We start from the raw sequence: 72,089 nt of genomic DNA on the forward strand, positions 1-72,089 counted from the left end.
GATGTTCATGAAAAACATAAATTGACGAATTCGAGGCGCAACTGTGCAGTGCATAAGCACTGACCAGTGTAACTTGCAATGTTGAAAAAATGTGTTTGCTGCCCGTTGCATAGAATGAATAGCAAATCAAATAGGTTCAAAATTAATTTTTACATAATAATATAAATTCTTAAAACCGGTTTTCTTAATTTAAAAACCGGTTTTCGAATGTGAGAAATTTACTTTAAAAAAACGGTTTTTTAAAACCGGGTTTGAAAACCGTCAAACCCTAATTAATACACAAGTAGTAGAAAATCGAATATGTATTTTGGATGCTTTTTTTATACACCAACCGGAACAAAATTTGAGGCAGAATTGAAGTTTTGTTCTGAAAATCGCATGAAAAACATCTTTATCAGATTGTCCATCAATTTTGTTGTTTTTGATTAATGGCGTTTACATGCAAGAGAAAGTATGCAATAAACGATCAGTTTTTTTTTAAATAGAATTTGTACAAAATTTGATGAGAAATGAATAAATACTATGACTTTTTGCGAAATTTCATTTAATTAAATTGTTACATTTTTTAATTATCACTCTTACATCATACAAAAGTACAGATCAATATATAGTCGACCCTCTTAAAAATGTGACACAAAATTTGATCTATAATATAAATCTAGTGAGATCAAGATTAATATAAATTAGATAATATAGATCAAAATTTCATCTATATTATAAATTTAGCATCTATAATAGGGGAAATCTGTGTACCAAATTTTATTTATTTAATTCTTCGTCTTGCAACTATCGTGTCTATTTATAATCAAACTGCTAAACTGACAAGACTTCCTCTCAACGGATTTCATCTAAAATTTCCTAAATCTCTACAAATTTAACGACCACATATCATATCATATCGACCACATTTCATTTGTCTAGCTTAAAGTGTTTTTGAACTTCCGTGTTCACATACAGCCATAATTCCAAAATGTATTCATATTAGGACTCAGAGAGGTCTCAAACGTGGAGATTCGTCAAAATCTCGAGATCAAATTTTTGACATTTTTAATGCTTTTTTTTGTATATATTGTATACGAAAAAAAAGAAAAAAACAAGATATTTAAATCTTGTGTTATGTTATTGAAATCCATGACAAATTATTAACTTAGTTCTTAATACCATGATAGAGTTCCTCAGATATAATAACCCTTGTACCGATTTCGCTAATTTTTCCTATAAAAATATCATTATTCAAGTAGAGCATTTCAGATAATCTGACTAAACAATTTATTGTTTTTTTAACAATTTACTGTGTTTACAGTTCGCAAAACAATTTACTGTTTTTTTTAATTGATTAAAACAATAGTCAATTCTCCAACTCCAACTACTATTAGGATTTCGCAAATTTTCAGTTTAAATGAACGTTCAGTATCCTTTGATACGTCACTAATGATCACCTTCCCCCCCCCGCCCCCGAATATTATCTCCATATTGGAGAGAAAGCTCAAAACTCTTTCTTTAGTATACATTCTCTCTGAGGAAATACAATAACAGAGACCCTCAAATATAACCAATGTATTGATTTCACCAATGTTTCCTATAAAATGCCCTTATCAAGAATTGAAAGCGATGAAGATCAGACGAGCATTGATGACGTATTTAGGGTTAATTAATCAACATCAATCGAGAGAAAGCTCAAAACTCTTTCTTTAGTATACATTCTCTCTGAGGAAATACAATAACAGAGTCCCTCAAATATAACCCTTGTATTGATTTCACCAATGTTTCCTATAAAATGCCCTTATCAAGAATTGAAAGCGATGAAGAGCAGGCAAGCATTGATGACGTATTTAGGGTTAATCAATCAACGTAAATCAATTGATTTGATACCTACCTACCTATCTGATCTAACCTAAGAAATATGAGATACGCGTCAGTCCTAAGTTTAGAATGATGCAATTAAATAATAACTTTTCTTATCATAAAAAGCTCAAAGTGACAAGGATATAAAAGGAATAATGCTTGAATCACAACTTTGTAAAGGTCAGTAAACAAAGTTCAATCAAAGTCAGTAATCAAATAACTTTGAAACGATACTTTGAAAGAGCAGCTTTTAAAAAATGTTTGTTCTCATATCATTAAAAAAAAAGGAAGAGTTGTATCCCCAAAACTTTCTTACATATTTTCTGAAAGTCTTATCGGGCCAATAAACGCCTTATATGGCATTGGCACGCAATACTTACAAATTATTAATATTTTAGCATTTGTACTGAATCTATCGTGTCATCCTTGGCGAGTTGTTTGGCGATTAATCCTTGGCATATGTAAATAGTATCCAAAAATCGAATATGAGTTTTAGAAACGTTTTTCTCAACCGATTGGAACAAAAATTTGACACAGAAATACACTTGCAGTCTCAAAATTCCGTACAAAATTTGATATATTTAAGTCATAGCATTTTTGAGTTATCACGTTTACAGGTTTCCGAAAGTACAAACCGACAGACGGTCAACCCGATTTTTCCGTAGTCTTAAATACTGATAAGTGTCTACAATATGATGTGAAATCTGTGTACAGAATTTTATCTATCTAGCTCGCTGTCTTTTGTAATTATCATGTTAATTTATATTCGGACAGCCGGACAGGCGAACTTTCTGTGAACAGGTTTTACTCAAAATTTGATAGAAATCCCCAAATTTGGTGTAAAGACCATATACCAAATTTCACCTGTTTAGCTGAAAGTGTTTTTGAGTTATCTTTGTCACAAACAAACAGATATTTTCCAAAAATGTGTTTTTCGAACTCAGGTAGGTCTAAAACGTGGAGATTCGTCAAAATCTCGAATCCGAATTTTTTTTGACGATTATTTTACTTTCTCTATATTAAATGCACGAAAAAGTAATTAGTTACCCTAAGATATATAAGATATTTGCCAATCCAATAAGTTTGGAATGATGCTGTCAAAGGCAGTTTCTTCATACCCTAAAATCTCAAAGTGATTTATTTGTCTTAAGAATCTATAAAGACTAATGTTTCTAAATATAAACATTAGCCTTTGTATTTTATGCTCATATTTGTAAAGACTATAACTCTTTAAATGCCAGAAAATTTAACATTAACTCGCATCAATCAAATGAGTTAGAAGTATTGACATCAAAAAATAACTTCCTAACTTATTAAATTTAAAAATTATAAAGACAGTTTCTTCATATTCTGAAATCTCAAAGTGATTTATTTACCTTCGGAATCTATAAAGACTAATGTTTTTAAATATAAACATTCGCCTTTGTATTTAATATTCATATTTGTAAAGACTATAAATCGTTAAATTCCAAAAAAATTCATATTAACTCACATTAATCAAATGAGTTAGAAATATTGACATAAAAAAATAACGTCCCAACTTATTAAATTAAAAAATTATAAAGACAGTTTCTTCATATTCTAAAATCTCAAAGTGATTTATTTACCTTAGGAATTTATAAAGACTAATGTTTTTAAATATAAATATTCGCCTTTGTATTTAATGTTCATATTTGTAAAGACTATAACTCTTTTAATGCCAAAAAATTTAATATTAACTCGCATTAATCAAATGAGTTAGAAATATTGACATCAAAAAATAACTTCCCAACTTCTTAAATTTAAAAATTATAAAGACAGTTTCTTCATATTCTAAAATCTCAAAGTGATTTATTTACCTTCGGAATCTATAAAGACAAAAGTTTTTAAATATAAACATTCGCCTTTGTATTTAATATTCATATTTGTAAAGACTATAACTCTTTAAATGAAAAAATTTTAATACAAACATGCATCAATTAAATAAGTTAGGAATATTGACATCAAAAAATAATTTCCCATCTTATCAAATTAAAAAAAAATCATTTTAAGAAATTCCAGAGACTAATGTATGATAATGACTTGGGGCACGGTAATATTCAAGAAAAAATGTGTGACATGAGTGAATCACACACGTTTGGAGATATACCATTAAAGAATAAAACTTTCCATGTTGTAATGTTTCAAAGATGTCTGACCCTACACTGTGAAGATGTGAAGATCAAAGATGTCAGTCACTACACTGTGAAGTGCTACCTCTCAAAGAGCAAATATTAGGCACGCGCCAATCGCGTAATTTTAATGTGATGTTGTCAAAGAAACAACTGATAATCGAATCCATTTGCTTTACTGCGTTCACGTTGCTGGACGAAACGAAACGAAAAGGAACCTTCGCTTGGCAACAACAACCTTCACGCGTGGCAGTTTTTTTTTATCATTATCGATTGCATTATCACTTTCTGGCTGACGTATCGTTCTAACAATGGAATTGAACAATAGAATTGGACTTTGAGAATGTGTGGAGCTCCACATAAATCAAACTGCTTCAGCGTGTCCATATATATAAAGCAGTCAGATGGAGATATCAGATAATGCTCCATACAATGTGAAAGAATTAAGTTAATTAAGCACGTTTCTTAGCTAGTCAGAAAACAGCTTGTACGCTTATGTGCACAACGCACAACTACTACATGGTCAGCGCGATCCCGATGACCCAGGACCATGAGGTCAGCATTCCATGAACACAGGGTGGACAGGAGGGGTGTTCGGGGTAGGAGATTATTCTTCTGCAAGCCGAAAGGTAAGATAAGTAGTGAAAAGTTTAGAAAGATGCAGAATTAATTATCATAATTATTATTGCTCATTATTTTACTGTCGCTATTCATTAGTGGGGAGCATTTTTTATTGACTTGACTCCTTTAGGAAAGTCCATAAACACAGTGAACAGAACAGGTGTAAGGCTAATAAAATAACATCATTTTAATGCCTGTACAGCTCTGATATTGTTAAAGAATCATGAACACGAAGCTATGCATCAGAAATTTAACAAATCTCAGTTCTAAAAAAAATGTCATTTTTTTTTTCAAAAACAGTGCAGAAAGAAATTATTAAAAATTACAAACATGAAATGTTACTGTTAAATTGTAATACATTTCATTTTATTTCATCTTAATTATCATAATTATTACTGCTCATTATTTTACTATTAAGTCATCGATAGAGAGTATTCTTCATTGACTTGGCTCTTTTAGGAAAGTCCATGAACACAATGATCAGAACATGTGTAAGGCTAATAAAATAATATTATTTTAATGTCTGTCAGAATTCTGATGCTTAAAAATACTTTATTGGAGCAATCATGAACACGAAGTTATGCATCAGAAATTTAATAGAAAATTTACTTTAACCTTAACCGGCTACTCCGACCTGCTAAAAGGCACACGGATAAATCCAATTGATCGGACTGCGCCTCAACAACAAAACTGGCGGGAACTATGGTTAAGTCCAAAGAACCATCATCGGCCACGATACAATTCTTCACGTCCCGTCATCGATAGGAAGTAGGTGACCCCCATCATTTCTGTACCCATCAGGATGGTGAGAACCAACCACCATACCGGAATTTTCTCATTCTCATTTCCGAGATACCCTCTGGTGGGAATTAATAGAAAATTAAATACTACTAATATTTTTAGCTAACTAGCTGGTCTCCAAAGCAGCTTGCCCTATATAAAGATATTATTATAAATGATGAAAATTTGCAAAGAATTTTACAAATGGGTAGCACTTTCAGTACTTTTTTACAAATCGTTCCGTTCGAAAGATGACAGAATATTCCATTTTGGAGGCAAATTTAATATAAACTTACTCTGGAGAATAAAAAAATATGAGTTTAGCAAAGATTTTTTAAAAAAACATTTAAATTAATTTAGAACTAAGCTACATTATGGCGATAGTATAAATAAATTTGATTTCGGCACGATCCTAAAGTTCAAAATATTATCTTTTCAGCAATTTTGATTCAGTTTGTTTTCAATATTTCTCTTAACACTGCAACATAAAAAAAAAAAAAAAATTAAAAAAAACAAACACTTTATGCATAATTTGACCCAATATTTTACATTGCTTAAATGAAACTCAAATTGTTTTCATTCTCTTTATAAATAGTAAAATCACATATTTTTCTTTCATTAATGAAGGGTGAAGGAATGATTTTGTTTGTTTTCCACATCCATCATAATGAATTTTATTTTCTTATTTCATTTCATCAAATTTTTTGGGTGGAATTTATAAGGAATGCGTATTAAAATATTAAATATATTAGAACATATATACGAAAAGTTAAATGCTTATATATTCTATTCTTTGATTATTTTTTTTTTACTTTCTCGTGTACGAAGTATAAAGAAAGGATTGTGATCGTCAAAAAATTCAAACTCGAGATTTTGACGAGTATCCAAGTTTTAGACTTCCCTGATTACAGTCTGAAAATATTTCGTTGAAAAAATCCAATCGCAAACAATGCACGAATAATCAAATTGAATGAACTGTAACTAATATTTCTAGTGAAAATCTGCTATTCAATAATAGCTAATTAGATAATATTTGAAAGAAAAAATATAACAATGATACACATCGCTACATTACTGTAACCGAAATATTAATAATATTGTTACGAAATTTTTCTACAACAAAATACCGTCAATTAATCGTAATAATGCAGCGCATTTACTCGCTAGTTCAGCAGCTTTCTTGCTGTCTAATCCTCCAGTTTCTCTACGTGTCGGCGACTCCGACTCCTCTCACACACGACTTCTGACCATACACACACTTCTTACACACGACTTCCCTGCAGCTTCAGAGTGCCTGTCTTTTATAGTTCCGGGAGGCGGGGCTAGAATCTTCAGACCAATCAGGGCGCATCTGAGTGTATCTTGGTTCCTACTGGATGGAGCGTGAAACTTCTCGAACTTTCCAGTATGATCCATTTAGTTGCCAAACTCGCCAAACTCGTCGCCAAGTCGCCAAATAGTCGCCAAACTCTCAGGTCATTGACGCGGCAGCCGCTCAGCACAGATCTTACAACGGTCTTTCTCACGATGACACTATTCGTGCCGGGTAGAAAAATTACAGATTTGTAACAATATTTTAATCGAGGTTTCTTACTTTAAATAGTACAAAAACTTTTATCTATGTATCATGACTACCTCTATGTAGACTTCATGTCTGGGGCAGTCATCATGATATATAGACTTTAATCTTTTTAAAAAAATTGACAATATCTAATAGTCTTAAAAATTGTTACGTCTTGTAAACATATCTTATCTTGACATTTTAAAGAAGTTGACTTTTTAGCAAAGTACAAAAAAAGTAATTGTATTGCATCGAAAGAAGTCATATCACTGAATCTCCGCTGCGCCCAAAGGCACACGGATAATAAATACAGAATGGCAAGACCGCCGCAGCAGTAACACTATCGGGAACTGTGGTTGAGTCCTAAGGACCATCACCGACCACGGTACAACCCTTCCATAAGAAAGTACGTCTCGTCATCGATAGAGGAGCCAAACCCCTACCTTTTTGTGCGCCCTCCAGTGTGTGCGAGATCCAACCACCATGCCAGACGTATCTCATCCTCATTTCATCCTGGGGGGGAGGACATAGAAAGAAAAATGGTCACAGATTTAAGAAGTGATAGAATACGGCAAAGATAAAGATTTTGTAATACAACCCAGTCAAGAGTAATAGTAATTCGCTCAATTCACACATAATTATAAGAAATAGCGTTTGACATTTTCCAGAATTTTTCAAATAAACTATCGTCAATTTTAAATCAACGAGAGTGGTCTTTACAAAACGTTCTCGCATACTCTCCTATAAACTTGTCGCGCCAGAGATCGCATTGCGTGGTAATGGTGTACAATAGTTACGAAATATTAACTTTTGGCATGAATTCAGCTTTTTTATTGAATCTATCGTGTGATCCTTGGCAAGGTTATTTTTTTTTGTGTGATTATTCGCTGGCAACGGTTAATCCAAAAATCGAATTTGTGTTTTAAACGCGTTTTTCTTAATCGATTGAAACAAAAATTTGCACAAAACTACATTTGTAGTCACAAAATTTCAAGTCAAATTTAATCTATTTAAATCATTGGTTTTTTTTTAATCATCAAAATCCAATCCAATGAATCCTTTGTTGGATTTGGCTCAAAATTTGACAGTTGTCTACTCCATACATGTTAATTCTGTGTATCGAATTTTATCTATCTAGATCTCTTCGTCTTTTTTAGTTATCATGGTAACTTCTATTCGAACAGCCAGATAGACGGACATCCTCTGAATGGATTTCGTTCAAAATTTAATAGAAATATGCAAGTTTATGGCAAAGTTCACATACTAAATTTCATTCATGTATCTTAAAGCGTTTTTGAATTATGTTTGTCACAGACAGACATTTTCCAAAATTGTGTTTTCCGAACTCAGGGAGATCTAAAATGTGGAGATTCGTCAAAATCTGGCGATCGAATTTTCTGACAATTACTATACTTTCTCTATACTACGCATACGAGAAAGTAACAAAGGAGAGAGATGATTGAGATACAATATAAATGATATCTGGTTTGACATAATCATTAACAACGATTATGCTAATGCTGTTAACAATGTTTTCAGGAGAATCAAAAAATATCTAGCAAAAGAGGTTTTCGAATGACTGAATAGAAAGGAATCAAAGATCATTGGGAGGGTGAAAGTATTTATGAGAAAAGATGTTTTTCAAATGTCTTAACAGAAAAAAAATTTAGAATGAATAGATAAAAAAGAGTCTAAAATCTAAGAGATAGCTTTCCTCTAATTCTGTTGGTTCGTCATTTGAGGATTCAGATTATTTGCATCGTATTATGGGCACTTCATGGCATCCGATCATTCTTTGTTTTACTCTTTTGAGGCACAGAACATAAAACTACTGACTTTCAGGTGAAAAGTGGTAAAATTAAATCAAATACACCATAAGGAAATGGAAATGACAGTTTATTAATTTTTTTGTTCATTTGCATGCAATTTAAAGGATGAATTTATATGAAGCCACTGTGGCAGATTTTTGTGGCATTCACTGCTAAGAAAAAATAAAAGGCTAGGGGGACTCAAATGAAGCCACTGTGCTTCAAAGGATTACGGAATCTGTGATTATCTTTCATTCTTTAAAATGAAGGTTATATTACATGTTGCTTAAAAAGGCTCATACATTTCATAAACTATCAGTTTAATGTAGAGGGTGTCCATTAAAAAATCATACCGAATTTAAGGTTTCAGTTAGGTCAAATCATTTAGTTTTGAAGAAATCAGTAGCTCATCAAATTTTATCCACACCATTTTCAGTTTGTTTTTTCAACACTAGGTGGAGTCACGCGTCATTGACCTTGAAATAACGTAGCAGATGCTCATTCCATAGAACAATGTGATGGCGACGCTATTACAAAAGACTCAATGGCTTATAGAAACTGGATCTTTTACCACTGTACAACAGAGCTTTCGGCGCGAATATGGTGGTAATGCCCCTACGTACAAAATCATACATTAATGGCTATGCGCCTTTAAAGAAACGGGAAGTGTCTTAAAACAAAAGTCGTCTAGTAGGCCAAGAGTGCTCCAAGAGAATGCCAATAGAATCCCCACTTAATATCAACTAACTCCTCAAAAATCGTGTGCGGGAGCATTGGATACTTGATTCGGCAACAAGTGAATGGAAGGGGCAGGACCTAGCTCATGGTCTCCAAGAAGCTCGGATCTTTCACCATTAGAATTTTTTCTTCTGGATACATGCTAAGAATCTTGTTTACACTGAAAAAATTCAGGAATCCATTCTCAGGTAAAAAATAATTACTTTTATGGCAAACATCACTCCAATATGCTGATCAGGACATGGGAAGAGGTTGAATACCGTTTAGATGTGTGCCATGCCACAAACGGGCACATATTGAAATCTACTAAATGGTAAAAATCTTGATAACTTAACTTTTAAGTACATATTTATAACATTAAACTAATTTTATGCTTAAAAAATGCATCAAAACCCTGGAGTTCTTTTATGGACATCCTGAATTTTATTCTTTCCGTTAATAACACATACGATTTTTTAGGAGATTCCAGATCTACTTCCAAAAAACTTCCAGAAGCATGTTGCGCTACCTACAGAGAAATCGACAGAAGCTTCAGGAAGTGCGCTTATCCAAGTGAGGTTGAAATTTTCAAGCTATCGGAGCAGATCAACCTACCTCCTTCTCAGATTAAAGTGAGTGACAGTTTTTACAAATTTCTGAGAGGTCAATAAGTTGTTATACAATTCATAATCAATAAATTATTAAAATGTAAACTCTTAGACCTATTTAGTCTGCGAGCAGAGAAATGAACATATAAACATATAGGAGATATTCTTTCTATAAATATTTGTTAATTACTTTCTCCTATACAAAATGTACAAAAATAAAGCATTGTGATAGATTTTTTTGTTGTTTCTTATGGCACTTGCCACGGACAAGCAGGCTGTTCAGAGACAGCCGATTTAAGCCTCATGGGGGGGGGCCTCTTGTTTTTATCGTAGAGCCAACTAGGGCCAAGAGTACGACTTGACTACTCACACATCACTCATTCGCTTGCACAACCCCTTTTTACAGGAGGGCACATTCACTCATCTCACAGATAGAACAGGAAGAACAACCATGCCCAAACTGGAACTCGAACCCGGGACGCCCAGATCACTGGAAAGACGCGCTACCCCTATGCCAGGACGCCGGCATTGTGGTAGATAATATAATCGATTATATTTTGGTAAAGCTACATGCTCTGCAGTTCTTAGAAATGGCAAGAATATCAGAATTATGCCTACCTGTAAACACAAGCACTAAAAACCTAAAAAAAACTAGACAAAGAAAATTATTTGTTTTTTCAATTTTAAAACTGTAAACGTGTAGCGAATGTTGAACAATATTAGCCCAAAGGAAACATGTCTGTCCATGCACATATGATTTTGATAATTCAAAACGCAACGAGTTATTTGGATGAAATTTGGTAATCCTCATATTTGTAAACTTGCTTAAAGTTTGGACAAATTTCACCTAGGATTTAATGTCTATCGGTCTATCCATTCATGCATGTGTGAATGCACGTGAATAGATATTCTTCAATAGCGTAATTGGATAAACAAATGAAATATGGTATGTGATCCCGGTACTAAAATTGAAGATGTATAACAAATTTTAGGTTAAAATATATTCTCGATATTTTGCCCCTTCATTTTACTATTTAACGTATCAGTAAGGCCGAGATAGCCTGGGTGGTAGGACGTTGGACTCGTATACCTTAGGTTGCGAATTCGAACCCCGCCAGCCGAAGACTCTCCATGTGTGTGGTGACTGGCACACGCATAAATCTGTCGTGGTCACAAAGCCCTCCATGTCGAGAGTAAGAACACTGGGGGTATTGGTTCAGGGATGATCGTTCTCTGATTTAGGTCTAAATTACGATCTGTGAATGAAATGCATGAATGAAGTTCGCCCCTTAAAAAGGATTGTGATGCATGAAGTAACTGAGTCGTAATCTTAGCCCTAGTTGGCGCTATTGAAAAAACAAAAGACGCTCACTCCGCTTAAATTGCTGACAGATAACTGTCGGTGGGCTTGTTAAGTGCATTAGACACAACACAACTCATTAGGAAACATGACATATTGTGTAAGCATTTACACTTATCTAAAGTTTAAGTTTTGTAGAAATTTATTTGAATAATTTATCTGTGATATGATGATTTGCAAAATCAAAGGTGTAAACTTTAGATTTTCTTATTTTTTTATAGACTATGTACATGAATAAAAATCAAATCATCATCAGGTGAATTGTCATCTCATCATGACAAAAAAAAAAAAAAGAAAGAAAGAAAGAAAACTGACACTAAATGTTTTTTCATAGCTGCAACTGTGTTAAAATTTTGGACCGAAAAGTAGTTTTCAATCTCTATTTTTGATCATCCGTTAAGATATGCGCGTCACATCTCGTTGGAAAACTCTCATCAGTTGCATTTTCTTCCAACTTCTTTCATCCTCATAGCTCCAATTTTATTGAAAATAGAGAAACAATAGAGGGGGAGGAAAAGGGTGGATTGTTTTCTTTATATATACGTTCAAAAGAATCTACCTTCCGACTCCTCGAACTGAATTTTGTTTTTCAATAATGCAGGTTCAAAGCACATACGAATTATAGAATACACAACCTTCTTCCGTCTGCTAATATCAGGCAAGTCATGAATACAATTATGACTTCCCTTACTAAGAAACTGATATAGTGGCTTAGCGATCAGGGAATAAGGAAAGTAGAGATACCTACTAAACTTGCGGAATGCATGAAGACAAAATATAAGTGCATTTATAATACTTTTAAAGGAAAATTATGGTAAAAGTTCTAATAAATAATACTGAGATTCGGGCATGTTTATATTCGCAATGCCACTGATGAATACAAAAAAAAAAAAAAAAAAAAAAAAAAAAACCGCATTATTTCTCGGTTGTTACTTTGACATGGTACGTCACTGTATTATTAATCTATAAATAGTCAGAAATAATTTGAACTTTTAGTAGTTCTTATTGTTTCTTATAACTTTCTTCTGAATATCTCTTAGAGAAATCGTTTCGTATTTGACAAATTATTGATTTAATCTTATAAATTTAAACGAGGAATTATTGTGTATATATATATATATATATAACACAATTTTACAAAAAAGAAAAAAAAAAACTTTGCCGAATGAAGTTTAGTTTTTCAGATATTTTGTATTAAATTACGGTAATATCATTGAATAACTTTCATTTTCATTTCTGTAAAATCTAATTTGTTTTTTTTTCCTATAAATTTATCATCTTGCATGTTCTTTTTTATTTCCCAACAGGCCGAATTTGCAAAGCGAAGGCTCTCTTACCGCGAACGCCACCACCTGTCTAAAGACGCCCTTGTCCACCCCTGCTCCTTGCCACTCTTCCAGGCACTCGCCACCTTTGTCCATTCCCAGCAGGCCATCCTCAAGTCGGCGGTTCTTTTTATCTCTGTCGCCACACTATGGTGGACTCATCTCATCAAAATCGGAAGGCAGACAGTCACAGAGCAGATCTATGAATGACATGGAAAAAAAAATAAAATCACATAAAACGTGTCATATTGCTTAATTTCTTAATTTTGAAAAAAATTGTGCACATTTTTAATAAATCTGTCATTTTTCACTATTGCGGCGTGGAATTTTGTAATCCGATTTTATTTATTTTCTAGATCGTTAGGATCCTCAAGTTTTGTACAGTTGTATGTTCGCTATGACAAAACAATAATGTATGGTTTTCGGTATTTAATTATCAGTTAACCAGATGATTTTTTTCAAACATTGGTTTATATGAATAACATGAAAAGAATAATTTGGTAAAGAATTAGAGAAAAAAATCCAATACAAGGATCTCTAGTGTTTATAACAATACATTATGAAATAAATTAATAATTAAAAAGTGGAAAATATTAAAATTAAAAAGTATCTATTTTATTTTTACAAAACATTCATTTATTAACTTAATAAAATTAGGTAAATAATTTGTTATCGAAATTAGAGAATTTAAAGAGAAAATTCGAGAAGCATTAAGCACTGAAAGAACTACCATAAGGAAATTAAACTTGAATGAATGCTACACAAAAGAAAGTTCCTGAAAAAATCATTAAAAATTTATTATTAAGGCTTTTAAAATTTTTAAAAATGCAACCTTTTTTCTGCGTTCTTCATTCTTTACGATTTTCTTTTAACATTCACGTTTTTCATTTAAAAAAATTATTTCCAACTTCTTAGTACACTAATTAAAATGCGTTCCAAAGTTTTCGCATTCTTAAATCTCTAGAAAATTATGATTTGAACGGAGACAATTGTTTATCAATCTCAAGAAATGTAAAACGAAAATTCTTGATTATAAGAAACGTAGTTTCATGTGCAAGTATTATTCAGTTTTTATTTTCTCGTAAATGAAATATAAAAAAAAAGCATTGTAATCATAAAAAAAATGCGAACTCGAGAATTTGACAAATTTCCACGATTTAGACTCCCTTGAGTAAGAAAAACAAAATCTGGGCATTATGTTTGGCTAATGGTCTATTGTCTGTCTGTGAACAAGATAATTCGAAAACACTTCGATCTTGATGGATGAAATTTGGTATATGGTCATTATGTGAAATTCGTAGATTTCTTCAAATTTTGAATGAAATCCATTCAGATGAAATTGGATTGTCCATCAGTCTGAATATTAGTTAACACGAAAACTATAAAATGAAGAGATATGGATAAAATCGGTCCACAGGTTAACACCTATTGCAGGGATGAAAAAACTTTTCCAGGGCATGGGCTACTTTTAATTTTTTCAAAGTGTTTTGCGGTCCACCCAGTGGCGCAGGCCTATAATATTTATTATACAGTAGACTCCCGATTATCCGCGCCTGGCGCACTCCGTTTTTTTGTTTGTTTGTTTGTTTGTTTGTTTCCAAGCAAAGAGAAAATGCTTCCAAAGCAAGAAGCAAATACAAATGACTGATTTCTTCAAAAAGGTGTAGTTTTACAGTTATGCTTTTGTAATTACATAATACATTACAGTATTAAAACAGTACATATGTATTAATTTTTCTGTGTATCCTTGACGCCTCTCGTAAGTACAAAGCACTTTTCTGTTTTCATTAACAAAATGCATTTTTATGTTAGTTTTGAGTGATATACTAAAATATTAGGCGTTAGTTAAACATTTGCTGCCTTTTATTTTACGTTTTATTGTACATAAAACGATTTTTCAAAGTTGGAATGACTGTTTTCTCTTTTGCTATACCCTTTTTTAGCTTTTTTCGGATTATCCGCGATTTTTGTTATCCGCGGCGGCCGCGCCACCGAATTCCGCGGATAATCGGGAGTGTACTGTAACTTCAAGATAAATACTGGATATGTACTTACTTACATAACTAAAAACATAACAATAATATCAAGATGCAAACATAATAATAATAGCCACAAATATAATAATATCAAATATCTAGATATGCATTTAATAACAAATATTTCAAAATACAATAAAAAATAAACCACAATAATCTAAAGTTAGTTCTCTCAGTAGCAGAAGGTAGGCTACATACTGTCCGCCAATCTTGAATATCTCGGTATAAAGTTACTAACTGCTAATCTTGCACTGGACTCTAAATGGCCGTCTATAAGATGGGAACGATGTGTTATCTTAATTATATTCATCGTTAAAAATGCAGATTCACACAGGTAAGAAGAGCCAAGGAACGATGTTAATTGGCATGACATTTTTTTTAAAGTTAGGATACTTTACTTCTTTCATTGGGTTCCAAAAGTTATTCTTAGGTTCTGAACTACGTACTTTTAAAATCATGTCAGTTCGAAGGAGAAAAACTTCGTTTTCCTCAAGAGGTAAAGAGAATATAATGTTCCATAAATATGCTTCTTTTATACGCGTCTTAGGTCTTAGTAAAGGGGGTCACCCAGAAATGTCTTGATGATCCACCGGTCTATCCCAATCGACATAATGCCCACCATGATCTATAGTATAGGCACATCTCAAATTTTGAGCCAAATCCAACCACGGGTTGACTGTCTGTCCGCCTGTACTTTCAGAAACATGTAAACGCGATAATTCAAAAATGCAATGACTTAAATATATCAATTTAAGTATTGGATTTCGTGACTACAAATGCAGTTTTGTACTAAATTTTTGTTTTAATCGGTTGAGAAAAACGTAACTAAAACACAAATTCAGTTTTTGGATACTATTAAGTGGGTAATCGTCAAAGGATGGCTCGATAGTTTCAATACAAATACCAAATTCGCGTCAAAGGTCAATATTTCGTAAAGATTGTATGCCATAGTCATGTAAATTTTTGTTTCAATCGGTTGAGAAAAACGTAACTAAAACACAAATTCAGTTTTTGGATACTATTAAGTGGGTAATCGTCAAAGGATGGCTCGATAGTTTCAATACAAATACCAAATTCGCGTCAAAGGTCAATATTTCGTAAAGATTGTACGCCATAGTCATGTAAGACGTTCTCTGGCATTACAAGTTTATTAGAGAAAGACCACTCACACTGGTTGCAGCTGTGATATCAATGTCCCGGTGGTTTAAATAATTATAGATTTCATACCATGATGTTTGCATTTTGATTGTCTTTATGCGACTAGGTTTCGTAACATTTCAAATGTAGGGAAGAGAAAGTATTCTAGTTTCGTTATTTAGGAACTATGAATCTTTTTCTTTGTTGCAGCATTTTCTGAAAACTATTGACAACACATTTATATGGAAGAAGGCATTAATATTGTTGACAATTACGTCGCCGGCGTCCTGGAATAAGGGTAGCGCGTCTTCCCCGTGATCTGAGGGTCTTGGGTTCGAGTCCCGTTCGGGCATGGTTGTTCTTCATCTGTTCTATCAGTGAGATGTGTGAATGTGTTCCCATGTGAAAAGAGATTGTGCAAGCGAATGTGATGCGTAAGTAGCTAAGACACACTCTTGGCCCTAGTCGGCGCTACTGAAAAAGCAAAGGACGCACCCTCGGCTTAGAATCTCTGGCTTCGTCAGCGAGCTTGTCCATGGCAAGTGCCATTAGAAACAATAACGTCGAGACTAGCTTTTACGTTAGATGGCATCACGTGAAATTAACACGAAATTTCTCTTCAAAACTTCCACACATACTCTCTAATAAAAGGGTAACCTCCTACCTTTTAAAAAAATTGTTAGGTCGGGAATCCCACCACAGCTCAGATTTTTATATTCAGAGTCCCATACATGAAAGTTATGTGCTTTGTAGTATAATAAATAAAACAGGAACTTGCACATTAATTTATTCAACTGCAGACAATAGTTTTGAAATACCGATTTTTGATATAAATCTAGTCAGATTTGTGTTGTCTAGATTTTGCTGAATACCACAAGTGTTTTTTGGTGATTAATCGCCAGCATGCGGTTGATACTCAGATAAAAAAATACCGAATGTTTAATTTAGATGTCATTTTTCCCAATTCATCAAAACCAAAACTTTGTATAGAATTGCAACTGCAGTCACAATATCATATATCAAATTTTATTCATTTTAGTCATTGCGTTTTGAAGTTAATACGGGGCCGCGGTGGCCTGGTGGTAAGGTCTCGGCTTCGGAACCGGAGGGTTTCAGGTTCGTGACCCGATTCCACCGAAGAACCGCCGTGTAAGGGGGTCTGTTGCACGTTAAATCTGTCCTGACCAAACGTCCTCACGCTGATGTGGTGTGGTGTGGAGAGGGGGTGTGAGCTCAGGTGTCGTCCTCGTTATCTGACCGCGGTTCAAAATAACGAGGTCCATCCCAAAATAGCCCTAGTATTGCTTCAAACGGGACGTTAATATAACTAAACTAAACTTAAAACAGGATGCTAAATATAGCTAAACTAAAATAATAGAAATAATAAATAAGGTCTCGGCTTCGGAACCGGAGGGTTTCAGGTTCGTGACCCGATTCCACTGAAGAACAGTCGTGTAAAGGGGTCTGTTGCACGTTAAATTCGTCCTGACCAAACGTCCTCCAGCTGGTGTGGTGTGGTGTGGTGTTGAGACGGGGGTGGTGCCAGCTCAGGTGTCATCTTCGAGGTCATTACCCCGAAAATTACGAGGTCCGTCTCAAAATAACCCTAGTGTTGCTTCAAACGGGACGTTAATATAACTAAACTTAAATCTAATACATTGAAGCTCCAGACTCACTGATGGTCAACTTCTCGGTAGATATAGTTCAACATATTTAAAAATTCTACACTTAAGATGCTGAAACTGTTATTACGTTATTACGTGTTATTTATTACGTATTATTACATTTTTTTAATTTTACTATTTACAAACATGCAAAAATACAGATCGACAGACTATCATCTCTTTTACGAATTAGGTCCAAATCTGATATGGATCAATATTTTAGCTTCTAAATCTATGCACCAATTTATCTAGGTCTTTACACTGTGTAGATATCATGTTCACTTCTACTCGAACAAAATAAGAATCTTTGAATGAATTTCATTCAAAATGTGATATAAATTTACAAATTTAGTGTAAAGTTCATATTCCAAATTTCATCTATCTAGCTAAATACGTTTTTGAGTTATCTTATTCACATACAGGCAGAATAAAACATTTTTTTTAGATTCAGGGGCGCCTGAAACGTGACGATTTGTCAAAATCTCGATGTCGAATTTTTCGATGATGACAGCCTTTTCTGTTTGTATACCTGGTATGCAAGAAAGAAAAAAGGAATCAATGTTATACTGATTAAAATTATTTCTTTCGCAGGTTAAACTTGTTTTAAAATTCTACTTTTTATACCGCAGAATGATCAACTCAGTTGGGAAATTTTCAAAGAAATTTAAATTGGATTCGAACTTCTAGTTCTGAAGCATAAAAGCATGGCTATAATTTAGATTTGATTAATTTGCCTTAATATTATTTTTAAAAATTTACTCACTATTATACCAATGATAATCAAAAAAATGTGTTTAAAATCATTAAAACACGTTTAAGTATAAACACAGCAACAACAACAACAATGGATTGTATTAATGTTAAAATATTTTTTAAACTGATTAAAAATGAAAGAAAAACTGTTAAGGTATAAAATTGGTATCCCTCAAAAGGTAATTTTTGAATTTTAAAGGGATTCAAAAATTATTTGTGTTCAATAATTTATCTTAAAGCTCTTAAAACCCTTAAATTTCGATTCGTACTTTATTAAAAATCTAATTAAAATTTAGAAAAACCTTATCATTTTAACGACCATCTACTTTATAAAAAAATGAAGATTTCCTTATTAAAATTGATTAATTTTTATGATACTTATTTCCATGGTAAATTATATTTTAAAAATTCTTATTTTGAGCCACAATTATTGAAATAAAAACTGTGTATTCTTGGGGGATCCTAGCACAGCCCACCTCTTGGCGTCTTTTTGAATTCCCGCGTGACGAGTGGCGATAACATCGCCAATGTGGCAACCTGGACGGTTTTTTTTAAATTTTATTTTTTATTATATTTATTTCATTTTATTTATTTATTTTATTTTTAATTTTTTTATTATTTATTTATTATTTTATATTATTATTTATTTATTATTTTATATTATTATTTATTTATTTTATTTATTATATTTGTTTTTTATTTATTTTATATTTATTTTTTATTTATTTATTATATTATTTATTATTTCTAGATTTCGAGTATCGTTTTTAATTGAAAAAATAATAATAACAAATATTCAATTAGTACTCAACTTGGCGAGATTTCAAATAAGTCGCCAAGAGGTGAGCCCATCTAGGATTTTACCGTATTCTTTATTATCTTTTATTGTCATGTTATTAAATACGCGATATAGGCTATTGCCTATGAAACTGTAAGAGGTGGCGAGACATTGAGAGATTTTTTGTGTTTTATTCTCTTTTTTTAAAACTAGTGATCAGGGTGATCCGATTTGTTTTTCAATACACTGATTCGCGAGTCAACAGCCCTGGATACCTTTTTATTTGAGTATTTAGCATGCATTAAAAAGTTTTTTTAAATTTTTTTCTCAGATTTTTCTTTAATATTACTACTAAATTATAATTAAAATGTTTTCTATACTCGAATTCTGAATCCAACTCTTTTAAAAGTGACTCATAATTAAATATTTCGTATTTAAGAATACTTACATCGATATTAAATTAAAATCAATAAAAAAATCTGATTTCTGATTGATTAGATCTGAAAATCTAATTGAAAGTTTGGAAGAGGGGAAAAAAAGCATGTAAATCCTACTGCCAAGGAGTTAATCTAATCTTGCCATTCAGAGAAAGAATTTATAAACTCGGGATCAGATTTCGCATCTTTTTCAAACGATTCTTTCGGTCCAATATTGCACTGATAATTACATGAAGATGGCAGTGAAAAAGATAGAGATAAATCATTGCAACTGCACAGGTGATCATTTTGCAGCATTACAGAAATGACGTAATTATGTGGGTGTGGTCTGGTACAAGGTGACACTATTATGAGTATTATCACAAATTTTTTCCCCCTTCTCTGACAATGTATATGAGTGACTGATGTAACTATCGAATTTCACTTGGGTATTTTTGGACACTTCTGTCTTTTTCTCGTTAATCATCATTTTCGTCTGCAAGGAATATGCAAAAAAAAAAAAAAATTATTATTAAAATCGTTGGAAGATTTTACCTGGAGATTTGATTACTCTTCACGTTATAAATCTTATTGAGGTTAGGGAAAAAAAATTTTTTTTTTACCTTTTCGTCTTTCAAAAGAGAAAAAAAAAAGTCATCAAAAAATTTGACCTTGAGATGTTAATGAGTCTTTACATTCCAAAACTTACTGGTTAAAAAAAGAAAGAAAAAACCTCAATGTTACTTCCTCAAATATGAAGCATACAAAAATTTTTTATAATTGTCAAAAAAAAAAAAAAATTAGAACTCCGGATTTTGACGAATCTTTACTTTTCAGACTTCTGTAAGTCCTAAAATCACATTCATATCGATACTGATACGTTCAGTGGTGGCGGGGTGGTCGGTTGTATACAAGAAAAAAACACATATTTGAAATTATGTCTATCTGTCTGTGAACACAATTCTCAAAATCGCTGTGAGCCATATAGATGAAATTGATACATGGTCTTTATAGTATATTTGTAGATTTCTTTCATATTTTGAACAGTATCCACTAAGAGGAAATCTATCGGCTGTCCCAAGATAAGTTAACATGATAATTACAAACCGAAGATAGCTAGATGGATAAAATTTGGTACACAGATTTTCATATTTGTTCTTAACATGTAGATATTAATCAAATTTGGAACCAAATACGTCAAGAATTTGTTATTTATAAGTCTGTTTTTTCTAATGCATATAAACACAATAATGCAAACGCGTTACATCTTAGTTACATGAAATTTGGTTCCCAGTTTTAGCATTTAGAGTATAGATATTTATCAAATGTCTGTAACACAGCTGTCAAAATGTTGGCCATCTGTCGGTCTGTACTTTTCCAAGCGTTCAATGCTATAACTAAAAAACACAATGATTTAAATATATAAAATTTAACGTGCGATCTATATCAGTAGTTTTTATGTCAAATTTTGATTTCAATCGGTATGAAAAAGGCATCCAAAATGCATATTCGGTTTGGGTGTTTTTATATTAATCGCAAGCCCGAGATTAATCCCAGGGCCGGTTGGTAGAGCGTTGGATTCGCGTACCATAGGTTGCGAGTTCGAACCCCGTCGGCCGAAGATTGCCCGCGTGCTTGGTGGCTGACGAGCATATAAATCTGTCGTGGTCACAAAGTCCTTTATGTCGAGAGCAATACCACAGGGGGTACTGGATCAGGTATGATCGTTCTCTGATTCAGGTCTAAATTACGATCTGTGGATGAGTGAATGAAATGCGTGAATGGAGTCCGCCCAGTAAAAAGGGTTGTGACGTGTGTGTGTGTAGCTAAGCTGTTTTGTTGGCAATAGATGGCGCTACTATAAAAACAAGAGACGCTTCCCCACCGGCTTAAAATTGCTGTCTTCGTAACAGCGGGGCTTCTCCATGGCAAGTGGCATAAGAAGCAACAACAGATTAATCCCTAAAAACTGCAAGCTATTAAGCTCTTTCATAATCAATATTCACCAACTGAGCGCAGTTTATAATGCTCAGGTATATTTATAAAATAGAATGCGAGAAAGTTTCAAGAGGCTACTTTGCTTGTGAATGGATTTTTACATTTGCTTGTGAATGGATAATTCAGAGACGCTTTGAAGATGCAAAATGGATAAAATTTAGTGTGCAATCTTTGCACTAAATCTTATTTCATAGAAATACATGCGCAGCACGGTTACATGTTTCTCTTCTCTGAGTGCAATTGAGCACGATAATGGCAAATTTAGTGCACAGTTTTAGCATCTAAAGTGTTGATTTATACCATATTTTATACCAAATGCATCAAAGGGTTGACTGTTTGTTGGTCAGTATATTTGAGTTTATGTAAAAGAAATAACACCTCAGCGATTTAGAAAATGAAATTTAGTATGGGATCTTGTTACTAAAATGGTATAAATACATCAATGTATTGCTCTAAATCAGTCCAAAAAAGGCAACGAAATTGCATATTCGGTTTCTCCCCCTTAATTCGCTCAAGCGCCATTCTGACACTATATTTGATGTTGCATATTATCATCTTACAGACGTAATTGTGAGTTTTTTATAACCTAAAGGATTACACCTCATTAGATTAGCTTAGCTATTATGAGCTATCAGTTGTTATGAGGGCTTTCATTATATAATACATGCTTAGATTATAACTATCATACATTCCATTATACGTACTTGAAAGGTGTGCTTACAACAATCATTCAGTTGTGGTTATAGATGCAAAGCAGTTAGCATTCTCAATACTATTAAATCTACTATGCTATGGGAAGAAAGGGATAATACTCCATTTTTGCTGTCCCCCTTCCATCTTTTGCTCCGGGCACTGAACTTATGTTTTACAAATAGACTTTCAATAATAAAACGTTAGTACAACTAAAATAGAACGTAACTAAGGATTAAAGAAAGATTTTGCAAATATTAAAGAAAAATCTCACCAAAAATGCAGGGAATATTGAAGTATTATAGTCATTTATAAAAGCAACAGCATTAATGCATAAAGAAGAAAATTCTTTAAAAAAAAAGATCTGATAAGCCATAGAAAAGACTGTACTTATTAATTAACTATTTTGGTATTTATTAATTAGGAATGGCAATTTGTTGGCGATAATTTTGACATCTTTATTTTTTTTCCATCTTTAGCATCAATAACTTTGACATCTTTTAATATAAACAGCATAAACAGATCTTGTTTTCTTCTCCTAAGTTAGAAGCGTGCTCTAGGGTTGAATTACTAATTTGGTTTTGCTGCTACATTTGGCGAGTTTTGGCTCTTTTACCTTTAATTAATAACTACCGAAAAGAAAAGTGAAGAGAACAACATCAATTTATTACCAGAACTTATGAACAAGCATGACTAATTTTTTGACAAAATCATCCTTAAGACTCCATCATTTGTCTCATAGGTAGACAGGTTTCCGATACCCTCTTCGAAAAATGTTGCCAACAATGATATGAGAACGATCTTAACGTTTCTTTGAAGCACCTCATTAATCAAGAAGTTCTTTGAATTTTCTTTTAGGAAAGTCTACATACTAAGAAATGTCTAAACATTCGTCTGCCGAAATTTCAATTTTGGCATGAAATTTGATGAGCTTCTTGTCTCTGATTCAGCCAACGTCGTTTCTTTAGAACCATATGATTAATTCGTTGAATAAAATCTTTAGTTACCACAGACTTGAATCTTTGTTGGAATGGGGCTATTTTCGTTTTTTCTCCTTAAATGGAGAAATAGGTGCTAAAACAGAAAGCCAAAGCTCCTAATCTGGAATAGGAGCTTTGGCCTTGGAGGTCTAGGCGAAAATATTCTACTTCAGACTAATTATGAACTTGGCTAATGAGAAACTATTCCTTAACCAAGTTCCCAAACTAATGAGTAGTTTCAAACGAACATGAAGGTTCATCTCACATCAGTGGCAACAACAGTCTTTGAACAGAAGATAGGAAACCTGATCACTATATGACAAACACCCGAATCATTATGTGGAAAAGGAACCATATTTGCACGTAACTTTTGGTCACAAAATCCTTTTGTTTTCAACTCCTGCTTTTATACTGTCTCGTATAAGTAATATACAGAAAGTATTGTAATCGTTAAAAATTTCAAACTCTAGAATCTCCACATTATAGATCTCCCTCAGTTTGAAAACGGAAAACTCATTTTTGGAAATATGTTGCTGTTTTGTTGTTTCTTATGGCACTTGCCACGGACAAGCCCACTGTTACTAAGACATCGATTTTAGCTGGAGGGGAAGCGCCTCTTGTTTTTATAGTAGCGCCAACTAGGGCCAAGAGTACGACTTTGCGACTCACGCATCACTCATTCGCTTGAACAACCCCTTTTCACAGGAGGGCACATTCACACATCTCACAGATAGAACAACGGAAGAACAGCCATGCCCAAACAGGGACTCGAACCCGGGACGCCCAGATCATGGGGAAGACGCGCTACCACTATGCCAGGAAGCTGGCTTGGAAAATATTCGTCTGTCTATCTGTTTGTGATAAAGATAATTCAAAAACACTTTGAGCTAAACGTACATGCTGTTTTCACGCCAAAGTGGCAGATTTTTATCAAATTTTGTGCAAATTCCTTTCAAAGAAAGTCTGTTTATACGGATGTTCGATTGTAAGTTAATACGATAACTATAACAAGAGCTCTCTATAACTATAACATGTATAAAATTCTATACACAGATTTCACATCTATAGAGTAGACAACTGTCAAATTTTGAGCCAAATCCCACAAGGGTCTGTCGGTCTGCACTTTCAGAAACCTATAACTCAAAAACGCAATGACTTAAATGTATCAAATTTGGTATGGGATTTTTGGATTACAAATGTAATTTTGCGCCAAATTTTGGTTTCAATGGGTTGCGAAAAAAGCCTCTGAAACCCAAATACCCATATTTATCGGATACTATTAACTGCATTTCAGGAATCAATTGCCGAAAATCTCTCCAAGGGTTTACGATGGATTCAGTAAAAATTCTAAATCCAAGCCAAAAATAAATATCTCGTAACTATTTTACGCCAGCATCATGTAAACGTGCTCTCTGGCATGGCAAGTTTATAGGAGATGAGTAAAAAAGGGAGACCACCGCCGCTGGTTTTAGAATTCATTGGAGTTTGCAAAAATATATGGTCCTCGAATTTACAAATATATTTCCTTAGACCATTTTGAAAATAAACATCATCTTGTCTTTTACGTATTTCGTAATATATTTTCCAACCCTTACTACTACGTGCATTTCAAATATAATAATTAACCTTTTAAAGGGCCATTTTTTTCTAGTCATATTATGTTAAAATATTTTTAGGCTTGAAATTAGAATAAAAAAAGGGATTCATTTAGCTTATTAGATAAATTTAATTTGATTAATTAATAATTAAGTGACAAACCAAGACACACCATTGTGTGTGAGATAAAGAACTGAAGCATCTAAGTTTCTGTCTTTCTAAAAAAATTTGTCAGAACTTATGCCAACCTACATAATTTCATACAAAGATTGATAAATTTGGTGGGAAGCATACTTCCCATGGCCCTAGAAAGGGTTAAGTAAAATTTTAGACTATGCACACGAACTTATTCTCTTCAAATTTGGAAGCACATTTGACTTTCGGTTCTTGAGGTACAGTATAAATTTAAATAAACAAAGAAAATTAACATATTTCCTTAAACTTGGTAATTTCTTTAAACATCATTTGCTTTTTAAAGAGCAATCTGAGGAAAAATATAATATTAAGAATTACAATTATCTGACATATTCCAATTTTGAGGCTAAAACTTATCGCCGTAATCTCTGAAGTTTAGTTTTATCAATGAAATGCATTGAATTGTTTACGTTTAGAAAAAAAAAGCATTTCGAAATGAAAATATGACTGAAAAGTTTTACGTTATTATAGAATAAAAATATATAATTCAATGAATAGAGAAGCAGCCTTCACATGTTCTAAATTTGTTATTGAGAAAAGGTAGAAAAACAACTATTAATACACTCCAGCAAACTTTTAATAGAAATCATTCATTCTACGCCTACTTATGGAAATGAATGATGAAAAATATTTAGAGTACGCTGATTATATATCTGACACGCTAATGGGAAAAAGAAATATATAACAGCCAGTAACACGCTGGGCAATAAAATGTGTAATTATGTTATTGATTACCTATAACGCCCCGAAAAATTTTGTAAAACGGATAAACACATATCTTCTGCCTCCATTTTAACGGTTTTCATAAACATGACAGATGTATGTCAATTGATAATCTATCGTGATTATTCACAGGGTGTATAATGAACATTAAGAATTTTACATTTTAGCACACATTTTGACTTGTTTTTTTTGCAGCTGTATTTCAGGAAAACCAATAAAATAGAGAAATAAACCATTCATATTTATTTTGACTATAAACGTTTCCTTTTGATATACGCTCTTCGACATTCAAGCAGTTCTTAAAACGTCCTGCTTCATTTGTGCAGAATATTCTTAATACGAATCCAATTTCCTCAAATTATCAAAATGGGCCGCAGAAAAACTTCCTTTGACCTCTCAGTCAATGATGGAACTATGACCTTGCGTTTCAACAGTCACATTATTATCTTACTACGACTTTTCGCTATTTTTGGAATAGACATCACATTGCCCATGAAACTCAATAGAAGCCGAATTAGCAAAATTTCGATGGCCCTTCACCGATGGACAATGTGCATCCTCATGTGCTATTGCCTAGCTGCCAGACTTTATAAGGCATCTAGACCCAATGTTCCATTAATGCTATCTTTTTCTGAATCAGTGGGAACAGCTTCCAGCGTCGTCATAAGATTTACCATTCTTTTCAATAAGTTCTCCATTGTCAAGATCATTCGGTCACTCATGAGGTCACCTCTAGAATCTGCAAAAACGCCATATTCATCTTATGTCAAGAAAGAAAAATTCTATTTTGGTGTCGGCCTCGGTGGTATGGCTTTGACATCTTTTTTATCGATGGCAAAAGCTGTGGCAGAATTGAAATCGGCTGCAGGTTTCCATACATACAAGTGTGCTTATTTATTTACATCAAATGCAAGCAATCAGACATTTAATTCTGCATCTGCTGGTGCATTCGTTTGGACTTTACATTTGTTGTACATCGCAAACTTGTATGGGGTGCCTAGCTTAGCTTTATTACTCTGCTGCACCCTTTGCCAGACTGTTACCTTTATTTTGCTTGATTTATTGAACAGACTTAAAGAAAGCTGTCATCCTGATGAAATTCAACAAACTTTTACGAGGAATGCCATTTTTCATTTAAGGAAAATGCGCTTCCTAGTGACAGGAACCGAAAATGCGTTGTCTCCTCTTTTATTCTTCTTATACAGCTATCTTCTGTGCAGCCTGTTTTATCTCGTCAGTTTGACAATACGTAAGTAATCCAAGTGTTGTCATAGTAAGTAGCGATTTGTGGCTTGCGACGGGTGAAATATCAAACAATAAGGAAAATTGCCGTGATAATGCGCTTTAAGAATGCACAGTGATATTTAAAAGAGTTTTCAAAAATAGTGGAAGTGGTCTGCCTAAAATATTTTTCATACTCTTTTATAAACTTGTCATGCCAGAGAACGTCTTGCATGGCATTGGCATACACAAGTTACGAAATATTGACTCTTTTGTCGTGAAGTTAGCATTTTTACTGACTCTGTCGTGTCATCTTTGGCGAGTTATTTGGCGATTAATCAATGGCATACGGTTAATAGCATCCAAAAATCGAATCAGTGTTGTGGCACGTTTTACTAAACCGATTGAAATAAAGATTTAACACTACACACACTGCATTTATATTCAGAAAATCCCATACGAAATTTAATAGTATTTTAAGTCATTGCGTTTTTGAACAATCGGGCTGGCATGTTTCTGAAAGTACAGATCGACAGATGGTCAACCCCTAGTTAACTTTGACTCAGAATTCGATAGATATCTACACTATAGATGTTAAATATATTCACCGAATTTTATCCATATAGCTCTCTTCATTTTGTAGTTATTATGTTATGTAGTCATTGCGTTTTTGAACGATCGGGCTGGCATGTTTCTGAAAGTACAGATCGACAGATGGTCAACCCCTAGTTAACTTTGACTCAGAATTCGATAGATATCTACACTATAGATGTTAAATATATTCACCGAATTTTATCCATATAGCTCTCTTCATTTTGTAGTTATTATGTTATGTAGTCATTGCGTTTTTGAACGATCGGGCTGGCATGTTTCTGAAAGTACAGATCGACAGATGGTCAACCCCTAGTTAACTTTGACTCAGAATTCGATAGATATCTACACTATAGATGTTAAATATATTCACCGAATTTTATCCATATAGCTCTCTTCATTTTGTAGTTATTATGTTATGTAGTCATTGCGTTTTTGAACGATCGGGCTGGCATGTTTCTGAAAGTACAGATCGACAGATGGTCAACCCCTAGTTAACTTTGACTCAGAATTCGATAGATATCTACACTATAGATGTTAAATATATTCACCGAATTTTATCCATATAGCTCACTTCATTTTGTAGTTATTATGTTAACTTATATTCGAGCAGCCATACAGGTAGAACTTCCACTGAACGGATTACGTATAAATTAATTTTAAACTCAAAATTTGTTAAAAATCTACACATTTTGGATATAGACTGTATAGCAAATCTTATCCGTCTAGCTCAAGGCCTTTTTGCGTTATCTTTATCATAGATAGATAGATAGACGGACATTTTCCAAAAATGTGTATTTTTGAATTCATCTAAGTCTAAAACGTGGAGATTATTCAAAATTATAAATTCGAATTTTTTTTTAATATTGTAATATTTTATTAATACTATGTATAGAAAGTAAAAAGGACTATTTATCTACTATATAAAATCAAATTTCAAAAAAAAATTATCGAAATATATCCTTAAAGTGAAAGAGTCGATTGTCCCATTTAGTCTTGTATTTTTAATCACCTATGAGGTAGGTTGTATCCTACTACTGAATGGGGCTGCCTCGTAGCATCTTACATTGACTTACGCATGGCTTTGGACGGAATGAAATTTTACATGTATGTCTAAACATATTTATTCTTGGAGCTTCATTGGTTACTTTCCATTACTCTAATTTCAAAGAAAAAATGCCAAATAATCAAATATAAACTGTGTGCATTTTGATTTCAAGATAAAATGCTGTATACATCTTTCCTTTTTAATTGCTTTCAAAGTTTCCAAGCTTTTATTATCTTTGCGAGCGTTTTTTCTTTTTCTTTTTTTTTTAAATTTTTAAACAACTTATTTCTAATTAATCTATTTCAATTTAAGACTTTATAACTATAAAGTTTTCGTTTTGCGCTATTTATTTCAAGAAATTTTTCTTCAAAATTACTTATTTATAATATGATTTAAATTTATTGTCAGGTTTTTTTTCTTTTTATATTTGTTATTTGGTCATTTTGTAAATTTTGTATTGTTTTTAGACTGCTTCAAATTCATGCTATAGTAAAATTAATTAGCAGAAATATTACTAATTGCTTTGATATCATCTTTACTTGTGTTTATTTAAGAAAAGAAAATCAAAATACATATATTTTTGCATTGTACACTTTCCGGATTTTGATCTTCAATCCCTTTAGAGATTGTGGTGAATAGCATATAAGCCAGTAACAGCTGTTTTGGTAAAATCGGATCGTTACTGGACTGTTAATCAAAACGGTCCCAGGTTCTATCCTCCCGCGTCTCATACCTCTTCAAGATTTTAGAATTCTCTTTCTAATTAATATTTTAAAGTTATTAGAAAAACGACATTCGTAGTCTTACCTTTTAATATATACTTAAAAAATAATTGTATGGAGTTCCTACTCTTAAATTTAGTAAAATGAATCTAGCAGTGGGAGAAATATAAAGTTTTTAGATTAATATCTCGAATAATACCAATCTAAAATGCTCTTAGGTTTCAGATCTTCAATATTTCCTTGATTATAACTTGATGTGCTACTACACATATTTGTCTTAATGGTTAAGGACATAACCAGAAGTTCGCTTTATCTTACATTCACATGTATGATAACCAAAAATAATTTGGTCCTTAGGCAGTTAATATTAACTGCTACTAAAAACAGAATTCGTAAATTTACAAAATTCAGATAACATTCAAACAAATAATGTTCATGAACCAAGATGTAGTGTGTTCTCAGCAGAATGATACAGCGCACTAATACATTTTCTTTGAAAAACTTTTTGTTGTGCCTCTTTTCATATACTCTTACGCAAAGTTTTATATATATAGATTGATTTAATTCGTTTTTGTTTGGTTTAATGTATTTACATACTTACCTTTCAAATAAAGTATTACCAGTGGAACTTCCAACTTGCTGACGAAAGAGTGGGTTAAAATAGATCATCCGAAGGAAATTGATCAACTCTGTATTGATGAGGTTCGCGATTCCTTATTCTCACACCGGGGGGTTACCTCAAAAATGTGGAAGAGAAGCTCCCAGTATGGTGATTGGTTCTCATCCCCCTGGTGGGTACAGGAAAAGCTGTGAGTTGGCTATCTCCTTCAATCACGGGATGTACTTCCCACTGGAAGGGTTGTATCGTTGTCGGTGATGGCCCTTAGGAATCAGCCATAGTTCCCACCAATGCTGCTGTTACTGTGGTCCGGTTATTCAGTTTTTTCCCCGTACGCCTCATGGTTGGTTGGAGTAGTCTGTGGTGATTCCTTATTGATATTTTGTTGTAGTTCCTGGTATTGGGTAGATTTGTTAAATGGAGTCTGCTTTGATATCTGCATGTTTACTGTGAGAGCTTAGTAAGAATCTAAGTACTGTAATGTCCTGATCTAGACTCATCAAATAACGAAGCAGAATTTCCAGACAATTCTTTATTTTACAGCCCTATATATACAAAGAACAACTTGTTATAATCTTGGTTAAATAAATATATATTTACACCTGTAGTAGGAGATACAACATCCAAATTCGAAGGTTTTTTCTTGGAACTCAGTTCTCCATCATGACAACACGACAACTCCAGGGGTAGTTTCTCACACTCCGAACTCGTGGGCGTAGTCCAAAAGTCCTCTGCAATTCATTTCTTCTCTCCTCTCTAAAAAAAAAATATCCGAGCTTTATTTCGGCGACAATCTCCGTCTCTTAATTTACATTGGTCATTTGAGCTCTCCTTTGGCCAATCGAGGTTCAGTCATATGCTCTCTCAGCGGCGCCAGTGGGTCGTGGGAAGGTCCTTTCACAAAGAGAAACATCTAGCATCCAGATGTTTGGACTCTTTCTCTTTGAAGTTATTATCAATACCTCTGGGACGAGGAATTCCATATGTGGTCTTCCATTGTAGTCGCTAATGAACAGATGCGAGACCACCCAGGTGAAAAGATCCACCATCTGGCGATACCAAGGAGTTTAGTAAGTAACAGCGACGACACAATGAATCAGTACAACACAATGCCTTATTAGTACTGGGAAAAGGGGAATGTTACAGTACCCCCGACACAGTTGTTTATGAAATAAATAACCTTAGTTTTTTTTTCTTCCATAGGAGGCAAACTACGCCGAGTGGATGATGTCAAGCTTACGTACATAGGAGCATCCTTTGTTACATTGATCATTTTCTACTTGCTCCTGAGTCTAAAGGTGGCCCGTGTCCACGAGACCGTCAATGAGATGCACAATGTCATCTTGCAAACGTCGGCAAAAACGTTATCCTCGGTGGACTTGACTGCTCTTTTGACGAGTGCCCGCGAGTTCACGCGAAATACGAATATTACAGGATGGGGTGTCTTCATCATCGATAGAAACTTTGTGCTTACATCTGTTGGAATGGTAATCACTTATGGAGTGATACTGGCCCAATTCAGCTAAGGATACAATGGCGATGGTTGAAGAAAAATTATGCAATTATCGTAAGTGTACGTAGCGATCCATTTATGACAACAGCGAATTCTATTTACATCGATTAAATTGATTATATTTACACAAACATCTTTCTTCTCTCTCTCTCTCTCTCTCTCTCTCTCTCTCTATATATATATATATATATATATATATATATATATATATATATATATATATATATATATATATATATATATATAATGCCAACATACGTGGCGCAAAAATCGCTTTTATTGCTTATTACGGAATGTCGCAATGAAATGTAAACATTTCGATGTACGAAAGTTTCAGCAGATAGCTTTAATCAACGTTTTTACAGCTGCATTCAATTCAACACTTCTCTAATTAAATAAAATTATTATTATCAAATTTCAGCCTACAATAAAACCTTTTTCTTTAGGTTCAGTTCTTTTTTTTCATGTGAATTTTTATGCGGTACGGTTTTCTAACAGTTTTGGAATTATGACATCGTTGTAATGTTTTCTATTAGTATTTAAAATAGAAGGTATATACAACCATATACTACCAATATTATGGCAATCCATAATAATTATAATCTATACATATAATGTAGGTTGTACAGAAATCGTTCATATTACTTATTATAGAATGCCAGCAATAAAATATAAATATATCATTGTACGAAAGTTTCAGCAGACAGCTTTATTCAGCGTTTTTACAGCTGCACTTGATTCAACACTTCACTAATTAAATAAAATTATTATATTATAAATGCTACTCGCTGTGTCAAACACTTCTTTCAGTTAAATGTAAAAGAAACTAAGAAATAAACTTTAACCGGAAAGTAAAATAATCGAGAGTGAAAATAGGCTTAACCATCACTATAGGTATTCGCTATGGTTGTATGACAGATGCGTACAACCATTTGCGTACAGTTCATAAAAAAGCCAATAAATCACGCGTAGCTCTTTGAAAAAAGGGGGTAGGGAGTAAATAGTCTAGGTTTGCTAAAACATATGTTATCTGTTGGCAAGAGTATTTGGCGAGAAAATGTATTGGTATTTTAACTAAATTTTGATGCTTAAATACAGGGAAAAAACTTTTGTCTCTATGTGTATATGCTGGCTCTGTACACACCTTGCCGTCTGCCTATCAAATTTGGCAAATATATATTTTGGAGGGTAGGAAAGTGATTTTTTGAATTTTTAATTAGAATTTTAATTTATCAAAAAATAAGAGAATTATTTGATAACTTTCTAAAAATTTACAGTAAAAAATAGTTTATACTTCCAAATCATATAAATTCTCTGCATTATTCCTTCAAAATCAAAGTATGCTAAATATAGTTCTCATGAAATGAAAATCAATAAACATTAAAAAAATCCAAAATAGAAATTCCATTCTAAAAAAAAAAAAAAAAAAAAAAAAACATACACCTGAACTTAACTATTACCATCACAAACGATTCCCATTGTTTTAAAATAAGTGGATCATTTAAATGTGCATTTCAGCTAATTAATAGCACATAAATCAATAAGAGAATTTAACAGTGATAAATTTACTACTATTTGAAATTAAATCTGTTCAAAGCTTTTGAATTTCTGGAACTCAAATAATTCAAATACACATGAAATAAATAATTTAAGAAGCTTGATATAATAAAAATACATCTTATCTTATATTTAAAAATCTAGTATTCTCTTTTATGTGAGAACTTTATCTTTTCGTACGTAAATATAAACGGAAGATCTTGACTATAAAACATACATGCTATCTAAGATCTGTATTCTTTTTACAGAATAAAATTAAGCAAAGACTGATAAACCAATAAAATTAATGAATTTTTTTTAAATTTTAAGATAATTTACGTAAGACATAATATTTTTTGTATTAATATTTTTAAATGCACTGAATTGCATATTTTTTTCTTCCAAATATGCGTGTGTTAAATTTAGTATCTCTACGTCCAATGGTCGATATTTTAAATAGAATGATAGACGCAAATATATACATTCACTTTCATTCTTGGAAGAAAATCTTATTTTGTTAATTAAAACTTTTAGATTAAAGTCTGAATATTCCACACTTTAATTTTTGAATAATTTTAAACGAAAAATTTGGGGATATCTGTGAAATTTAAAATATATGCTTCCGTGTTAAAAGCCAATTTTTTCCACACACACCCCCCCCCATCCTTTGTGTGTGTGTGCGTATGTTATTAGGTAATTTTTTTATTTAAGTTCCTAAAACAGTCCTTATTTTATTTTATGAATTAAAAATAAAACTCAGGATATTTTAATGGAACATTACAAATGGAAATGGAATAATAATACGTAAGAAAGCATTTTTCACAATTTTTAAACTTATCCTATTTACTATTTATTTGATTTTTATAATATTGCAGTGTATTGAATACTATGATCTAAGAAATCATTTAAATTATTTTTTTGTACATAGTAGCATTAAAGAATTAATGCTCTGTGAAATATTCCTTCAAATCCAATACAAACTCACCAAACTTTTAGCCTATATTGAGAAAAAAAATTATAACTGTTACATAAGTATTATAATGCAGTTTTTTTTATTTAGCAATATACTAATAGGAAATTATTCATTTTATTTTAATTACAAGATTGCAAATTTCTATAATGGAAATACTATAATGGAATACTGAAGATTTAATCAAAGTTTCATGTATTATGAATGAAAGTAAATTACAGAAATAGAAGTGAATGTTCACTTATATAGTTATGAAGAAATAAAACATCTCTTTAAAAACTTCTTTAATGTTACAGCAAGAGTTTCTTCTGCATTGCAGTAAAAGAAGTCTGACTTTATTTTTTTAAATAAAGAAACTAATGTTCTAAATTCATTTGCTCTTAAAATCTTATATGGATCTCGACTGGACTTCTGAAAACTATGGGCTCATTGTGAGATAACCAGACTTTTTCCATAGCAAAATATCTGCAAATTGTGCATTGTTTTCACGAAAAAAATCGCTTAAGGACGTCCGAATCAATGGTAAAATCGAAAAATGCCCTTGAAGCCATTTCTATTAAATATAATTAAATTCCCAAGAGATTTGAATCTACTATACAGGAGCTGTTATGTCAACAGTCCAAACAAATTATTTAAATAATTCTAATCTGGGGTTGGGGAGGGGACAAGATTTTTAAATAGGTAAAGTTGGCAATTGTCAAGGAACCCCTCAGCTCTTGATAATTTTTAATAGTTGTAGAAAGGTAAATAGTTTTATACTTTCATTTAATGACAGTGGGCCATGCAGTCAAATTTATTCAAGTTATAATCAAAATTATAAATTAATTTTGAGACTTTACTCTAGTAATATTTCTAATTACCATTTACTCGTTATGCTATTTTATAATTCTAAAAAATTTGAAGCTTTACAGTTTAAAGAAATATATTCCCTCCTTTTACAATATTGTTTAGAGTGTTATAGAAAGTTTTCTTTTGTTTTCGATATTTTGCTTAAAATTAATTTTACGTCTTGACAGTGCACTTTTTTTATTTGTACAATATTGAAATGGACTTTTTAGAAAGGGACTTGCGACTTCAGTTTTCAAAATTTACTACTTAAAATTGGTGAATAAAAATTAAATTAAAATCAATAAAAAATTTGGAGGGAAAACGGGCTTTGAGATTTGCATTATCTCAGAGCCCCAGGAAGGTTTAAAACGGCCATGAATTCTTTTGAAATTAGAAATAATTACATTGCTTAAAATATGGAAAAAAACGCATAGCTAATAAGTAAACATTTCAATAAAGGGGTAGATGTATATTGTTGAAGAGTATTTTACCAGAACTTCATTCAACACTATTTTTAATGACTTTTTGTACATATAAGAACGATCTTTAATGAAATTAAAGTTTCTGAAGAACATATACTACATATATTAATGTAAAAATCCTTTTTCTTAATTTTGTTTTATATTTAACAGTAGATTTCGATTATAATTTAATGAATAGTGCAACTAGAAGAAAATTAAATTTGAATTCAGCTAATATTTCCTACAAATTTTCGCAGGTACAAATGATCAGTTAGCAAAATATTAATATACTTCTGATTTAGTAAGCTGCTTATTTTACGCACCTTATACTTAAAATATTTCATACATAAAATGCAAAGTCGTATAATGAACAAATAATTTATCTTTATCAGAGTACAGATTTTTGAAAAAAATGTAACAACATTTAAATTAAATCTACGATGATAAACAGAAAAGTTTAAATTTGAATGGCGTTCTACTCTGGAAATTGATTTTTTAAAAACAAATACAAATCCCTCCTTACAAATCCTTCCAATTCCACTAACCTCATTTAATTGTACTTTAAATTTAAGAAATAATTTTTAATTGCCTATATTTAAATAACGAACTTATTGAATTAAATAAACGAATCAAGAAGAAATAAATCAAAAATTAATGAAACGCAAACTCTTTCGTTTAATGCAAAACGTTATATTTATGTAAAGTAATGCATTTATATCTGAAATCTAGAAAAAATGATTATTATTTCGAAGTAGATACACTATTTATATGAGCAGAAATATCTTTCCCCAATGTTTTTATCTTACATTTTTAAATATATACATTGAAAAGCAATCCATCTTTCATAAAAAGCAAGTAGAAATTACTCCTATAGTATTAAAACGCATGAAATTATATTAATGAACGTATAGTTAAGTATTCGAAATTGTGTCAAACATCAGGCTAACTCTCGCCAAATATGACACTTTTAGATAACGTTTAAGATGTTGTAACCTCTTCTAGAACTGAACCTTCTCGGTAACACAACCGCATTGTAAACGAGACAACTGATTGACAGTTTTATGATTCGTACGCAAATGGTTGTACGCATCTGTCCCACTACCATTCGCTATGACTTACCGACTAGGAATAGATGAGTTCCAAAACTATTAATTTCCCAAATAGGTTTTTTTCATTATCTTAAAACTCAAACAATTTTCTTTCTAATGATATTAATTCCATTACTATACATTTTCTGTAATTTTATTAAATTCTTCAAGTTTAATTTATAATGTTAGGATGCTTTTAATGTTAGATTTGGTTTAGTTTGGTTTGAGAAAAACCTTTTAAGACTAATGCTCTCTTCAGTTGCTTTCTTAATGTTATGAAATTCAAACTCATTCGTCAAAATATTCAATAGCCTGCTTTTGCTGATATTAAAATTAAGATAAATCAATTACTTTTATCATTAATTTCGAAGTAGTATTTTCATTTCCGCTTATATTACATAATGCAAAAGTTTTTAATTTGTGCCCAAAATAATCTGTTGCAGAATGAGTCAGTTGTCGTATCGTATAAACTGAAATTTTAAAAAATGCATTCCATATTAATCGTTTAATTACTTTAAAAAAATCAACAATCTTGGCGAGCAAGCTGGTCGCCAAATGCGGCTAGTATGAATAAAAGGGATAAACTTTTGATTTAATTTCTAATTATTAACAAATTCAGTTTGGTGAGTGAGAACACATGGTCTCTTCTACCTAACCTATTAGCACAATATATTGTACAATATCTCCACAATGTTATACGACATTTTGAATGCCGGCCAACGTCTTGTAGTTATTGTAACAAGGTTGTTAAATGTTATATTATGTTAATAAATATAAAAGTAAAACTATGTTAAGATAAGATATGTAATAAACAAAAGGGAAGTACAAACATATAGTTATGTCTGTTGTAGTTACAAATTTGTGATTATATTCCTCGTTTGTAAATTTCTTGTATCATATTTTTATATTGCAACAGTTAATTTTCTGTTTACTGTTGGCATCATATATATATATATATATATATATATATATATAATCTTTTATGGGTTTTTTTCCAAATGATGTGTTGTATAATAGTTATACTTTTTTGTTCATTAAAAATTATATTATTTATATTCTTATAAGCTTCATTGATTTTGCATAATAAATGCCATAAATGTGATGATACATTTGAAAAACATACTTTGCATTGTAATAGTTGTTAAATTAGCTAGTTTTGCTTGCATTAACTTTACTTTATAACATGAAACTTTTTATGCGATTAATCTTTTAAATTCATCATTTACCAAATGTATCCTAGTATTATACATATATTGTACAGTATGGCATGAAATTAAACAATATTCACTATATGTATGATATTTTTGAATATTGAATAACATAACATAACAACACACGATATTGTTACGGAATTGCCACCGCCGGATTCTTTTGATAGTGGCTGTATAGTGTGAGAACACAATCACAGGTCACAGTAGAAAACAACGACGACGTTTATTTACACGAAGAGCACAAATGCAAAGACGACGAGTACACAGACGACAAATGTTTACAGCCGAGACGAACACAGGACAGCACACAGTAGCACACTACAGTAAACAGTAGCCCACAAGTAGTAATCAACCACAGCACACGAAGCGGTCAAACAGAATGCAGCAGGAAAGGGGATCCTCGGAGCTTCGCTCGACGATTTCACCAACGGCTGAACTTCTCACTGTCTCTTCTCGTTTTTGCTCCCGACTCACTCTTTCTCACAACAGGCTACTACACAAAAGATACGACGCTGTTTCCACAGTAGACAACAGGACTCGATGCTGACAGCTTAGTTCAGCACTCGCTCCACACAATGTTGTTGCTTCGCTATCCTCTCGAAGACTCGTTACTTGTCGGCGACTCCGACTACAATTCACGACAACTCTCGACGACACACCACAGCTTTAGAGTGCCGGCTTTTTGTAATTCCCGGGAGTCGGGCCTAGAATCTTCTAGACCAATCAGGCGTATCTCGGTTCCTAATGGACGGATCTACAAAATTCTCGAAGTTTCGAGCATTATCAATTTTGTCTCCAAAGTCGCCAAATTCGTCGCCAAGATCTGGGATCACTGATTCGGCATCCGACAGCATCTAATACAGATGACTGTAAAACGGTCTTTCTTACGATGGCGCTATTCATGATGGGAAGCAAAGTTACAGGTTTGTAACAATATTATACATTATGCAGAAAGTTGTGCAACCAGGGCTGATTCTAGACAGCTCTTTAAAGTAATTTACGTTTACTATATAACTTTAATTATGATTGTTACATTATTTAAAGTATTTTAATATACTTAAAAAACTTGCTAATTAGATCAATATAACACTTCAAAGAATTAAGTGCTTAGATTACCAATTAATCATTTACAAAGTTTTAATTCCAGGAATGCTCGCTTCCACGTGTTTTATCTCTGATCGACTCATCACAATTCACACCACAAGATGGCGCTTTTTATGCTGCTAATAAGCGGGCGTCTATCATTGATAAGACGTGCCCGCAGTTGCTACGATTATTGTTATACCTCATCGAAATTAAGTATTCAGAATATAATGGCATTAAATATATTAAACCGAATGAATTATATCTACTAAGTTAATGGTAGATATAATTCTACCATTCTAATAATATCGCTCTTCAAGTCAAATAATATTTATCTTTTTTCCCTTACTTGTTTATATGTTTGTTTTCTTCTTTAAATTTCCTGAGATATTTCCCGAGAGTGAACGAAAATTTTTATGATAAAATATTTTTTTTTCATTATTCTAGAATTGATTTGAAACAATTTTAACTGTTCTTGCTTCAATATTTACATTGCATATTGTCGTGTAAAAATCAAAGGATTTGGAAACACTCACCCCATTTCTATTCATTATGAACATACGATGTAATTTTTTTTTCATATATTTTTACATTCAAGTTCAAATTTTCTATAACCATATATTGTTTCTGAAGAGCAAAAGAATCTGAAAAATTTAATTTACTAACTTGTGATTAATTTCTAAAATATGAATAGAAATAGAATAGAATTATAGGTAGCGAATAAGAATTATAGAATTTATAAATTGTGTCATAGTTTAAAATTCACTCTCGTAAGAATCCTTATTATTAAAAAATCACTGATAAAAATCAATTAATAGACATCCAAAGTTGAACCTTAAAATATTCATCTGTACTTACTTCAAGTAATCACTTTTCTCTCTCTCTCTTCGATTGCGGGCCCCTTGGTTCATTTCCCCAGTTTTAGTTAAGCCTCTTTACGGAACCTATAACTGAGCGAATTTTTGGCGGAAAACAGTTTTAAGAACCAATGGGGCTGTGGTGAATATCTTATAGCCAGTTAACAACTACGCTACCCGAACAATTGCTTTTGTATCGTGGTCATGTTACTGGACTGCGGACCACAAGGACCCAAGCTGTTGTGGCGCCATCTACCCACAGAAACCAAAAGTAGTCAGATTCACTTGACGCAGCAACCAAAGTCGCCAGACTCACTTAGCGCAACAGCATCAGCAACCACTCACCCACACACGTTCGCCATATCACTTGGCGCTACTCAAATGTGTAAAGACGCATTAGACTCAACAGCTAATAAATAAATACATCATCACTCAACAGCCATATCGTTTGTCTCACCTCCGACTCACTGGAGGGAGAGTCTGTGGTGAATAGCTTATAAGCCAGTTAACAACTACGCTACCTGAGCAATTGCTTTTGTATCGTGGTCATGTTACTAGACTGCGAACCACAAGGTCCCAGGTTCTATCATCACTCATACCAATTCAATCCGCTACAGGCTCAACGTGTTATACGTGTTTCACGTGATATACGTGAAGCCACATGATAGGCTTTACTTGTGGGGAAAAAATCAACTTGATGTCATAGTATATAGCATACGCAATGACATTTACCATGTTATTGTGACGTCACATGAATTGGTTCCATTACTTCAACATTCTATTTCATTTTATGAATGGTCCAAAAATATTCAATTCTTCAATGCCCCAAAACTTTAAAAAGAAATTCTATATAAAAAAAAATGTTGGAAGCCTTTTAAAATCTATTATTTTATTTGAGGAGATCCAAATTGAATTTGAACGTACAAGAAACATTTGTAAGTCTAGCTTATTTTAAATATTATCTAGAAATTCAATCGTAGTATAGCGTTCATATGCCAAATTTAAATCGTATATAACAAAAGCAGAAATGCCAATAATTATAAATGCTTGTCATCACCCGAAAGTTATAACAATTGGCATAGATTTTGTATTATGTCTTCACGGAATAAAACAAACAAAACTCAATCCTTCAAACGACAAAACTTTACTTCACTTCATTTGATTACCGATCAACACTCCGAAAGGATTGACGATATTGACATAAATGCCATTAATTGTAATTGATGACTACATCCACCGTCAAAAAACTTTCAAAAGCTGCCATTTTGTTTAATAACACGCTATTTTTATTTCAAGTATGCTTCCCAAGTCATTTTCAAATGCATCTTCAAGTGACAAATTGTTTGAAAACACACTCACATTAAAATAACAGTTTATTTACAGTTGTAGAATAAAATGCTTTTATAGGTTCTTATTAGGTAGTATACTGCATATTATTTTTATAGCAATTGTTTTAATTTGTAAAAGAAAGATTTAAAAGTTTTTATTGTTTTTGTTTGCAATTAAAATAACAATATTTGTTTCAAATAAATGTTGATAGCCATTTCCAAAGACATATTTGACAAATTATTGCAACGTACGTTGGTTGAATTAGCAATTCGTTTGTTTTTGTAGAATTAAAATGCTATTATAGATTTTATGGAGTTTATGTATCTTCTCATAATATTATAATATCAATTATTTTAGTTAATAAAGAAATTTTTGTTAAAAGTGTTTTATATTTTTACACATCATTCTTATTGTAAATATGAAATGGAAATCAATTTTGTATATGTTTCTAAAACTAGTTGAATGCAAGCTGACAAAATAACAATTCGATTGATGTTGTAAAAGCGTTGATAGATTTTGGAAAAGTTAAGTTTATGCTGATTGCATTACAATATCAATTATTTTAATTTATAAAGAAAATGCTTATGGTATACTTAAAATTCTTTTAATATTTGTCTTCTTTTTAATTCTGAAAATAAGTGACATTTATCCATAGAAAACATTTATTATTTGTCATGTCGATTCGAATTTATATCAGTGTAACACGGAAATTTCAAGAGCAACAAAACTTATATAAGTTGGAAACTAAAAGCATATTTCATAGGTTGATATTTTTGTTGGAGGTTTGTTGTGGAAACGATGTAACGACATATGTACACGATAAAATATTATCAGTGTCATTTTATCACAATTGAATTACTACTTCGTGTTTTCTTTAGTATGTATAATCGAAATCCTTCACCAAGCGATATTAATTTTTCATCAAAATTCACGAGCTCATATTCTCAACTAAAGATTCCCCTTTTTTCATAATTGTATTCTACTGTGTATAGTTGCTGTATTGTTATTTTGTGTACTGTATGTAAACTTAAACATATCTTTATTTCCTTCCAATTCTTAACTTAAACATATCTTTATTTCCATTCAATTAACAGGAAATCCTAGAGATTGCAAGTTCGGAGGTATTCAATGGCAAAACGAATATTTATAAATAATTATTCAGAAAAGAAACTTATATTTATAATCATATTTATCACCATTATTAAATATCACAATTACAAATGAGCGAACTGCTGAGACTTAAGATTAATGTACGGTTTCTCACCAAGCATATCAAAATCGTGCCAACTGCTCAAAAACTCGCCAAATGTTCGTCATCTTGGATGACTTCTAGAAATGATAACAAACAGCTTGTATGGTCACAGTGAAAAATTGTTATTACTTTGGCACAGAATAGTTCAGTTTTGGCTACCGTACATTAACCTTAAGTGTAACTGAGAGGATTCTACGCACACTATGATTCATTTTCTGTTTAATATCTTATTATAGCGAAAACAATCAAGGATATATTTTTATCTTGTTCCTGTACATATACTGGATCAAAAATATGGTATAGATACACAATTCTGCTGTCAAGAGTATATGACCAAATTTCATTTATCTAGCTAATTACATTTTTAAATTATATTTTTCACCCACATACGAATGGAAAAAGAATATTATCCTTTTTAATCAATTTTCTCCAGAATTTAATGCATATTTAAAATTTCGTTGCACTGATCATACACTAAAATTCATCCAATCAGCTTTTTTTGGATGAATTTTATTTTTTTATTTATCACACTCGCATACGTATCAATATATCGATCGAGGAACAATTAATGTTTTGATAGATTTGAATTGCAATGTGACGCAAATCTGTAATTCTAGTATCCAAATCATATTCAAATTTCTTCTGTCCATTTGTAGCATTTTCCAGTTATAGTATTTATATATATAAGAAGAAAAAAAATCGAAAGGATTTCCACTGTTGGATTTCAGCGAAATGGTTATGTAATTCTACAATTTTGTGGTAAATATACTATAGTAAAACTCAGCTGTCTAACTTGTTCCATTTACGGCGTACTAGCATCTTTGATATAATTTCCTCTTCGTCAGGAATACTTGGCGATGAATTTGGTGACTTTGGCAACAAAATGGATCATACTGGAAAGTTCGAGAAGTTTCACGACCCATCCAGTAGGAACCGAGATACACCCAGAAACGTCCTGATTGGACTGAAGATTCTAGCCCCGCCTCCCGGAACTATAAAAGACGGGTACTCTGAAGCTGCGAGGAAGAAGAAGTGATGTAAGTGAAGTCGTGTGAAAAGTAACGAGTCGGCAGCTAAAGCGAGAAGGTCAGCCGTTGGAGAGACGGTAGAGCGAAGCTCCCAGGAACCCTTCTCCTGCTGGATTCTGTCTATCCGCTTCGTGTGCTGCTGTCTTCTGAAGTGTGCTACTGTGTTCGTCTCCGCTGTACATAGTTGTCGTCTTTGCGCTGTCCTGTCTTCGTGTAAATAAACGTCGTTGTTTTTTTCTGCTGATTGAGCGTTCTCCACACCATATCACTTCCACTATCCAAACGAACCCGGAAATTTCGTAACAGTATGAAAAATAACAATGAATGAAGTGAATTTGGGTTTCACTTCAAAATTAGAAACTATTGCCCTAAAATAAGGTTAAGATATTTTTTAAAATTAAGTAAAACGGAAAAAATTGGTGTACTTACAAAAAATTTGAATATCTAGAGTTTGTAAATATTTTCATCTGATATTGAAATATTTTCTGATGCTATAGTAAAAAAATATCAAAATTTAACAAATTTTTTTTAAAAAAATCCACTTTTAAAAGTATATATGTGGCAAGTTTGGTAGCCATAGGTGAAAATGACCTGGCCTGTAGAGTAAAAATATACGCACAGACACAAACATTATTATTAGTAGAGATGATATCTATTGTTAAAAATTATACGAAAAAATTTTTAAATTCCTAAAAGCCAGAAAGAAATTCTTAGACAACAAAATTGTCATTATTAAACAATTAATTCTTAAAATTTTAAAATAATGTAAAAATAAGCTTTTTTAATAAAGTTTACGGAAACTATCACTGGAAAATCTCATAATCTCGCTTAATTTTTAATTAATTAAAATTTAACTAACATTTCAAAACTAAAGATATGCATGATAAAATATACATGAATAAAAATTATATATTTTTTACTATGTTTACTTATTTACAATTACAAAGTACAGGATTGTTCTGATTAAATTACACCTATTCAAAGGAATGTGAAAGGTATTTTTAATCCAAATGATCCAAAATTAGAATAATAAGTATTTCAAACGATGCACTCACTACACAGAAAATATTTTTTTTTTCAAAAAATAGAAAAATATCTCCAATAGATGGCGCTGCGTAATAGGAAATTTGAAAAATTAAAAATAGAAATTAATCCAAAAAGTTCAAATAATCCGAGAGAAAGAAAAAAAGAATTGGAATGTCCGAAAAACTAAGACCTTAATTTGTTGAACTGATGATTTCAACAAAGAAAGTACTGCGGAAACTCGTAGGTAGACTTTCGGAAAATTATCTCTCTATGAAAGAATTTCCGTTACTAGCAACGGTATAATGATATGCTTACAAACTTTATTATCACTGAATTTCAACAAAATCGGTGCATTGAGACCACAATTTTCAAGCAAAAGTGTGCATTTTTCCAAACAATTAAAAGTGATCGGCACTTATACCGATTCATTTTCACAGATGTACAAATAATCAGCTGCTATTTCGCTGCAGTTTTGCACCTTCGATATTCTTGTTTCACTCAGGACCGATTGCTGCGAACAGGGCCCTGCGTGAAGGAGGTCCAATACCGAAACGTTGCAAAAAATATACTCGAGCTGACTCAAAATAAAATCAAACATCAGCTTAATATTAGATAATTACTTTTAGGTTTTTTTCCCTCTTTTTAAATCTGCTGGTTAATAACCCACGTGGTCCAGTCTGTTTCATTACAAATTTTAGTTGTACATCAGTGAAATGAACCTGTAAAGAAGAGGGAGAGAGAGAAAGAAGCACATAATTTAGTCACTTTTCCCAAAGATCGTTGGAAAGAGGGATAGTTTTCCGACCGCCTACCTACATCTTAGCAGCCATAAAAAGTTTCAATGGTACTTTCACAGAAGAGACTGCGTAACATAAAATGTATTGTTTTTCTTTCTGACTTTTTTTTTCTTGACTGAGAAACGTTACGAGAAATTCTAGCAATTCTTCGCAAGAACAAGTTTTTACCCTTTTCTCTCACACACATAACCTGGCGAAAGGAGGCATACTATCTTGTGTGTAAGAGACCAACATTCAAACTGGCAGTCTGCACTTGGTGTAATTAATAATATCATACGATGCCTCGTATGATATTATTGGTAAGAAATGGGTTAGAAGTAGATAGTTTCAAAAAGATTTATGGCCAGGTAATACAGTTCAGAAACCTCTAAATTCTTATTAGACAAGTATTTCGAACATTTATCAAAGAACAGCGAAAATTCCCATTTTAATACAGAAAACGATTAATAACTAGAAAATATTTCAGCTACCTATTCTACACTAAATCTACTTTTTATAAAGATGCGTAAAATCATTATTAAATCAGTAAGAATAAATTCGTTAATTTTTATGTTTTTCATTCTAATTAATCGGCAATTCGATTTTTTTTACCTTGAACTTCCAGTTAACATATTATTAAAATATCGCTTGTGCAAGAAAAATTTAGTTTGGTTAGTTTAAATTTTTAAGTAATTAAAAAAAAATTCCTCGGTCTTTTTGATTACTTACATACAGCCATACTTTATGTCCATAGAAGTTAGGAATAAATAAGTTTTTATGGCTCACTACCGCTTGACTACAATTCAGTACATCCATTAAAGATAAAAGATAAAAACCAATGGGAGTGGTTTTCCAAAGGCCCAAAGAATGCCTTTTGTATGGCACTAACACACAATAGTTGCAAAATATTAAATTTTGGCGTGAATTTAGCATTTTTACTGAATCTATCGTGCCATTCTTGGCGAGTTATTTGGCGATTAATCCCTTGCATGCAGTAAATAGTACCCTAAAACCGAATTTGTGCTTTAGACACGTTTTTCTCAGTCGATTAAAACAGAGATTAGCCCCAAAACTTCACTCATAGTCATATCTGATAAACTACACCATACTTAATCTGATATATTTAAGTTCTAGCGTTTTTGAACTATCAAGTTTACTTGTTTCTGAAAGTACAGATCAACAGGTGGTGAACCTCTCATTGGAATTTGGTTCATTTGATAGATGTTTACACTACATGTGTTAAATATTAAGCCTAATTTTATCCATTTTATACTTTTGTATTTATCATATTAACTTATATTCGGACAAATGGACTTCCTCTGAACAGACTTTACTCGAAAGTCGATAGAAATCCGAAAATTTCATGTTAAGACCGTACACCAAATTTAATCCTTCTAACTCAAAGTGTTTTTGAGTTATCTTTGTCATAGACAACCAGACAGACGGACGGACGGATATTTTTCGAAATCAGGAAGGTCTATAGCGCGCAGATTCATCAAAATCTAAAGGTCGAATTTTTTTGACAATTCCTATACTTTCTCTATACTACATATGAGAGAAAGCAAAAAGATAATAAAATTGCTCTTAATTTCTGATTTTTTTAATTTTAAATAAATTTATTATAATTATTATAATTAAGTTATTAAAATTTGTAACAATAAATATTATTTAATTATTTTTTAAATTTATTAGCTTATTCATTCATTATGTATTAGTTATTAAATATTATGAATGGGCCACTTTTTACGAATTTTAAATCAAAGTTCTTCGTTTTCTTTAGTTATATTTTTAAAAGTTTTTTTTTAATTCAAATTTCCGGCAAAATCGTACTTTTATGTCAGTTACGACGTTCCGTGTGTTTTTCTATTTTGTATTGAGTTTTTTTCTACATTATTTTCTTACAAAAACATAATCTGCTTTTGTAGATCTATGATAGTTCTGTTAATATATATAAATATAAACTATCATTAGATGTTCGTATTATAATAAAAACATAATAAAGAAAGACTTTTTTAAAATATTCGATTGACACAGGCATAAAAATGATGAAAGTAAATTCCGTTTGAGTAGAATTTTGAAACAGTAATTTTTAACTGCATATAATTATTTTTTGTTCTTTAAAGATATTTTGATTTGCTGAAATAATACGATTAACTGTTTAATACACAGTCCTTTATATTGTACTAAAAATTTTGATTTAAATCCGGAAATTATTTATTTTGTCAATCATGCATAAGATATACCGGGTGTCCCATAAATTTGTAAATACTTTAAAAATTCATAAAAATTGAAGGAATAAGTATATTTTAATGCGGTTTACGAAACTGTTATTCTCATGAAGGGGGATATTTTTCATACAAAAAAAAAAAAAAAAAAAAGAGAGAAAGAAATAGTTCAAAAATTTGTTGATAGAGGGCGCTAAGCAAAAGCAAAACATACAATTCAACGGGAAAAATACTTTTATTTGCATGCAAGCAATTTTTACATGCGTATCACACCAGTACTACAGTACTTGTTCTATGTGTCCGCCATCACCACAAATAACAGTTTGGAAGCGGGAGACAGAACTGGTAACTGCATCATACAGCATATCCGGATGAATGCATGAGATTTCGTGGCGAATGGCTTCCTTTAGCTGCACTAACGAAGTTGGCCTATGGCGGTACACCCGAGACTTAAGGTAACCCCATAGCCAAAAATCAAGGAGTGTTAAATCTGGTGAGCGTGGGGGCCATTCATGTGTAAAGTGGCGGCTGATTATCCGTTCTTCAGTAAAAGTTCTTCTCAAAAATGCATTCACTTCGGTGTCGATGTGAGGAGGTGCTCCGTCTTGCATGAATGTCACTGTGTCAAGGACATCGTGTTCCAATAAAGGCGGTATCACTTCCTTCTGTAACATTTCCAAGTAGCTTGTTCCATTAACTGAACATGTCTTCCATCCTGCTTTTTTACAGGGCTTTTCAAAGAAAAAAGGGCCTACAATAATGGATGCAGTGAAACCACACCAAACAGTAACCCGTGGTGAATGCAGGGGCTTCTCAATGTAAGCATGTGGATTCTCATGTGCCATATTCTACAGTTATGGGTATTAACTGCTCCATGCAAAGCAAAATAAGCCTCATCTGTCCACAATATTTTCAGCAGCCATCGCGGATCATCTTCAATTTTCGCCAAAGCCCTATTTGAGAATTCCATTCTCTTAGCTGTATCATTTGGTAAGAGCTGATGTAGCGATTGCAATTTGTATGGGTACAATTGCAATACACCGAAGTTTTTGGTATACCAGTTATTCGTGCCACTTCTCGTGCGCTACTAACTGCACTTGTAGACTGTTCCGTTAGCGTGTCCATTTGCGAAGAGACATCGGGGGTACGGACTGTTGTTAAACGAGGTGCACCACTGCGTGGCCGATGACGCAAACTTCCAGTTTCTTCGAAACGGCGTACTAGGGAAACAAGTCCAGCAGGAGTGATCGGACCTGAACCTTTCTTTAATCTTTTCTGGGTCCTAAACTTTCGTAATGCTTCAACCGCCGATTCGTTGCTGACATAAAACAACTTTACCAATAGTGCTTTATCCACCAGTGTCAACATCTTAATACAAACCTTATGCAAACCTTTAGAAATGATGTGTCAATCGCTCACTCTGCCTTTCATAAGACTTTAATTTGCATATTTCCACTGATTTGCTTCTGTGCAGCAATTTTTTTTTTCTGTATCAAAAAAAATCCCCCTTCATGAGAATAATAGTTTCGCAAACTGCATTCAAATATACCCAGTCCTTCAATTCTTATGAATTTTTAAAATATTTACAAATTTATGGGACACCCGGTATATTAGTTATTTCTCTTTTTAATGTATTTTGTTGTAGAATTCTCAAAGAATAATTAGTGGAATTCTTTCATTGAATAGAATTTTCTCTTACTTCTTGATGATTTTTTTAGAATTTAATTATGAATTTATCTATAAATTTACTTAAAATTTCATTCTATGTGAGTAATAGAATTGGTAGTGAATTCGAGAAAAAAAATTATTTTGAAGTTCCATAATATATAAAACAATAATTAGAGACTAAAAATTTTAAAAAAAAGCTATTAAAATAAAAATCATATTTTTAGTTCATTAATAAAGAAGCTTTTCCAAAAATATTTTTTATTACATTTATTTTATATTATACAGTACACTCCCAATTATCCGCGGAATTGGGTGGCGCGGCCGCCGCGGATAACAAAAATCGCGGATCATCCGAAAAAAGCTAAAAACGGGTATAGCAAAAAAGAAAACAGTCATTCCAACTTTGAAAAATCGTTTTATGTACAATAAAACGTAAAATAAACAGCAGGAAATGTTTAATTAACGCTTACTATTTTAGTATATCACTCAAAACTAACCTAAAATGCATTTTGTGAATGAAAACAGAAAAGTGCTTCGTACTTACGAGAGGCGTCAGGGTTGCACAGAAAAATGAATACATATGTATTGTTTTAATACTGTAATGTATTATGTAATTACAAAAGCATAACTGTAAAACTACACCTTTTTGAAAAAATCAGTCAAAAAAAACAAAAACACTTTGTGCGGCAGGCGCGGATAATCCGCACCGCGGATAACCCGCCCGCGGATAATCGGGAGTCTACTGTATGTGAAAACTGCTAGGAACTATGTACTATCAAAAAGGATTTCCAATGTGGGCTTGTACCTTCTAATGCCGGCCCTGATCTTACTTCATGTGACTTCTGATTATGAAACCAGATTTGGTTATATAGCAGGTGTATCGTGAAAACCTTGTATCCCTTTTTATATCTTTTTTTATTTCTCAGTTTTTTAAATCGATTTTTTATTGTTTTTTATTGAATAAATGATGAATGTATAATTTAAAATAATCTTTCCTCACATTACGTATGATTTTGCGTAAATAAAGCACCACCCACGGATCTCTGACTAAATGGAGTTTGATTTCATTGACCCTATGTTCATAAATCTCATGCTTAATATACAATGGTGTACAAAACTTAAGCAACAATGTAAATTTTAAACAGGTAGCCATGAAATTACAGAAAAAGGTTATTGCGAACAGTACAATGAACACGCAATTCAGTAGAAAGGTGATGCGTATGCAAATGTCAGGAACAAAATATCATAGGCGACTTCTCACTTGTAGAGTCGGAGAGCGCAATTAAAGATTACAAGGAAAGGAAAAACGAATGAAAGACATTCGCTGCAAATACAAGTGAGTTTTTTCGTGAAATATAGCTGGAAGAAATCACCTGGACGACTTCACATGTTTACGAATGATCGGAAAGCTGGAGAAAGGGCGCAGTTTCACTAGTGTAGCTAAAGAGTTTGGAATCAACAAATGTGTCGTTTCACACACTTGAAAAGCATTCCAAACCATAGATACAGTACAAAAGGTTTCTATTAAGTTAGGATGGGTTAAAGCACATGTAGGCCACAACGGAAACGAGGTTGCAGATTCCTTAGCCAAACAGGCCATTTCTGCAGGCACGCCCGTTCAATACCCAGCTCCTAGAAGCCATCTGAAAAGTATTGTAAATGAATTGAGCCTACAGCGATGGCAAGAAGAATGGGATAATGGCTCAACTGGCAGAAACATCCATCAAATCATCTCGAAAGTGTCCTTTAACCCATCATCTTGGAATAGGCTTGACATTATCTTTGCAACTGGCCATGGCCCTTTCCCTTCATATTTCAAGAGATTCCATATTAAAGGATCTGATCAATGTGGCTGCGGCGAAGTAGGCGATCCCCTTCATTATGCCACTAGCTGCCCTCTCACCACATCTTTTCATCTCAAAAAACCCATCCACGACCTAGAAAATATCTGGTGGACCAACGTTATGAGAAACAAGATGTCCAAGGTTAAAATTAGAAATCTTGTGCGGTTCCTACAAGAGAACGAGGAATTGATTTCTCCAGACCCAAGCCCAGTATAAAATTTTCGTTTCATTTCTCAACCAAGCTCTTCTCCAGAATATATTACCTTCAATAGATTTCATCTACTCATACTTCCCACCGAACACCTCCTTCATCATTATAATATTGTATATAGTTACTTTTTATGTGTATTGATGATATTTTATGCCTTTTTATGTGTATATTGATATTTTATGTCTTTTTTTGTGTATATTGTTTTTTTTTTTGTCTTTTTATGTGTATTTCTTTTATCTTAATAAATACTCCCACGTATATCCTTTCAACCGACAGGGAATCCTAGAGATTCCAAGTTCGGGGATATTCTGTGGCGAAAGAAAGGAAGTACAAAAGGTTGGTAGTGGTCGCCCTAGGAAAACAACTGCAGAGGATGACCGATATATCGTCCTGCAGAGAAAAAGAACCCGATACCAGTCAACAAGCGCCACTGCTCAGCAACTGTGTGCAGCAACAGGGCTACAAGTATCGCGATTTACTGTGGCCAGACACCTTCACAAAGGTGGCCTATTCTCTCACCATCCTGAATACTGCATCCCTTTGAAAGTTGGCCATCGGTGCACCGTTTAGAGTGGTATAAAGAGCATACAAACTGGACATCTCATCAATGGAGTCGTGTCTTCTTTACGGAGTCGTTTCAGTGCCACAAGTGATTCTCAACACCAGTTGATTTAGAGAGAGGTCGAGACATGGTTTCATCCCAGTACATCACGGAAAGAGATCGCTACGATGGTCCTGGAGTTGTAGTCGGGAAGGTATTATGCTGAAAGGGCGCACTGAGCTTCACGTTTTCGACAGAGGTTTGCTGATGTTCAGCAGCTACCGGAAAGTGAAGATATCACTCGAATGGATTTACCAGCATTCCCTCCTGATTTAAATCCTACAGAACATGTGTGGGATGCTTTGGGCCTTACATCCTTCTGGGAACACCCAACAACTGAAACAAGTGCTGATTGAGAAATGGGCACTCTTACCTCAAGAACTGTTGGACAATCTGATGCTGAGTATGGAGAGACGGTGCGAAGCAACCATTGCAGTAAGGGAGGGCATATCCCATACTAAGGAACATCTGCTTGTTGTTCTTCGTCTTGAACAGACAATCATGTGTAGTGATACTATGAGTTCAATAAAGTCTTTTTGTTGTTGTTGTTGTTTGAATTCATACTATATGCATTGTATTCATTTTTGCGCAACTATGTTTTCGGCATCGTTTAAGTACAAAACGCTGCCTCTCATTTCTGAATTTCATGTCTCTCTGGTGATTTGTTGTTGAGTTATGGCAAAAAAAGCTCCTGTCGCTTAAGTTTTGCACGCCAATGTAGTAAACATATATCTGAACACGCCGTTCTCACTCCTTTTAACATTTTTTTTTTTTTTTCAGTACAAAGTTAAGAAAAGTAGTTACAAACTGAAAACAGAAATAAACTATGTTACACACAAAAAGCAATTACGAATAGAGAATCGGAAGTCGAGTTCCAGAGACCCTTCACACGTGATTAAAAAGAAAAATTACAATTGCCACCTTTTTTTTTTTTTTTAATTATGTGAGGACATGATGTTGTTTTCATTACGGGCTTTTGAATAATTGAAGGCAACGAATAATTGAATCTCGCAATCCCGTAGGCAATGAATAAAGCTTAAATGGCAATATTCATCTTCATCTGCTTCACCTGCTTTTATCAGTATTGCATTATTATTATGTATGCTTCTTTGAAAGCAGATGTGTTTTTAAAAGATTGACCTACAGTTAGAGACATGGAGTTTTTACATAAGGAAAACCATAGTAATTACCATAATAATTACCATAGTATAACGGGACTATAGAAGAGCCCCCATGGAGTCATCTACTGCGCATGTGCAAATGGTTTTCTTTATATCTCGTAAACTATATATGTTAGAGACAATTTGTTTTCACCATAGTAATCCTACGGGACAATAATAGACCCCCCTCACGGAGTCATCTGCTACGCATGCGCATATGGTTTTCATTATATCTCGTAAACTTCATATGTTAGAGACATAGGGTTTTCACTTAGAAGTACCCCCGAGAGTCCTCTAAACTCCCCAAAATTTTGGATCCATTGAGCATGCGCAGTACGGATTTTGCTTAATATTGGTAAATCAATATCGGATCGATACCATAGAGTTCCTATGGGTCTCGGGATGTCGATGACGTCAACTTCCGGTCAGACTGGAAGTTGTTATATCTCGGATTCTATGCAGCGTAGAAACGAGTGTGGCCCATCTGAACACTCGTCACGATGAATAGAGTCGAATGACATTTTTACTGAAACACTGGTCTCGATAGGATCCGAGATCGGGTCTCGAAATTTACAAATTCGAGATACATTGCATTTGCTCATATCGTTGGATAGTACTCGCCGAAATGCACGTAACGATACGAGTTTCAAGTTGCTACTCGGAGTGATTCGTGAGTTACGGGTTCTCAAATTTGTAAAAAATTGAATTTTCGAGCGAGGTTTTCGACCTCGTTTTTACAAAAACTCTCTTTACGACTGGCATCGATACACTCTACTCGATGTCCTCTATAGAACGATACATATTTACATCGCTTACGTTATTAGGCGCTGAGAAACGGAAACGAGAACGGAAAAGAAACATGATGTTGTTTTGGTTAGGAGGGTTTGAAGCTCGAAATTACGTAGGCAATAAATAAATCATAAATGGGGCGTCCTAAGCTTTCTCTCGATGAAGCCTTGCAACGAAAAAAAGAAAATGAACGAAAGAGCAAAGGTCGGAACAAAACCTTCAATCAATCCTTCAGAGACAAAACCTTCAATCAACAAAAATGAATGATGAAAATTTAAAATTAAAAGCTGGTCGAATTTAAAATGAACGTAAAACAGCTTTACAACGGGAACGAAGAAAACGTATGCAGTGTGTTGCAAATTCTCAATCGCAGCACTCAACTTCAAACACAGAACGTGTCCATTTGGATTCTGAATCACAACCGTCAACGTTCAACGCAGAACGTCTCCGTTTCGATTCTGAGTTTCAAATATCGCTTTCCAGCTCTAAGCAATTCATCGAAAAAAATGTTCTCACATGATAATTTGAAATTTGCGATAGCAGATTTCAATTTTTTATTTTATATTCATTTCTAAAAATGGTTCAATGGGTGCACGTCAAATTCGCTACTTCAATTTAATTATAGAATTTATCGAGCCACCAACGGGAAAATAACATAAGATTGCATAAACTGAATAGAAAATAGAACGTGCTGATTTGTAATTGAGCCTTCACAATTCTTTATCAATTCAATCGATTCTTTAAACAGTTTAATTAGAATATTCCTTTTCTTTCTTAATCTCTATTTTAAATTAGTGGAGATTCACAACAAAAGGGCAAATGTCTTAATAATATCATTAGTTAAGTTTGTAAAAAACTAACTTACAAAGAAAAGAAAAGAAATGTAGTGCATCAAACTGTAAAAAACTCTCATACTATAAAATATTTATTTATTTATAAGAATTCCTCTGTTGAGGTATTTTATCTAACCATTATATTAATCCAAATTAATTACAGTAAATTGGTTTAACCAAACTAATAAAATTACAATATTACAATATAAATTGGCTTTTTTTTTTTTCGATTTTGATTCACATAAATACATTTCTGCTCATAAAAATCTTTTGATATATTGTTTTCAACTTTTCACTTTTTCCTGTGGCAATACCAAGACTTGGCAATAAGATGCAATAATTTAAATTGTAATATCGTCTGTTTTTTATTGTGATGGTAGTTTAAATCTAAAAGTCTTCAGCAAAACGTTGTTTAATTTATCCACTATCTGAAATGAACGTTAATCAATCATTCAGCTAATGTTATATACGCATTATAATATAAAAGTGATGAGAGAAGATTCATTTGCAATAAATCGCGTGCAACACTGATACGAAAAAAAGAATGTGCTTATTTGAGTAAAAGATTTGCATTTCGCATTTACAAGGCTAAATAGTTTCAAATAACAAAAAAAGGATGAATAAATGGAAGGAGAAATGATTACACAAAATTTAGATTCTTTTGAAAGGACTCTCTTTGAGTATTATTTTCTTTAAAATTTTATCTTTAAATGAATTTATTTGTTTTCTCTTCAGTTTAGCTGTGCTTATTAGAATATTCGATTTACTGAATATTTATTCAGTATTTCTTATACTACAGGTAAAAAATGCATATTTTTTAATGGAATCAATTTTACTTTTTATAAGTAGTTATTTTTCTTTTCTTTTCAGTTTAAGATATACATTATTACATTCTGATTTTTTCAGGATCTAATTTCAAATATAGATGGCAGCACGGTTATATTTATATTATAAATTTACAGATTCTTAATTACTTTATCAATAGATGGCAGCACGTCATCGAAAATTGTAAATTGATTCTTCGATTTCAAAATGGGAAGCAAATTCACAATTTAACTTGAAAATTTAATTATCTGACTAACTATAATAAGCTTATATTCAACTCTTTTAGAATTAAAATATGTTTTTCATTTTATTTATTTTTTCTTTATATTTGGCAACTTTTAGACCACGTTTGCAAAAAAAAAAAAAAAAAAAAAATTTGAATGATCTTGAAACATTACATTTGTAAGAATTTAGGAGTTTAAATTAAGTGTGACTAGGACTGCGAAGCTGTAAAAATTATTTTTTAACAGATGAATATAAATGTTTCAAGATCATTCAAACTTAAAATAAGATTTCTTATTTACGAGATAATAATTACTGCTTTGTCCTAAAATAATAATAATAAAAAAAATATATATATATATATGATAAAATCGATACATTCAATATTCATTTAAGAAATATAATACATTATTTTTAAAACTTTAAGGAATAATAATTGTCAAAATCACGTTGTTGTTGTTGTTGTTCATGCTAAGCTAATATAGTATTTAATCTTAGTATTTGATTAGTAGTCTTCGCCAAGTAGTTTTTCTCTTTTTCGTTTACACTAGAATGAAAAATCAGACGCCACCGGAAAAAAATTATTTTGCAAAAATATTCATAGTCTAATCGCCTTTTTTAAATATGAATTACATCTTTAATTTGCTCTAACACTTTTTTCCTTGTTTTATATTTATATGTTTTATTATCAGACGATTAGTTTTAGAGGAACATTAAAAATTGGTTTAATCGTTTTCAAATAATAATTCATTTTCCCACATTTTAAATAAAAACAATTTACACACAAATTAAGAATGTCTATTTAATTTAGAATCTATTTAATTAAGAATGTCTATTTAAATTTCAACTCTTATGTTTGTATTCTTGACATGAAAAAAAGTTTGAATATGTGTGTTAAAGTGAACGTGTTTAATATTTCTTTCTTTTTTCCTTTTTTCTTTTCTTCTTTTAATTAGCGGAACATTAAACCCAAGCTTCGTTTACGAACAAAACCTGCTTCCTAAACAAAAATTTATTTTGAAACTTATTTTATTTCTCGGATTTATTTTTATAGAAAAAAGTAATAAATGAAAAATTGCTCATATAACTACTAAACTTACATATTCTGTAATATATTAAATGAATTATAATAAATATTTATATATATATATATATATATATATATATATATATATATATATATATATATATATATATATATATATATATATATATATATATATATATATATATATATATATATATATATATAAAACTAACGTGTAATAAAGTGTTTTCTCCTGGATTCCAGCTTATTACTTTCACGATATGGCATACTTTGTGCTGATTAATGTTTAACTCTCGTAGTAATGAGACTTGAGCCTTTTTATTTTTCGACTAATTTAAGTTTATTTATTAGGCTCGAAATTTGTTCTAGGTTTACCATTTCGAAGTCATCATTATTTAACAAATTTCCATTATTTTACTTAATTTGGTTTAGAGTTATCAAATTACATACAAGAGGACATATAATAAAATACACAATTTGGACATTACGGAACATATTCCACACTCAGACACAGGTCTATAGACTTGATGTTAGAGAAAAGATGTCGTGTACTAGGATTCACCAGTATAGTTTATTAGATTTTTTAATTATCACATTCACATATGTACAGATATGCAAATATTCAATCAGATGACTGATTTTTTTTCCCCTTCAAATGCAAAACAAATGCATTTCTTTTTCTTTCTTTCTTTTTTTTTTTTTTTTTTTTTTTGTTTATAAAGAAAGAGTTAAAACGTGTAGATTTAAATTTGAATTTAACAGAGCTAAAAAAAGATTTCTTTAAACTTAAGACTGTTTTATTTAGTGTTTATTTATTTACGGAGTAAAGAATTTTACAAAGTTTATTTTTTAATTTCTCGCCCATTTACCGATAATTTTTTTTTCCTTAAAAAACCTTGAATTGAAGCATATGTAAACTCTCTATATTGACATATATATAAAACTCCGTCAAAAGTTTTTATCTTTTTTACTATCAGAGGAGTTTTCACGCCCAATGCTTGGGGCCCAAATGGAACTTTACTGTCAATGCCCCCCCCCTCTTTCTTTTTGTTCTGAACTGTTGGAAATGATACTCTTGTCAGGCAACAGATGGTCAGATATTTATTTTGAACTTGTGCACCGGTAGTGGGTGGATATAATGGTTCTTGTATAACATTTTGTCATGTTAAGTACAGTAACAGAAAATGTGTATCTTTTTTAAATTTTAATACTAATTATGTGATATTAAATCCTTTAAAATTAAATATTATTTACTTAAAATTATTGAAATATTTATTTGAAACTTAATTGAAATAAAATACAAACAACACTTTTTTTGAGACTACGATTTAAATTGAAGTATAACAAGGGGAAATATAGTTGAAAATTTTGTATTAAACTGTTTTTAATTACCAAAAATTTTCACAGTATGTTTTTATTTTTCAAAAATAGGTTTTGAATTTTAGAGTGCAATAATAATCCCCTATTTTTTTATTATATTTCTGGTAGTTACCAATGAAAACACTCAAAAATTTGCTTAATATTTATTAATTAAAATTCTAATTAAAACTTTTTCAAAAAAATGTCTCAATTTTGACCATTTACATTCTCTATATATAATTTTCCAAAGTCTATCTGTGCTTGTCTTAGATCTAGTAATCTGTCCTAAAAATTAAAAAAAAAACTGATGTGAGAACTTACTATTAAAATATCGCATATTATTAGACTACGAACTATTATACTAACAGTCTTTGTTGACCCTAATTTTCCATGATAAATAGTTGCTACAATTTTCAATTAAATTTTTTATGTAGCTTACTGTTGCTAGCATCCGTAACAAAGTATTTTTAAATTTCAAATCCAATAAACATGTAAAAATAATATGTACAGTTTAAAAGCCTTGCGCCATTCCGTTCATTATGTAATGTGTCTTCATAATTTTCTATTATCTCATCCAAAATGTGAACTTTTATGTGAAAAATGGAAGATAACTTCAACTAATACAAAAACTTTCAACATGATATTAAAGAATTTTATTTAAATTTATAAGAATAGAGAAATAGAATCATTCAGCATTAAATTTAACTCAGAGGATTATTTAATAAAAATTTCTCTGATTCAACAAAAAAATTCAGTTCACTAAAATATTAAAGCAATTTTCAAGTCTCAAACAGCACCAAAATTATTTTATAATATTATGTTTCCATCAACCTTATTTAAGGAAATTTCCTAAAATATGAGTAGCAGTTTTATAATGTAGAATGGAATCTCGGAAACTGAATTCGTCTATTGTGACAACAATTCAACTTCATTTATACATTTTCATTAGCTTATTTCATGTTTGAGTTTTATGTTTTGATATACAAAAATTCAGAATGTTTGTATCGTTGCATTCTAATTGCGAAAAAATATTTTGATCTTTTCGAATTTTAACTACCAGTTATTGGTCAAATTTAATGTCAGTTTTAATCAAATTTCGATTTTATATCAAAGATGCTATCTAATAATAATTCGTTAATAAAAGCAGATCATATGATGCCATTTTATTTATAATACTGAATTTTGAAATATATTACAGAATAAAAAATATTATAAATAAAAGTTTTAAGCGCATATTCTTTTAACGTACAGTAGAACATAATATGTAATCAAAAGTATGCATTTTAAAATCTCATAAATGCGCTGAAAATAATACAAGTAAATTGAGTAACAATGAACGCTATTAGAAAGAACGTTCTTAAACGTTAAAAGTATGTTTTAAAAATATCGAAATTCCAATTTTTCAAGATTACTTCTATCAATACTTCATTTTCTTACGATTCTGTTTAGACCTCCATATTGGGGGTAACTACTATAGATTAATAAAGAGATGTTTTTTCTAACTTTTAAAACTTCATTTTATTAATTATTAGTTCTCATTTACTTTATTATCACTTTTATTACTTTGAAAGAAAACAGCAGTTTCCAATTATCTTTATCTTTGTTTTCCATCATATTTCAACTACCGCTATTGTGTCTGAGCTGATGTTTACATCATCGCAAAAAATAATTTTATTATCATTTTCGGATTTTCATATGTTTTCGAATAAATCAAATTAAATAAATTAATGATCGTAATTATACTCCCTGTATAGTTAATTATACTCCCTGTATTTATAAAACGCCCTGTATAGTTAGTTACAAATGCTGTTACAGAAAAAAGTATAGATTTGCTGTAAATTTAGCAATTGTTTATACATCGCTTCGATACTCAGATGAAGTGCACATCAATTTCATACCGAACATTGAACATTCTTGATCATTTTTGCAAAATCAATTCTAGAATATTTTTTACATTTATATGCTTTCTTTTAAAGTCTCATTTTTTTTTAATCGACCAGAATATGTTTCAAATTCAAAAATTAATCTCAATTCAAAATGAAAAACAATTTGTCAATTTTTTCAGATTTTAGTTATTAGAAAGAAGAACGCATATCTATATATTTGATATTGAAATCTCAGCTTTATGTAACAATCCTTTGTGTTTTAAACTGATACTAATAATTTTTAATCAATAGCAGACGATATTTCTTTTATTGTTTACTTACACGAATAGATAATTGTACCAAAAGATTCATCTGTCATTTTTTTTCTGTTGTTGATGATGATATCATAAAAATATCTAGATAAATAAAATGGCAAGATTTTATTTCGATGATTGAGTTAATTTAAAAGACGTTTTCGTATCATTATAAAGTTTCAAGGCAGATGTATTCTCAAAATAAAGTTTTTGATCTCGGACATTATATAAATAGAACTCTTTGAAAGCATGTTTATTTTTTTAAACAGCAACTATTCTCAAATTTCGATTATGGAAATAAATTCCAGCGAGAGATTCTAAATAAAATAAACAAATATATTTTGTTCGTTTTCGAAGACATTTAAAATGTAACGAGATAGTTTCACCTAGTAAAATTCTAGCCTCCACTAACATTGAAAACTCTATTGATTTACAAATATACTCATTCCAAAAATGAAAAAAAATATTATTTACGCATTTTTGTAGTAACCTTGGTCGTTTATTTTTCGAACGCCTTCAGTAATCATATAATCATTCTTAGGTGGACTCAAAATTTACAAATGTGTTCTTTCAGAACACATCCTTGGCAGATAATTATTAAGACGCCTTCGATTCTGATAATCGATTACATTTAAAAGGCCCTTCTCTGAAAAATCGTCTGCAATCAAATGCAACAATCGCCTTCCACTAGCCCAAACGTACGTGGGAGGAAAACTGGATATTCTAGTCTGAGCTTCGGAGCTCATGAGGGCTTCTTCAAGGTAGAGAAGCGCAAACCCATAATTTTTTTTTTTTTTTTATCTTTTTTCTATACGAATGAAATTGTGCCCAACTATGGTAACTGTTCTTTATAGCATGTTCTTCACGAATAGTTTATTTTAATTTTATCAAAACTATTTTATCGTTTACCAAAGCAATTAGAATCTTTGACAGTTTATTTATTTATCTGTGACATTTTCATTGTTGGCGTGCTATCTGAGCATAATTTCATTCCAGCGGGTGTTACGAATTACGATTATTTATATAAAAAGTAATAAAAACATACAGGAATAATTGTTTTCGAATAGAAACGAGGCAAAAGTAATAAATAATATTTATATTTTTGCATATACTAATATAATTTATGTAAGAAAAATGTAGCTTTTTTGTGATGTAAAAATACATCAATATGCAAAATCGGCTCTACGTCCCTAAAACTAGGGATCATTTCACCCTTTGCCGTTTATGGATGTACAATAAGACGGTGTTGATCACTGGCCTATATTTTCAAACAGATTGAGGTATAAGATTCCACTCTGTACAAGTACCACACAATGGTTATGTAGTAAATAATTGTTCCTTTTCATGTTTTGTAATGTAATGCGAGGCATTATTTATGTTTCAAATATTATATTATTGTATGCAATAGATTTGCAAAACTCAAGAATGATTGTTCATGATGACCTAGAAATACATCAATAAGTCTTTTTGAAAGAAAAAAAAATCTTATGTAGGTTTTTTTTTCTTTTGTATTTTTTTCTATTCATTATATCCGTTTCCCGGTTCATTTCAAATATTATTTAATAAAAATGAAAATTCATGAATTTAAGGGTTAAAATTAATTCTTTCTATTTCGTGATAGCATTATTTATTTCAATTTGTACTTGAAGCAGAAACTGGCAGGATATTAAAATATATAATACAAAAAGAATAAATAATATAGATTTAGAATAATAACATAGAACACATAAACAAACTAAAAAAACATTCAGGGGAACTTCTTTTTTTTTTTTTTTTTTTTTTTTTACGAAAAGTATTGCTATTATCAAATATTCGACTTCCAGTGTTGATGAAATATAAAATTTTAGGTTTTCAACGTTTCATTTCTAAATTCAATTTCTGTGCAGAAATTTGTTCAGACGTACAATTTTTCCTTGCTTTGTATGACTTTGTATTGTTTCGTATTTGTATGTATGCAAGGTGTTTCAAAACTTACCTTAGTTACTTAGATTATAGAACACAACTAGACAAGCTCTTTCATATGAAATATAAATTAACGAAATAGGCATAATGATTGTGATGGAAATATATCCACGAAGAAAATGCATAGTGAAGTCACATTTTTTTCAATTTCTCACAAAAATGGAGTGTGGTGGGAGTCAGAACGCCATTAATGACATGCTTTCTAAAGGTGAAGAACTTTCATATAAAACTAAAATTGGCGCAATTGAACCAGCGGTTGTGGCTGGGGAACTTGTCTTTTGGTTTTGCAATTTATTTTAAATAAGTGGATAGTGTGCTGTTGGGAAGTTTCAAGTTAATGGATTGTTATTACGGACATAGATAAGTCTTAATTCGGATTTTTATATATGTATATTGCGTAAATGAATTATTTTTCTACCACAAAAATGCTTAATGGATTGTAATTTTTTACCATGCGAATAAATGGAACTGCCTCTCCTAATACAGAAACAAGTGAACGTAGGGTTCTGCAGTATTATCTGAGATAGTAAAGAATGGGTCATCTAATTAGAGGGTTCGAATATCAAATATGAGTAGTTAAAGTGAATGTGTTGACTATTGACAAGAGACTTAAAGAACAAGTTTAAATAATTACTTCGAGGTCCATATGTAACTGAACTGGAATAGGGACTGGAGATAGAAGGTTTTCTATCCTGTACTCCTAATCGATATCATAGTAATAAATATGCTTTTACATTTGCATTCAAGAATTAAACCAAATGTCAGTTTTTAACAAGGACTCAAACTGGAACCTCTTATAAACCGCTGTAGCAAAACTTTATTTGATTGAAATTTAAAAAATAAACCATTTCAGCTAAAAATATCAGTATTCAATATACACATCTATTAAACAAAATAAAATTTTGGATGTCAATGTAATTGTTCAGTCGATATATATAAAACGTAATAAATAATTGCCATTATAATTAAACCCCAAATGTCTAGATTAAATTCAAAGCTTAAAAAGACCTAGTTTTAATTATTGATTAATAATATTTCAATCATTCAAAGATGCAAACACAACCCACAAAGCCGATAATTTTAGTATCCTACTTATATAGGTAATATAATCTCTTTACTAATTAAGATAAGGTCTGTAATATTGTAAAGTAGAACCACCAATGAGAAAAAGCTCAGACATATCAATTTTCATATAATCCATAAAATGTAAAGATTAAAAGCATACAGTTTTTTTCTTTTTAAAAAATACCTTAAGACAACTTGATAATTTTGCATAGATTTTAGAAATAAGTAAAGTAACCAAATTCCTAATTTCAATAATCTAATTATTGATACAAATGAGTAATTGTATACAAAAGTGCCTTTCTGAAACGATTCAGTTCTGGCGTTAGATTTGTAAAAATAAAAGGGCAAAACCTTTGCTTATTTTTTATTATAACAAAAACAGATTAAATTTAAAACATTCATAAATGAGACTTAAGAAGTTAAAAATAAACTTGGTACAGTCAGTGCATAAAATTTGACATCCTCAAATGCATCTTTAAAAAATCATCAACAATAAAATTTTGTCTAAAAATGAGGAAATACGCTGGAAATGCCTTTTCTTATTGATTTTTGTTTTTCTTTTTGGACATTTTTTTTCTTTGGTATCGCGCCATGAACTTCCTGAGAAGCGTCTTCAGCAGCTAAATTCATCTGTCCCAAGTCATCCTCTAGTCCCAGCTCAGAAAAATTCTTATTGGCCTCACTTTGGACTGTATGTTCAGAGGCACTGTCTGATCGAGTTGACCTTCTTCTGGGAGATTTTCTTTTTTCAACAGCAACACTCTCAGAATCATTTAGCGATTTTGGCGCTTCTGGTGATTCTCGGTCATATATAGGTCTCATTGCCGGTTTTAAAATTTCAACAAAAAGCGCAAATTCTTCAGACAATATAGCTGAAAAGATATCCTGTGGTAAAAATCCTAGGATGTCCTTTAGTTTTTTTATTGGTGTCCCTGAACGAGTCATCTTTTTCATTTCATCTTTGGATTGTTTTTTAACACGTTCAAGAAAGAGATCCGAAACGTCATCCCTAGATCCATAAGGAACAGCATATTTTTTAATGAAATTTGTGATCCATCTGGTGTACCCCAATATATTTTCAAACTCGTCAAATAATTCCTCAATTATTTCTGGACCATTTTTAAGTGGTTGGATAGCAAAGATAATATACGAGCTGATATATTTTATGGCCTTATTGAAATTAAAAACTATGTTTTCATGATGGAGAAACAAAGCCATTTCATTAAACGAGGCAAGAAATAATTCAACAACCGATTGTTTTATCCTTGCCCGACTCAGGGAACAACATATTACAAGTTGTCCCAAAAATAATCGAATTTCCTTGTCGCCAAATTCAGAAATATTGCGCCTTGATACAAACATCTGCCTCCATTTTTCCCTCATAATTAAAGCAATCCTCAAAGCTGACGCACCGGCTATTTTCACCGAATAAGGGCGATTGTACACATTCTCTTTGCAATCCGTAGATGGAAGTTTCGTTTCAGGAAATCCACATTTCTTGAGCGTATACATCATGACATCGTAAACAAACCTCCTCACATACAGTGTGTCCTTGTCGGAACAACTGTACAGAGTCTTTGCTTTTGGGGCCATTTTTTTACCAGTTTTTGAACCAAAAAGAAGCGATATTGAGCCTCATTGGTATTATTTAATAATTCACTTCATATTTCATTTCACTTGATGTCAATACTCGTCAAAAAGTATTTTGTGTTTTAATGGAATTTCTACAGTTTGACAATAGCCCAAAAAAGCCTTTTTAAAAAACCCGAAGATGAATAGCAATTTTTATAGAGCTAAACCATCGAAAATATTCAGATTATAAATATTCAGATTTTTATTCATAAATTAAAATTTTGCGATTCATTATCAGAGGAATATTGAAGATTGGACAAAGGGAAGTAAGGCTTATTTCTTGACAACTGACCTAATCGCAAGGGATTAGTTTAGTTATACGTCCCGTTTTAAAGCAAAACTAGGCCTATTTGGGGATGGAATTCGTAATTTTGTACAGAGGTTAAATGACGAGGGTGACACCTGACCTGGCACCCCCCTCTCCAAACTTTTGTTCCATATCAACAGGACATTTGGCTCTGAAAGATTTAATGTGCACCACACACACTTACACGGCTGTTCTTCTGTGAAATCGGGTCTCGAATCTAAAACACTCAGGTCCTGAAAACGAGACTTTACCACCAGGCCACTGGGGCTCGCTAACCATGGTAACTATGCTAATAGCTATACCATAGCTAAACCATGGTAAATATTCAAAGTATATTAGAAATGTACTTTTTATATTTTGTGAGTGTTTTTTTTATATTATTGTTTGTGGCATATCGAAGATTAGACAATGGCAGGTAAGGTTTCCTGATGACTGACCTATTCATAAAGTAATAATACCTGCAAGGGTTTCTGAAAAAAAGTGGATATACAGTTATCCTGAAGCTAGTCTTCAGGTACTTTAAAAAAACATCCTTGAGTTTTTCCCATTTTTAATACCATACATTGATGAGCAGGACAGAGTGAGGTAAAAAATTAAATATTATGCCCTTGTCACCTTTTAATCTCATTATACCACTGTTTGTAATGGATTTTCTGCTTATAATATCTAAATTTTAAATCAAATTGACAGGAAACCAAATTCTTCATAAAGTGGATATGGAATAATCCACTGGAAAAAGTACAAGATGTAACATTACAAGCTGTATTCTAATTTCAATATCTTTTGGTTCCGGTGAAGTTTTTATCATTCGATCATGATCAAGACACATCCTAAATCAATCCTCATGTGGCTTCAAAAATGGATAATCCATCTAATTAAACAATGCTAAATCTATATCTTTTAGTAAATAAACTCACCACTTAGCTAAATACAGGATCGAAACTATCTATTGGCACTGGTGATCATCAGGAAATATGGATATGTGACGAATTAATAGAGTTTCATGCAACAAAGCAGCGTTCACACAATGACAAATAATTGTCTCATCGGAACAACTATTTGCCACTGTCCCTTTGTGATCACGTGACCCTCCTGAAGTAGGCGTTACCTTCTATTACGCGCAGTAGTTGACCTCGTATTAACTCTGTTTAACTACAAAATGTTTTTAGTTATTGAATAAATTATTGTACACCTCCTAGCTATAATGTATTGGTAAGAAGCAGTATTTTATTCAATTGAAACTCTTTAATTTAAATATATATCGTTATTAAATATTTATAGGGTAAATATTTTTCCAGCAATATATTTAACATATTCTAAGCTGAACATCATTTGAATACTCAGTTAATACATCATGCAAACAGGTATTCCTAAAAAATTATCTATAAATTAAAAAATTATAAAAACTTTAAAATAACTATTTACTTCCTAAATTTCTGTATTGCTCAAATATGGAGGCTTAATTTTACAAAAGTTTGAACATTTCACTAACACAAATTACAATATCCTCAAAATTTGATAAGTGTCTAGACTATAGATGTCAATTCTGTGTAGTTATTATGTTAACTTACATTCGAACTGCCGGACTGACGGACTTCAAAAGAATTAGATTTTACCCAAAATTTGATTGAAATTTCAAAATTTAGTGTAAAGACCGCATACAAATTTCAATCGTCTAACTTGAGTTTTTGAGTTATCTTTGTCATAGACAGACAGACGGACATTTTCCAAAAATGTGTTATTCGAACTTAGAGAGGTCTAAAATGTAGAGATTCGTCAAAATTTTTTTTATATTTGCATCTACATATGTTTTAATATTATTTTACATATTTAGATGCTATCTTCTGAAATTCCAATCTTTGACAAAAAAAAAAACCTTACAAATTAAAATCTAATGCACATTTTTGTTCAAATTTGGTATAATGATTCCTCGCTATGTTCTGCAGTTCTTGAACTTGGGAATAAGTAATCTATTCATTTATAAGTATTTTATAGCTGATTTAGAGCTTCACAATGTGAAAAAAAAATGAAAATTTCGAGCAAGTTATCAATCGGACCCTCCTATTTAAATAGTGAATAGAAATACAACTTTTTGTTGTTGTTCAAGAACTAGATAATATATTTCTGAAGCTATGTGTTAAATTTTGTGCAATCATTTGTTAAATCTCGTAACAAGTTTTTAATCAAATAAAAGCCCTTTTTCCCCAAAAAAATTAAAAACACTTACCACTTAACTGATATATGTTGGTTTCCTAGAGGTTTTTTCTAATCTCTTATGAAAATATTCAAAAATATTCTTTGAGCGTTTTTGAAAAAATTCATCCCGAATATAATCACATACTTTAAACGACTATTATCTTTAAAAAATCGTAAAATGACAGAATAAATCAATTTTATTCTATTGTTCTAGTTACTACTATGCAATACAAAAACGAGTTGCTAAAATCGAATCCGATGCGATATATATCAATAATAAGACAAGTTTTTACAGAAGGTTTTTTTTTGTTTGTTTTTTTATTCCAACAAAGAATATATCGTTTCAAATTGAAAACATTTTCACATAAAAATAAGAATTTAAAAAAAAAAACTTGGTAGTCAGTATTTAAAATTTCAGACACTACAATGTATTTTTAAAAATCGTCACTAATAAAACCCATGTTTACAAATGATTAAAAGATTACTTTCTCTTTTTCTTATCCGCATTTTTAGATGCTTTTCTCCTAGATGCATCGTCAAGGCTCGACTGAGTATCATCTCCTTCAGAGCCTAAGCTCATATGTTCCAAGTCTTCTTCTAGTCTCGTTTCAGAAGAGCTCTGTTTACTTTGTAGAATTTGTTCAGATACCTCAGGAGTTTCCCTTTCTTCCAAATCACCTCTTCCAGAACATTCTGGCACTGCTGGTGGCTTCGGTATCCATATAAAATTTTCCAACATTTCATCTCGGATAGCTGCAAAAAGATCATGCGGTAAAAATCCTAAATGATCTTTCAATTTTTCAAGTTCATCTTTATATTGTTTTTTGACATATGTGAAAAAAATTTCCGAGACATCATCTCTGGATCCATAAGGTATAGCGAAATCTGTAATGAAACCTGTAATCCATGTAGTGTACTTCGATATATTATCAAACTCGTCAAATAGATCTTCAAATGGTTTTGAGTGGTCTTCATTTATTACGTAAAAACCTACCATATACACACTAACTGCTTTTAACAGATTGCTGAAATTAATATTTATATTTTCATGATGGAAAAACAGCGTAATTTCGTTAAACAAAGCTAGGAATAGTTCCGCTATGGATTGTGTAGGCCTATTTCGACTCAGAGGAAAACATATTGCAATTTGTGCCAAGAACTTCAAAACATTGTCGTCTCTAAATCCACAGCTGTTGCGTCGTGATATAAAAATCCGTCTCCATCTGTCCCTCAGGATTAAAGAAACGCGCAAAACTGATGCGCCCGCCATCTCCACAATATTAGCGCGCTTATAAACAGTCTCTTTGCATTCTGTAGTTGGAAGTCGCGTTTCAGGGAATCCACACTTCGTAAGCGTATACACCACAACATCATATGAAAGCCTTCCAATACACAATGCACCATTTTCAGAAAACTCACTTTCTGTTCCTGCACTGGTAGCCATTCTCACTATATTTCGTGACAAAAAGACTGAAATTTTACACCAACAGTTTTTAAACACAGTTTCACTTATTATATTCGTAATTATTTCAAGCTTTTATATATTTTCTTCTGTTTGGCTGCATCGAAGTCAAATATCCTCCCTCATGCGCGACGCAGAAACTTTTAAGTGGCGTTCACACGAGGCCAACTACTGCGCGTAATAGAAAATCATGCCTGCATCAGGAAGATCATGTGACTGCAATGAAACAATGGCAAATAGTTGTCCGAAGAAGACAACCAGTTGCCGTTGCTCCAGTGGGATCATGTGATTTTCTTGAGGTAGATGTGACTTCCCATTGCGCGCAATAGTTGGCCTCATATGAATGTTACTTTAGAAGAAATGCCGATTAAGATATCTTTCTCGTCCTCTGACAACGATTACATTTCAATTATGAGATCGATATAACCCTAATAAAGACTGAAAAATGGGATGTGAAATAACTTCAGAAAACTTCCATTTAGCTCATATGAACACTATATGAAAAAAAAAGTAGTACAAACTATAATGTGCTAGAAGAGCTATTACTGGCTTATATGCTATTCACCACAGTACTCTCCCTCCAGTGGAGCATATAAGCATAGCATATAAGCCAATAATAGCTCTTCTACCCGAACAGCTGTTTTGGTAAAAGGGTTTAGTTACTGGACTGCTGACCACAAGGTCCCAGGTTCTATCCTTAGCACATCGCTCACCACTTCATATCTATATCTTCACCATTATTCACTGTCGATGAGTTTCTCAAACAATTATGTTTTTTATTATAACTATAATAACGAATTTCATGTATATGTTATCGTTAAAGTGTATAATTCAGTTATTTCTTAAAATATCTAGGTATTTCATGAAATAACTAGACAAGTCAGTTAAAGTATATAAAATTATGGAATTCGACGATTTGACTATGTATTCTATAAAATAGCGATTACTTGATCGTTAATGAAGAGAGAGAGAATCCAATGATTTGTAGTCTTTAATAATTAGTTTTCAATACATTTTAGTAGCCCTTGGTTTTTATCATTATATATACAGGAATATCTAAGAATAATAGAAATTCAAAAAGGTATAAGATTTTAAGGAAGTATATTCTTGAATTCATTCTTCAGTTTTTTTTTAAATAGGAAAAAAATTTATTTACAATTTATCTCTTTAAAGAAATTTATTTCTCAAATAATGTGTTAAATCTATCTCATTTTTAAAATTCTGAGAAATGAGTTAATATCGTGATATTTAGAAAAGGATTTTGATAAAAAAAATTTAGCCACTAACCAGTTTTTTTTAAACATTGTAAGATTCTAAACAAGTTTAAATTGAAAACTGTTATTTAGCTTAGGGGGGGGGAAATAGCCTTCACTTAAGTAAAAAAATTAGCTGGGATACTTCCACTTCAAGGGAATCCCGCCAATTTCTTTATCTTTCCTATCGCCACAACACGGCTTATCTCTATACAGCTGGTTGCAGCTTAAACTAGTGATGGGAAATCTCGTTCATTTGAAAGATTCGGCTCAAAATCGTTCGTTCACCAATTTGACCCGTTCGTTTCAGGTCGTTCGCGAACGATTTCGACTCTTCGAACGAATGAGTTAAGCTCTTTCGTTCGCGAACGAATGAATTAGCTCTTTCGTTCGAGAACGAAGGAACTAGGCTCTTTCGTTCGCGAACGAATGAATTAGGCTCTTTCGTTCGAGAACGAATGAACTAGGCTCTTTCGTTCGAGAACGAACGACTATGTTGCTTTTCACTCATTACGTCACTGGCCAAACCGGAAATTTCCGGTTGTATTGAGTCTCGTAAAGAAAGGTGACTTCTACTGTAAGTGTTTACTTCTCGGCGCATGCGCTGTTATTTTGCCATATGCAGTTCGTTCTGAGAAGCAGAGAATGGGGGAATTCATAGAGTGTAATGATTTTTTTCACCTCTCGCAGGTGGGAATGAAGGAACAGGCTTTGTAATTTGGATCATTTCTCAGTTATTCTACTGCCTGAGATTACAGTGTTAATTAATGGTTTTTTAAAGGCTTTCTTTTTCCGTTTTTACTTTTTATTTAATTATGAAATATCTTTCATGATTGGTTATTTTGGCAGTACGGAGTTTCCTATTACGTTTAGATAATTCCATAAAATATTAAGCTCTGTTTACTAAGTATAAAAGTATTTCGTTTTACGAGATATTACATCATTTTAATATTGCTCAATAAATTTTAAAGTAACATTATAAATCATCATTTAGTTATATATTTATTTATTCAGCTTTTATTTTTATTTTTAAATTTTATTTATTTATTTTTATTTCCTGGAATATATGCCAATAGTCGTGTCTACGTAATTAAGGGCAGGATTCATTTAGAACTCGAGCTTTTAGAATTTTGATATTCCTATTGTTTTATACTTGCACAAATTTCATTAGATTTTTATTGTTTAAGAGCTATACTATTACATTTATTCTTATATATGGTTACTTGCATCTTTTATGTTCACTCTTTAGTAGAAAAATATATCTTAAATTATCATTTAATAATTTATAATATGATAAGTAAAATATTGTTCTTGCCTTGCGTAGTGACAATCTGCTGCAAAAGTAAAGTACTTTTAAGCACCTTTGTATAAGTATGCATATGTAAACTGCATATTTTCTAATCATAGAATTTTTTTTAATTTTATAACAATATATAGTTTTTACTGAAAAAATCTTATTATTAAATTATAATATTTATTTTTCTTTTTGCACAATATCTTCTATTGTTAAATTATGCTTTTTTGGATTTGACAAAAACATAGAAATAATTATACAAATGAAAAAAATATTAATACCAAAAAATTTAAGTAAACTTTTATAAGATTAACAATAAAGATTTATGAGCTTTTCTAACATTTCTTAAAATTAAAATAAAATATACATAAACATTTCTGAAAATGCGATAGTGATGTAGAAGCACAAATGACCACAAATGATGCATTTTCAATATGACCACAAATTTTGTGTGTGATTTTTATAGAAGCAACAACTATTACGATCAAACATGGCTGGCATAGAAAGAGTATTAAATAATCATTCTTACTCATTCTATTAAGTAAGTAGTGCTCGTTCAATTAAGTAATTTTATTTGCATTCTTATAAAGCTAAAAACTAAAGCTTACCTTTAGTTTTAGTTTTAGACAGTCGTATGATCATCATACGACTGCCTAAACTGCCCTGAAATTGATTATAGAAAAATGCCAAGTTCTAAATAAGTTTTTAAAATCCTTTTTAATAGAAATGATTAAAACAAAATTTTTACTCAAAACTACACTTATAGTCACAAAATTACATACCAAATTTGATTATTTTAGTTCAAATTAGTTATTGTTGAGTTATCGCGTTTACATATATCTGAAAGTACAGACCGACAAGCGGTGAATCCCTTGTTGGTTTTGGCACAAAATTTGACAGATGTTTATACAATAGATACTAAATCTGTGTACCAAACTATCTAGCTCTCTTCGTTTTGTAGTTACCATGCTAACTTATATTTGAAACAGTCAGATAGACAGATTTCCTATACACAGATGTTGCAGAAAATTTGATCGAAATCTACAAGTTTGGT

At 31.8% G+C, this 72,089-nt stretch overlaps 1 protein-coding gene across 1 annotated transcript; it reads left to right on the plus strand.

The window, feature by feature from the left end:
* Positions 1 to 4,391: 4,391 nt before the first annotated feature.
* Positions 4,392 to 13,088, plus strand: LOC129987907 (uncharacterized). The gene is made up of 3 exons (XM_056095900.1): positions 4,392 to 4,624; positions 9,963 to 10,114; positions 12,758 to 13,088. Exons 1-3 carry the CDS (start codon positions 4,546 to 4,548, stop codon positions 12,983 to 12,985), a joined length of 459 nt encoding a protein of 152 aa, XP_055951875.1. The 5' UTR covers positions 4,392 to 4,545; the 3' UTR covers positions 12,986 to 13,088.
* The last annotated feature ends 59,001 nt before the right edge of the window (positions 13,089 to 72,089 follow it).

Source organism: Argiope bruennichi, chromosome 10 (genome assembly GCF_947563725.1).
Source record: "Argiope bruennichi chromosome 10, qqArgBrue1.1, whole genome shotgun sequence".
NCBI classification, from domain to species: domain Eukaryota; kingdom Metazoa; phylum Arthropoda; class Arachnida; order Araneae; family Araneidae; genus Argiope; species Argiope bruennichi.

Excerpts from the sequence above, each read along its gene's own strand:
- LOC129987907 (XM_056095900.1), top strand. The coding sequence starts at position 4,546 with ATGAGGTCAGCATTCCATGAACACAGGGTGGACAGGAGGGGTGTTCGG. Across the intron at positions 4,625-9,962 it reads ATTCTTCTGCAAGCCGAAAG|GAGATTCCAGATCTACTTCC; the intron begins GTAAGATAAGTA and ends ACGATTTTTTAG. Across the intron at positions 10,115-12,757 it reads TACCTCCTTCTCAGATTAAA|GCCGAATTTGCAAAGCGAAG; the intron begins GTGAGTGACAGT and ends ATTTCCCAACAG.